Source organism: Danio aesculapii, chromosome 14 (genome assembly GCF_903798145.1).
Source record: "Danio aesculapii chromosome 14, fDanAes4.1, whole genome shotgun sequence".
Taxonomy (NCBI): Eukaryota; Metazoa; Chordata; class Actinopteri; order Cypriniformes; family Danionidae; genus Danio; species Danio aesculapii.
This window is the reverse complement of record NC_079448.1, coordinates 46820238-46881185: the sequence shown is the minus strand read 5'-3', so window position 1 is coordinate 46881185 and position 60948 is coordinate 46820238. Positions and strand designations below refer to the sequence as shown.

Sequence of the window (60948 nt, the reverse complement as noted above, 5' to 3'; positions counted from 1 at the left end):
TATATATATATATATATATATATATATATATATATATATATATATATATATATATATATATATATATATATATATATATATATATATATATAGCAAAAACTTAATATACTGCATATACATGTACATAAACATAACAAAAACATAATAAAAGAAAGACACAAAGACAGCAAAATACAAAATTGAAAATTATATAAATAAAATATAAATATTATAAAGTTTATTTATTTATGATTACTTAGGTTTATTAGTTTACTATTAGTGTATCGGTCCAAAAAAAATGTAAATATCTTTCATGGTCTTGAGGACATGAACAAAACATCAGAAAAAAAAAGCCTTTTCTTCAATCCCATTCAGAAAAGTTTTCCAGCTCTTGAAGCCACTGCTCCTCCACCTTCACAAACATTAAAAAAACCCCAGTTCAGACATGCACACAACACACATATTTTGTGACAGAGCTGGGCTACACATTAAATATGTGTTTTACATTTAATATACAGTCTATTTACTATGACCTTTTATGTGAAGATGCTTTGACACAATCTATATTGAATTGAATTGAATTGACAGTCACAATTATTAGCCCTACTGCTCAAAAAAAATTGTTGTTTAAGTATTTCCTTTATTTTCTTTGGCAGTATTTTCCTCAAAGGATAATTAACAGAGCAAGACATTTTTCACAGTATTTCCTAAAAAATGTTTTCTTCTGTAGAAAGTCTTATTTGTTTCCTTTTGGCTAGAGTAAAAGCAGTTTTTAATTTTTTAAAAAACATTTTAAGGTCAATTTTTATTAATCCGATTGTCTACAGAACAAACCACCATTATACAATAACTTGCCTAATTAACCTAGTTAAGCCTTAAATGTCACTGTAAGCTGTATAAAAGTGTCTTAAAATATCTAGTCAAATATTGTTAACTGTCATCATGACAAAGATAAAATAAATCAGTTATTAGAAATAATTCTAATAATTATTTCTAATAATTCTGACTGATAATTTACCTGTTCATTGATCAGTTTAGTGAGACTCGGGGCTGAGGATTTGTCTGCAGTTGTTCTGGTTTGTTGGATTTGAGGAAGATGGACAGGAGACAAGGGACTTTTCTGGATGTTTGTTGCCTCATTTGTGTCTGAATCCTCAGAGAACGGCTCTGTGCATTGCCTCTTCTCAGAGATGAAACTTGAGGATTCAAGATCACAGTGAATCCTCTTAGAAGACAGTGATCGTGGATTTTCAAATGCTGGAAAACATAAATCAAAACACAATCATCTCAGACAACTATAAATGATGTAAGTGCTGCTTTAAAGTCAAAAGCTGCCAAAAGACTTGAATTAAGAATACAAATTTTCACTAATTTTCCCTCGGCTTAGTCTCTGATTTCTCAGAGGTCGCCACAGCGGAATGAACTGAAAACTATTCCAGCATACGTTTTAAGCAGCGGATGACCTTTCAGCCGCAACCCAGTACTGGGAAACACTCATACACTGCCAATTTAGTTTATTCAATTCACCAAAAGCGCATGTCTTTGTACTGTGGGGGAAACCGGAGCACCCACACAAACAGGGGGAGAACATGCAAACTCCACACAGAAATGGCAACTGGCCCAGCCTGGACTCGAACCAGCGACCTTGTTGTGGTGAGATGACAGTGCTTACCACTGAACCACTGTGTCGCCCAGTAACTGTATAATTCTAACCTATTGACACATGAACATTGAATTATTATAATAATAATAATTATTCCTTGAACTAATTAAAACGTACCCTCTTCCAAGATGTCAGGACTCCTCTTTTGAGAGCGAACAGCCTGTGCCACCCTCTGAAGACATTACAATCACAAACAATCAGTAAGAAGGCTAAACCATGAATGCAGAAATGAAAGAAACATTTGCGAAAGCACCTTTTCTTTTCTACACTTGGCCCTTGGAGTAAATCTCCCATCCACAATGCTTTGAAAAGACTGTCGCAGCGACGTTTGCAATTCACAGGTGCTCTTGACCTAAAACAAACCCATTTTTTAAGCAGATTTCACAAGTTTCGAAAGCACCTCCTTAGGAATAAGTCAAATGACACATACAATTGTGTATTTTCTAGCCAGTATGAATTATAGCCATATATTATACCCTCATGCTATCAACGCAGGCTGTTCGAAACTCTCCATTGCTGCTGCCGGCAATTATACTGTTCACTGAGCTCAAGACAATGGGTATGGTACAATTCAACCTTTGCCTGCCCTGAAGTACACACAGAAAAGATGCATGCTTCAGTGGTGTTTAAACAATGACTAATGGCTGTGGTGTCACAATTGCTTCATTTAGACTACTGTTCAGAAGTTTGGGTCGCAAAGCTTTTTTAGGGTTTTTTGATTTTAGGATTTTCTTTTATGATCACCACAGGCTTGTGATAAAAGAAGGAGGTAAAATGCATTAAAACAGTAATACTGTAAAATATTATTAGTTTAAAACATGTTATCAGTGTGTTAAAACATGTCAGTGTTGTGCTTGATCATGATAGTAACCTTATAAAGCTTGCTAGCATTGTTTTAAATCACACTATTAAATAAAGTTATGAGTGTATTAAATTCATGCAAGAAACATTAACATTTTCTATCTATCTATCTATCTATCTATCTATCTATCTATCTATCTATCTATCTATCTATCTATCTATCTATCTATCCATCCATCCATCCATCCATCCATCCATCCATCCATCCATCCATCCATACTTCTATCTATCTGTCTGTCTGTCTGTCAACACAAGGTTGCTAAAACATTTACAGTCTTGTTCTAACATGTTATTATCATTTATTTTTACATACATATATTTTTCTGGAATCTTTGATAAATTCAAAGCAAAAAATATTGCACATTGTATTTTCTTTTATGCCAAAAAACATTAGATAATAATAAAGACATACCATGCATATTAATGATGTGTTCCATGAAGACATTTAAAAAAAAAAAAATAAAATATATATATATATATATATATATATATATATATATATATTGTAAATATAGCAAAACCTAATTTTTGATTAGTAATATGCATTGCTAAGAACTTAATTTGGACAATTTTAAAGGTGATTTTTTTCAGACATTTCTTTTTAGCACTCTCAGATTGCAGATTTTCAAATAGTTGAAAATATACCAGCCAGATTTTGTCCTGTCTGTAAAGCTTATTTATTTAGCTTTTAGATCATGTATAAATCTTAATTTTACAAAAATGAACAATATAATTGGTTTTGTGGTCCTAGGTCACATTTATTGACAGCTAAATGTGTTATTATTAGATAGCTAGCATTATATACGTCTTTACTGTCAATTTAATGCATGCTTGCCAAGTGAAAATACTAAATTCTGACTTTTGAACGGTAGCATAAGTAAATTAAATGAAGTAAAAACAAAACAAAAAAAAAAAACAAATCTTACTGCATGTCTTTTCTGAAATTTCTTCAGTGTTTTTTTCATGGTAGACTGAAGAGTTGCCCTCAGTTGATCTTCGTTGTACCAAAGAACTGCATCCAAGTGTCTCTCAAAAACCTCCTCACTGCCTGACATATTCAAAAGAAGATATTCAAACCATTAAATGGATAATTCATCCAAAAACGAAAATTCTGTCACCATTTGCTCATGCTCTCCACTCTTTCAAAACCCAAACATATTTTTTAAAAATATGACCTCAGTAGTTAACAACCATGTTTCTTCAAAACATCATCTTTTGTGAGAAGAAACTTATGAAGGTTTGGAGCCTCTTAAGGACATAAATGGTAAGCAAATGTTAATTTGTCGTGAACAAACATGCGTCAGATTTTTTTTTAAGTACGATGACAAATTTCCAACTGAAATGCAATATTGAGTAGGGGGGCGGGGTTAGATTTTTGTGCTCGTACTCACATCAGCAAATTAACAGTTGGAGGGGAGTGGCTAAGCATATTCCACCCTCAAACTGACATCATCAGAGAAGGACTGCAATTTCAGAGTGGAAGCAAATGGTTAGATTTTCCAAACAGTTTTGTTCGCTGGATTAACACAGATTACAGTTTTTCTCAGTTGCTTTGGTGCATTTCTCACAACACTATTTATGCACAACACTTATTGCATTTCTCAAAACAATTAGTCATTTGTGCACACCATAGTAGCAGTTTTCTCATTCCTTCCAACAAATTGCAAATACATTTGGACATGCATCAATTGCTTTCCTACAACTCTCTGCTATTTTATAACATTATAATTTGCTTATGTTTTGTCAGTCGAAATTACATAAAATTTGTGAATGCTGAATAGTCATTCCATATAAAACTAATAGTTCTCATTTCACTACTTGAGTCATTACATACAAAAATGTTGAACTAGTCAAAATCTGTCAAGTAAACTTTATAAAAATGTTTAAATCCTTTTTTCCTGAAAATGTCTTCTAAATTGAGCAATTTCATGAATGATTTACAGTGTGTTGTATGTTCAGTTCCAATATGTACTGCAATATTAGTTGTGCACAGCCCTACTCAAAGGAAGTTTATGTTTGTTGTAAATAAGGGTGCATTTATTCTTTTGCACAATGCTGTGAATAAATTAGAATTGCAAAGAGCATATGCAGTAAAAATGTGAAACATACATATTCAGTGTCTTGTACTCAGATACCTCACTAAATGCAGTGATGTCTAACTTTACTGTATTTTTCATTGGCTGTGCAAATAGTATATAGTGCTGTCTTGAGCATTTTCAGGAAGTGTCACCAAAATCTGACTTTTTTGCATTGGAGTAAACTGTCATAATGAAAACATGACCAAGCCACGTGGTTATTTTGGTCATAAACATTGGTGTCTGGACTTTTCATCTTGATGACACTGACACTTTCATTGACATCAATACTTGCTTTTGAGGAGTGAGCTATCCATTTTGAGCAAGTGACACACTTTTGCAGGCTATCAACTAGGTTTTGCAGTTTGTCCTAATTGTTTTGAGAAATGCATGAACTGTTGTGCAAATGTAAATAGTGTTGTAAGAAATGCACCAAAACGACTAAAAAAACTGTAATTGTTTACCTTAAAGGGGACATATTATTCCCCTTTTTACAAAATGTAACAAGCCTCTGATGTCCCTAGACTGTGTGTGTGAAGTTTCAGGTTAGAATACCCCACAGATAATGTTTTATAACTCTTTGAAACTGACCTTTTTAGACTTTGGACCAACTTGTGCTATTTTGGTCGCTTTAAATTTAAACAAGATCAGAAGAGGACTACAAACACCTACGCCTCAGCATATCAGCAGATTCATATCAGGTCTAACATTATCTCTAAAAAACTGAAAATGTCAAATTAAGTGGCTCAGAACAAATAAGTGGAGACTAGTGTTCAATTTTTGCATCCATAAACTCCACATTTATAATGCTTCTTAGTCGCTGACATTATCTTCAGCATGTACTGAATAAACTCTAATGGAGGACGACTGCTTCTCACTCAGGGCTGTCTATGCTAAAGAGGGAGAGATCATCACTAACGGGCAAGGTTTTCACCCTCTGATAACACGTATAAAGGGAGAATGTCAATTAAAGTGTTTCTGCAGACTGTTTTTATCAAGTGTGATTATGAAAATTAGAATAATTTCATTTTTACCATTAGAGGTTGGCTATATTCACACACTCTGACCAAACAACTGTGTTTATACTCCTTATAAAAGTGATTTTTGCATAATAGTTAAGACTAACAATGTGTGCTAGCAAAATAAACATTGTACATTGTTAAGGTCATGGGACTTTAAGACGAATCTAAACACATCTATGTAATTAAGCAATCAAAAGGGGCTCACTCATGAAGTCTGTGATCTGGGAGCGAAAGGGGTCTGTGTACTGAGCAAAAATGAAGACAGTCAGAGTCTGTTCTACAGCATGACTGCATTCTGGCTCATTGTTCTGTTGTACAGCATCCCAACATTGTGTTTCCTGACTGCGTTTGATTTCAACTGAGAATTCTACATCTGAACACAGAGATCCTATAAAGAAAAACATAATTAAATAATATATACACTGTCTGAACCACTCTATCCTCATATCCAATGTGATTTGTAGCACATTATGCTTTGCTGCAAGGCCGTCATCCATAAAATTACAATACAGTGAGAGAATTCGCTCTCAGAACCCCCAATTTCTTCCCTTTTAGTCCTTTACCTTGAATGTTTTGTGATTCTTTACAGCAGACTTTGGAAAAGCCGAGATCCGCCCAGGACAGTGAAGTAGCCAAACTCTGAAGGAAACTCATCTGTGTTTGTTGCATTAGAGGCAGGCCACATGGACTATACACTAATATGTGTGATGAGTGTTAAGTAAACCAATATTTTAACTTTTCTGAATAATAATACAGCAAATAACACTACTCATAAGACTACTAATATCACCATATGCATTCTTGGTGCCACTAAGCTTTTTTTAAAGTTCCTTGTTTTCTTTAAAAGGCACATATTTTACCCCTGTTTCAAGATTTAAGATAAGTCTTTTGTGTCTCCAGAATGTGTCTGTAAAGTTTCAGCTCAAAACACCCATCAGATTATTTATTATACCTTTCTGAATGTTGGAATTTTCGGCCTTTAACACAATGTACCTGTTTTTGTTGCCTGTGCCTTTAATGCTAGTTCTCTCCACCCATTGTTCCCACTTGCCTGTCAGAGTGTGCCTCAATCTCTGCCTCAGCTGCGTCAGATAAACAGCACAGTGACAGACATGGAGGAAGCAGATCTTAAGTAACGTTTGTGTGACATACTACAGTAAGAACTTTCCCAATGATTATTTGATGTGTTTGTTGTGGAGTTAATTCAAGTCTTGAGTCACACACAATGTTGTTACAAAGTTCGCGCACACACAGCGAGCGCGTTTAACTTTGCACTGTTTGTGCATGGCAAATCTGACAGGATACACATTAATATCCACTGCGGTGTGGATATCTGTTATGTTAATGTACAAAACAAACCTGATTTAACGTCCACAAACCGGGATTGAAGCATCTTCTTTTATAATTGTACTGACATGCGGCTGTGGTGATGAAGTAAAGGCTTTAAAATTGCAATAATTCATTACAAACATGCACTGTTTTAAAAACATTTTAAACTTGTAAAACTCATTCTTGATCACATTTGATGAGGATTGATGATCACAGAGAGCTGAACAGATCTTTTATTCCCGGTTCCTTTGTGCACGTCCTGTCTTGTTGATATGATTATATTCGGTACTACGGAGACATGTTAATACGCGGCTGTCAATCAAATAGGTGGGTGGGGAAAACGCACTCCTACGTCAAGTTGCAGTCAGCATGTCTTTATATCACCCCAATATGACTGTGGACACACTATACCTACACAAACAGTTTTGTCCAAACAGCTCCCGAAAGAAGATTTTCAACATAGGTGCCCTTTACATTTACATTTACATTTAGTCATTTAGCAGACTTTAAGCTCTAAAATATATTTATATAATTATGTTAAGCCTATTATTATGTTAAGATGTCTTGTCCCTGTATGAACAGAGTCATAGTTTGGTTCGGATCACCGACAATGAGTCAAACTTGTTTCCAGTGCATGTTGGACTCCGGCATGGCTGCACCTTCACCAATTCTGTTCATAATTTTTATGGACAGAATTTCAAAGCGCAGCCTTGGGCTGGAGGGTGTCCGGTTCGGGGACCACAGGTGTTATTTGCAGACGATGTTGTTCTGTTGGCTTCATCGAACATGGACCTTCAGCATGCACTGGGGCGGTTTGCTGCAGACTGTGACACGGCTGGGATGAGAATCAGCACCTCCAAGTCAGAGGCCATGGTGCTCCACCGGAAAAAGGTGGTTTGCCATCTCCAGGTTGGAGGAAAGTCCTTACCCCAGGTGGAAAAGATCAAGTATCTTGGGGTTTTTTCACAAGTGAGAGAAGGATGGAACGTGAGATTGGCAGGCAGATTAGTGCAGCGGCAGCAGTAATGCGGTCGATGTACCAGTCCGTTGTGGTAAAGAAGGAGCTGAGCCGAAAGGCAAAGATCTCGATTTACTGGTCAATCTACGTTCCTACTCTCACCTATGATCATGAGCTTTGGGTCATGACCGAAAGGAAAAGATCCCGGATACAAGCGGCCGTAATGAGTTGCCTTCACAGGGTGGCAGTGCGCACCCTTATAGATAGGGTGAGAAGCTCTGACACTACTGATGTGGATTAGAGCCGTTGCTCCTTCACATCAGAAGTCAGCTGAGGTGGCTCGGCCATTTGTTTTGGATGCCTCCTGGACACCTACCTAGAAAGGTCTCAGGGAAGAGCCAGCACACGTTGGAGGGACTATGTCTCTCGTCTGGCCTGGGAAGTCTTAGGGATCCCCCTGGAGCACTTTCATTTTCCTAACAATTTACACACTGTGGGATCAGTTCTTTTCTCGGTTTGAAACAGTCGGTTTAAGAATCTGCTCACGCTAAACCCTGTCTTTCTGAGTATCGCTCTCCTCTGATTGGTCAGATGGTCAATGTTAGAAACAAATATTTATTCCCATATCTCAGCTCTAGAAGCTTCTTCAGCACTTGTAAATACAGTGATATGAACGCAAATATTGTGTTGGCTTTACCCCACCAATTTGAGTCCTCATCCTTTGGAGGTTTGTTTTTGTAGCAAAGAAAACAGGATTCTATTGGCATATTGACAACACAAACCAAACTTGTCCAGGCCTCAATACAACCACAGTGTTTGATGGTCAATGCAGATGACTGCAGACACCCAATGAAGACCAAAGCCTGTCATTAAGTAAATGTGTTAAAAATGTAAGTAGGCTTGTGAAACTGCACATCTTTCGCTACTAGAAGTTATCTGAAAAAGCATAATATCTGTACATTTGAATGACAAACAGCATGCACATTGCAAAGGATATCCGTATGCATGAGAGGTGAGTGGGCCAGTTGGCATACTGATCCATACAGGGTGCAAGCATTGCCATGGTAACTACACTCATTTCTCCATACAGTCCAGCCTCTATTGTGTCCGTGGGGAGCACAAAGCTCAGCGGGTCTCCCAATTCCTGATGCATTTCTGGACAGGACCGCAGACTCCATTTGGAGAGCAGACTCCTTCAGAATCACAGTGAGACAAAATCAGGACACTTTATAAAAATTATAATGGCTGTTATTAAATTGTTCTGTTATACAGCACTGCAGAAACTGACTGTCTGTATGCAGCAGTGTCCATAGAAATGTTGTAATCCATCACTGAAACTTTACTCTTCTCCCCACTGTAAAATAACAAATAATTCTGTGTTAAACAATACAGAAAAGAATTGAATAATAATAATAATAATAATAATAATAATAATAATAATAATCAAAGTTAAAAATAAATCTTTGGGTTTTGTTTTACTGATATTATTTACACAATTACTCAAAAGCTTGAATGGGAACACAAGGGTATATATTTTTATTAAGATGTACCTGAATATTTGCTTGTGTGTCACTGAATCTGCCTTAATCTCAAAGATGATTTTCACCTAAAATAAACAAGTCTGGGATTGAGCAGACTGAATCAACATTACTTACCTTAGGGATAAAGGTTTTGGTTCATTTCAATGTATAATGGACATCACTGGTCTCACCTGTGCATTAACCAGACTGAGTCTGTGCAGAAACCTCTGGATCTTTGTCTGTTCAGCCTCTATTGACTGACTAGTGTTTCCAACCTTTTAGAAAAGACCAGTTATTCATACTGTATGCCTACCGGTAATATGACGAGCACAATATTTCTTCATTATACAAATTAAAGACAAACTATATGTTAAATATAACTTTCATATGATTACCCAGGCACTTACATAGCAAGAAAAGCTGAAAAACAAACATCCAAAGTTGTCAATAAATGTCTGAAGCTCTTCTTGAACAGACCCACAAGGTGTGACCTGCAAAGAAAGCCTCTCCAAAGCCTCTGAAAAAGAAAAACAACCAATGAGAATCTAAATCTATTCACAACTGTGTATACGATATGTGAAACTGGACAACAAAACCATTTAAAAATCCATAAAAACACATCACTAATATATTATGCTGAATGAGTATATTTTGGGCAATAGTCAAAAATACATCGCATGGGTCAAAATGATAGAATTTTCTTTTATGTCAAAAAATCGTTCTAATATTAAGTAAATATCATGTTCTATAAAAAGGGGTAAATTAACTATTGTAAATATATCAAAATTCTATTTATCATTACTAATGTGCACTTGGACCGGTGGTCTCAAACTCAATTCCTGGGGGGCCACAGCTCTGCAGAGTTTAGTTCCAACCACCTCCAACTCACAGCTGCTTAATAGCTCCTAACAGTCTTGAACACCTTGATTAGTTGGATCAGGTGTGTTTGATTAGGGTTGGAGCAAGACTGTGCAGAGCTGCAACCCTCCAGGAATTAAGTTTGAGACCTTTGATTTAGACCAGGGGTGCCCAAACTTGGTCCGGGAGGACCGATGTCCCGCATAGTTAAGCTCCAACTTCCTTCAACACACCTGCCTGGAGGTTTTTAGTATACCTAGAAAGAGCTTGATTAGCTGGTTTAGCTCATAGACTGTAAAAATAGGGTTCAGCTGTGTTTAATTGGGGTTGGACCTGCAGGACACCGGCCCTCCAGGACTGAGTTTTGACACCCCTGATTTAGACCCTCAGATTGCAGATTTGTAATAGTTGTACTCAGCCAAATATTGGCCTATTCTAATCAAAATTTTTCATTCAGCTCCCATACGATGTACGAATCTCAATTTCCAAAAATGTACACTTATGAGTGGTTATGTGGTCTACTAAGAGCAACCTCACCGTTCAAAGCAGGTTTGGAAAGTTTCTTACACCAAGGACCAGCAGCAGATACTGTAAATGACAAATTGAGGTAAAATTGGTTTTATATTCACACATTATGACTTTCACCTTTTCACGATTTCAGAAAAGCATTCTTTCCAAATTCTAAATAGCAAATCATATTAGGGGTGACACACGGTGGCTCAGTGGTTTGTACTGTCGCCTCACAGCAAGAAGGTCGCTTGTTCAAGTCCCAGCTGGGCCAGTTGGCATTTCTGTGTGGAGTTTGCATGTTCTCCCCGTGTTGGTGCTGGTTTCCTCTGGGTGCTCTGGCTTCCCCCACAGTCCAAAGACATGCGCTATAGGTGAATTGGCCTAGTGTATGTATGCGAATGAGTGTGTATGGGTGTCTACCAGTACTGGGTTGCAACTGGAAGGGCATCTGCTGTGTAAAACATATGCTGAATAAGTTGGCAGTTCATTCTGCTGTGGCGACTTCTGATGAATAAAGAGACTAAGCTGAAGCAAAATTAATGAATGAATAAAATCATATTAGCAGCCAATGACTATCAAAGTATGTACAAAATTGTTCATAGTCCAATTAATAATAATGTTGTTTTCAAGTCATACTTACATGTGATTACAGGTCATTATCATATTAAAATTACCATGGTAAACAATACAGGGAGCGTGTCACATGTTGTCACTGAACGAATTTGAGAATATAAAAAAACTTTACCTCAATAAACGACAACACGATGAATGTAAAACTTATACAATATATTTAAGACACTCAAAAAGCTTACAGAATGTGCTAATGACTAGTAAGTCAAGTGTTACTGTAGTTTTTTCTTGTTTTACCGGTTAAAGTCGCAGGAGATTCACGCAGAGCTCTCACGACAACCAGCAGTCCACCTGACCGTTTGCACTGTCCACATTCCCGCTGTACTAAAGCAAACAAACACCTCAAAACCTACAAAAATACATATATATAATAAGTTAAACAAGTCATGCGCTCATTATATTCACACAAGTATTTACGTAGCAAATTAAGTCACAGTTACGTTAAGCGAAACAAAAAACAAAGGGCGAATAAAACATTTTCAGTAAACCAATCGATTAATCAAACAAACAAAAAGTAAACAAAACACATAAGGAACTTATAAAGAATCCCACGTCAATAACACCTGTCGTAAACTCCAATACATTTGTATTTTTTTTATCAAAATATCCTCCCTCAGAAAAGTAAACTGCACTTGTGCTGTCCACCCGATCCAATAGATGGCGCTAAAGCCTGCTGAACGCGACCCTTTACAGCCCACTGTCATGCACTTTTTTAGTGCTTCCCAGTTCCCACATTGTAAATAGGGAAGTCTGTGTGTGTTTCTGCGAAATATTAGCTACATTTATTCAGTTAATTGGTCCGTGTTTACTTTAATCGTGCAGGATGAGCGCGCACCAGATGCTGAAAGTGTTCGTCACGAGACGCATTCCGCAGGAGGGCATGAAAATACTCCAGAAAGCCAGCATGTACGACGATTTATACAGTATTTTATTCAACACTATGTTTATCTTACGTTTATACAATGTTTAAGATGCTCTCCTCGGAGTGTTAATGAGGTCAGGTAGCCACGCTGTTTATTTTTAACAGGTGAACATAAAATACTACACGTCCGCCTTTGTACAGTAGAAATGTCAAATGGTCACATTATTAGTGTTTCTACAGGTGGTTTGTCAAGCCCACTCACTTGTATGAAGCACCGTTAATATATGCACAACATTTTGATGTATTTAATTAGATTATTTTGTATTTTTGTTAACTTATTGCAATATTATTGCTGTAGTTTTATGTGTATACAATGTTTAAGATGCTCTCCCTGGAGTGGTAATGAGATCATGTGAACTTAAAGGATCTGTTAAGGAAAATACTGATAAAACACTTCTGCAATTAAAATTACAACTGACTTTACAGTTACATGTCAAATTATTATGTTATGTGTGTTATTGCACACTAATTTACTGTGCGTTTAAATGGTTGAAAAGATCTTGCACAAACTTTTGTATGAGCTGTTTTTTATGTTTTGCATTTACTATTGTTATTACTATAATACATTTTTGTTTCTTTCTTTGTTCTCTATTATGTTCAGGTGTGATTTGTCACTGTGGGACTCGGATGAGCCTGTGCCCCGGGCTGAGCTCCTGAAGGGGGTGGCAGGTGCCCATGGACTCATCTGTTTACTTTCTGACAAAATTGATACCGAGGTTTTGGATGCAGCCGGTAAGGTAAACTTCAGGGGCATGTACCATAAAGTTGGATTAGCTGGCTAGCCAGTTAAGTTTCAGTTTAGTTTCCACCAGGATGCGAATTACAGGGGGGTTCGGAGGGGGACATACATTTCTCGAGAAGGTTATAAACGGAGGTCGGAGCCAGCTCTAAGTGGGTGGGCTTTGAGCTCCAAGTGGGGTGTACAAACCTGGAGTTTTTATTTATTTAATGTCTTGTACATGATACGGAGTCCATTATTGTGATTTATGAATGTCTACAACTACCCCAACACTAAACCCAACCTCACAGTAACCTGTTGTGTTTTATTAATGTCTACTCCACCTAAACCCAACATACTTGTGGTGTAAGTCCATCCCACTTGGAGGTCACCCAATCTACTTGCGGTGTAATCCTTCCCACTTGGAGGTCTCTGGGCTGCAGCGATTGCCCTAATTAATGCTAGATCCTCCTGAAGGACGTCAAAACAATGGACCATTTTTACATTTTTTTACAATCCTATTTGCTGAAATAATAAAAGCAAAACTTGATTTTAGGGTTATCAAGACTTTTAGAAAAAGGAAAACATTGTGTGAGACCGATAACGGCAGCCAGAACAGAAAGCAACATTTTTTATAATTTGATGCAAAGATGACATGATACGTAGGTAAATACATATAAATATGCATAATTTAAAAAAAATCTAAATATGAAAAACTTTAAAGTAATTGATGACCGTTAAATGTGTCATAAACAGTGTTGTATAGAGGGTCAACCCTTGAATAGTTCAAGTTCAGTTCAATTGAAGTTTAGCGCTTTAACAATGTACATTGTGTCAAAGCAACTTAGTGAGAAATAGTTTTCTTTGATCTGTATCTTAAAAACCAATATTATTTTTAAAAATAATAAATAATACAAATATTTATTTGGCCACCCCTTTAATGGTTCATACCATTGTGAATGCATAATCACACCAATCAGTCTACACGGGAAAAGAATAATTCAACAGACTGAACCTGGCAGATCTACAGCAGCAATCGTGAGTGTTCAATAGACACTTCTCCAGTAAAATAGGTGTTTTGTATCTGGATATAGGTTAGTAAAGTCAAATTAGATGCATAGTTTGACCAATAGTAACCTCTGAATTAGCTAATCTGGGGATACTGTAGGTCAGAGTACACTAAAGATCTCTCGAACATTGAAAACTTGCATATGTTTTATTAATACATTAGATGTAATTTAAATAGATGCAAAAACGTGACTCACGGAAGCATGTATTACACAATATTGTTGAAAGAGTAATGTTCAACTCAGCTCATCTACTTTGGCAATAAAGAGTGATTAAAGTCAAGCAACCTTCATGTTACCTAAAAACCAATATTGGTGCAAACTACACTAAAACTTAACTGGCTGGCCAGCTAATCCAGCTTCATGGTACAGGTAATCCAGCACTTCAGGGTAAGTTACAAATGAAATAACATTGTGATATCTTCCCTCTTAAACACATCCAGGGCCCAACCTGAAAGTGATCAGCACTCTCTCTGTAGGATTTGACCACCTCGCCATTGATGAGATCAAGAAACGGTGAGTTTGAATTTTAGAAAAAGGATAGTGGATGCTTTACGGTTGGTTGCGTTTAAATGCATGTGCTCTCTCTTTCTTGGTCTCAGAGGAATAAGAGTTGGCTACACTCCTGATGTTTTGACGGACGCCACTGCTGAGCTGACGGTGGCTCTCCTTTTGGCCACTGCCCGACGGCTTCCTGAAGGTGTAGAGGAAGTGAAAAAGTCAGTCCGACATCCTTTCTCATATCCTTGCTCATATGACATATCAGTTTTGTTGGGAACGTTTCTAAGCCCCAATCCTAATTCTATTTTTGTACCTCTACACCTTCCCCTTGAACCCCTTACACTCTTGAAATAGAGTGTAAAGGGGAAGGGCTTCAAATTTACTCAAATTACAAATTTACTAAGAAATGGGACAGCACTACAACACCCACACACGTCATCATATGTCATCGCAAGCTCTTACTTCATGAGATCGGTGATAACGAATGTGGTAGTTATTCCAGTTGCATTTTTCTGGGTATTTTTCTTTAGGAAATCACTGAAGGCAACTATATGATGCTATCTTAACAATATAATGTGGAAATAAGCTCGTAACTGTACTGTGCATTTACAATGTGGCCATATTCATCTATGTAAACACAAGAAAACTACATTGAGGTTATATCAGACACTGTAAAAAGGTCATTCCCAGCCACTAGACTTTTCTGACAGAGTATTCGAGTGTCATTGAGTGTCAAATGTGTAAGTATGTTGTGGGACGACTATACAGGAGTTATTATTATGGATTATTAATAGCGGCTTTTAGTGTTTTTTTTAAAAGCATGACGGTAAAACACGAACACCATTATGAATGTATTAAAACATATGCTGGTTTGTTGTAAAAGTTCTTATTAATGCCACAAAATACTTAAATTTGTGCATCTCCTGACTCACGTGTGAAGTCATATTGCCATTGTGGCTGGTGTATTCTGCGAAATTTTCTTACCCCTTGGTTTTGAGTGTTGTCCTGAAAAATCTCTCTTTCGAGGACTATCTAGCCCTTCCCTTTAGCCCTACATTTTCAGCTAAAGAGAATTGGGACACCCCTACCCCTTCACATGAACACACAAAATGAGGGGTAGGGGTAAGGGGAGGGGCTTAGGGCTAGAATTGGGATTGGGCCCCAAGTCTAATCAAAATAATCTTGATGACATTAAATCAATTTGACAATTGTTCTTCTCTTTTGAAATATTAAATTACTTGTTATGAACCATTTTTGTGTACACTTTAAAAAAATTTTTTTGTGACAATGTTTTATCAACAATACTTTCCTCCAACAACGTCTCTCTTCTCTGATTAACGTGGTCGGGATCTTATGAGTCACCCAAGATCCACAAACTGATCAAATCATCTAATCAGTAGGGCCAGACGGAATCTGTGGACATTTTTTGCTTTTTCTGAGCAGAATTGTGTTAAAAATCTGCGGATTTATGCAGAATTATTTTGGGAGTATCATAACTAAAACCTTAATATATGATATAAAAAGTAATACCTTTTCAACTTTTATTTAATGTTTACAGTGCAAATAAAATTAGATCCACTTTATTTATCTACAAAGCAAGTCTTCTATAATAAAATATCTACTAAAAGATAGAAAATATTATTTCACAAACTGTATTGTAAATAATAGTACTATAATTAATTAAAAAAACGGAATAAATATTAATGTACACACATTTACACAAGTAAATATACAGAATCAATGATGGGCAAAAAATCTGCGGAAATCTGCACGTGCAGATTCCGTGTGGGCCTACTAATCAGTGTGGGCCTACTAATCAGCCTACTAATGCATTAATGCCTGACCACTTTTTTGATTCCCAAAGTACAGTATATTTTCAAGTGTTTAAGGGTTTTTATTTAGATATACAGTTGAAGTCAAAATAATTAGCCCTCTTGTGAATTTTTGTTTCTTTTCCAAATATTTCCAAATTGATGTTTAATAGATTGAGGAATTTTTCACAGTATTTCCTATAATATTTTTTTGTTTTGGAGAAAGTCTTATTTGGTTTGGAATGAAAGTTTACGTTTTTTAAAAACCATTTTACAGCCAACATTTGCCCCCTTAAGCTATATATATATTTTGATTGTCTACAGAACAAACCATCGTTATACAATAACTTGCCTATTTGCCCTAACTTGCCTAATTAATCTAATTAACCTAGTTAAGCCTTTAAGTGTCACTTTAAGCTGTATAGAAGTGTCTTGAAAAATATCTAGATCAAATATTATTTACTATCTTCATGGCAAAGATAAAATAAATCAGTTATTAGAAATGAGTTATTAAAACTATTATGTTTAGAAATGTGTTGAAAAAAATCGTTCTGTTAAACAGAAATTGGGGAAAAAATATACAGGGGGGCCAATAATTCTGACTTCAGCTGTACGTCACAATAGGGCAGACAAAACGATTTAACTTCCTTTTTATGTTGACTTCTTGTCAAGTCGTTGAATTATAGTTTTAATGTATTACTTGTTTATTTAGATATTAAAGGCTCTTTAATATCAAATTTTTGCATTAATTTAATATAAATAATTTCCCCGTCCCGCTCAGTGGTGGCTGGAGCACATGGAAGCCTCTGTGGCTGTGTGGTTATGGTCTTTCGGGCAGCACTGTTGGAGTGATTGGACTGGGACGCATAGGTACAGTACATAGATTTTTTCCCCCTTCAGTATCATTAATAAACAACCTATGCATCTGCTGTGTTACATACACCATCTGTTGTTGATTTCACTTAAGTGACATAAATAGTGCAAACCAGTCACTTCCCACTGGAGCACCTTGTTACAGTATGCAGCGTGATCTTTCAGGATAATTAAAGACATCACCTACTATATGTTGTTAAACATTGTTAATAAAAAGTTTCAAGAACTTATCATTATAGCGAGAACTATGAACTATTAATATAACAATTTGCATTACAGATTCTCCATTTGCTTTGCAATTTATAGGTTTGGCCATTGCAAGGAGACTGAAACCTTTTGGAGTGAAGAAACTTCTGTATACGGGCAGAAAACCCAAACCTGAAGCTCAAGAGGTTGATGGAGAATATGGTAGGAAGAGAAGCTGCTTACTCTCTTTCTCTGTTAAATTTAAAATAAATTCAAACTTACCAAATGGATTACAAAGAATTTGCAACGTTTACATTAAAGAGCATATGAAAACAAATCACATAGTAGTAATGATAAAAAAATAAAACAACAACAATGATTAACAGTATACAAGAGTCAGGGTGGCATGGTGGCTTAGTGGTCAGCACTGTTGCCTCACAGCAAGAAGGTTGCTGGATCAAGTCTTGGCTGGGCCAGTTGATATTTCTGTGTGGAGTTTGCATGTTCTTCCCGTGTTGGTGTGGGTTTCCTATAGGTGCTCCGGTTTCCCCCACAGTCCAAAGACATGAGTTATAGGTGAATTGGGTAAACAATATTGGCTGTAGTGTGTGTGCATGTGTGAATTTGAGAGTGTATGGGTGTTTCCCAGTACCAGGTTCCGGCTCGAAGGCCATCAGCTGTGTAAAAAAATATGCCGGAATATTCAGTTCGTTGGCGGTTCATCCTGCTGTGGCGACCCCTGATAAATAAGTGACTAAGCCACATATACAGTATCAAACTTGGTTCCTTGAGTGCCGCAGCTTTGCACAGTTAGTTCCAACCCTAATTAAACACACCTGATCAAACTAATTAAACTTATTAGTCCTTCAGACTTGTTGGAAACCTACAGGTAAGTGTGTTGGAGCATGGTTAGAACTAAACTGTGCAGGGCTGCGGCCCACCAGGAACTGAGTTTGACACCCCTGGACTAAGCCAAAATGAATGAATGATACAAGAGTCAAAATTTGAAGTGGATCACAACCTTTCCCTAAACTCCCTAAAACTATTGAACAACACCTATTCTTTCAGTTTTTAATATTTACTTCAAATGTTCATTGCTGTATTTCACAACAACATTCTAGGATAAAACAATAATGATAAATAACCAGAGTCATTTTTAAATACCTGAGTCATTTGAGCTTGTACTGTTCTTTTATGTTTCATGTTTTATATGTTGTTTTATTCCTTTGATCTTATATGATAATTTTTATACAGTTTGTGTACAGCACAATGGTCAACGACTGTTGTTGTGTTGCGCTAAATAAATAAAGTTAGTTAGTTAACAACAGTAAAATTAGCAATTATTCATTCATTTTCCTTTTCGGCTTAGTCCCTTTATTAATCAGGGGTCGTCACGGTGAAATGAACCGCCAACTTATCCAATATATGTTTTACGCAGTGGATGCCCTTCCACCGCAACCCAGCATTGGGAAACACCCATACACTCTTGCATTCACAATCATACACTACAGTTAATTTAGTTTATTTAATTCACCTATAGCGCATGTCTTCGGACTGTGGACGAAACCGGAGCACCTGGAGGAAACCCACAGCAACATGGGGAGAACATGCAAACATACACAAATGCCAACTGATCCAGCCAGGGCTCAAACCATTAACCTTCTTGCTGTGAGGCGATCTTGCTACCCACTGCACCACCATGACGCCCTAAAATTAGCATTTAACTTTGTCGAATTAATTTCAAACAATTTTGAATTTCCTGGGTGCACATCACTGCTTTTTCACCTAATACGTTTCTCTTTCCCCATATATATACAGTGGGGAAAATAAGTATTGAACATGTTACCATTTTTTTCAGAACACATATTTCTAAAAGGGCTGTTGACTTGAAAATTGCCCTGGACATTGATAACTACCCAAGAAATTCATATATACAAAGAAAACAAATCTTAGAAGTTTACAAATGAAGTTATGCATAATAAAATGATGCAGGGAAAAAGTCTTAAACATGAAGAAAGGGAGGTGTAGAAAGGCAGTGAAAGCCCAGACAGCAGCTGAAATCTCTCAGTAGTTCTTCAGCCCTTCGTCATTGTAAATTAACATTAGCTGCTTCAGTCCAACATCTACATTAGCAGGATGATGAAGATGAAACCAGGGTGGACATTTCAGCAAGACAATAATCCAAAACACACACACTTAAAAAATATATATTTTCAACTTGTTCAAACTACTTATTTAAAATGAGTTGAAACAACACAATCCTTGAGATTTCATTGGGACAACTTAATTGTTTTGTTTAATCCACATGTGTTAAAACTGTTAACTTAATCGATTTGTTTAGGGACAACATGAATGAATTGTGTGGAACCCTGCATTTTTTACAGTGCAGCCAAGGAAACTCAAATGCTCTCAGAGAAAGGAAATCAAGCTGTAGAATGGCCCAGCCAATCACCTGAATCCAATATAATATTCATTTAAAGAACAGATTTGATAGACGAGACCCAAGGAACCATCAAGATTTTTAAACTCTGTTAAAGTCTGTGAAAAACTCTCACCTGAGCAAAGCATGTGACTTCATTCTCCATATGACAGGCTTCTTTAAGCTGCCATCACCAAACAAGCCTTTTTGTATAAAAGTATTAAATATGTTTCAGTAGCTCAGCACTTTCTCCTTGTGTTATTACATTGTATTGTTATTTTTTGTGTTATTTTATTTTTATGTTTGTATTGTTTGGGTTTTTACCAAAATCTGGCTCAATTCCATGTCAACAGCTCCTTTAGAAATATTATTCTCAGGAAAAACATGACATGTTCAATACTTACTTTCCCTGCTGTATGTAGTGATAAATCTACATGTAAATATGTTGTACTAAACCGTTTTGAGAGGATGTGTTACTATTTTTTTGACGACTTTATTTCTCATCTTCACCTTTCAGTGCCTTTAGATACTCTGGTGAGAGAGAGTGATTTTGTGGTGGTTTCCTGTGCTTTGACTCCTGACACTCAGGGTCTTTGTGACAAAACCTTCTTTGGCAAGATGAAGAAAACATCAGTCTTCATCAACACCAGCAGGTATACCACAACAGGGAAACTTGCTTGATTATTTAGGGCTTTTCGCACAGATGATTAGCAAATCAATTTTAATGAATTATGCTTTCAGCAAGTGGTTGTAAAAGCAGGGCATTTAGATGTTTCTTTTAACAATAAGTTTATTATTAAAAACACTGTAATCTCTCTTACTCTAGGGGGGCGGTTGTGAATCAAGATGACTTGTTTGAAGCCCTCAGCAGTGGTCAGATTGCAGCAGCGGGGCTTGATGTCACAACTCCTGAACCTCTGCCAACTAACCACCCACTGCTGACACTTAAAAACTGCGGTGAGCAAAAACAGCTTTAAACCCTTGTGTACTGTTCGAATTGACTACCCTTTCATTATGTTCGTGGCCGTTTTTGCCCCATTGACTTCCATTATAATGTCATTTTTTGATTGCAAACCCATGACACAATATAATGATGCATTGTTGATTGTTGGTGGTTTTCCCTATTGGGAAGAGGTAAAACCTTTCATTTTTACTATCGATAATTTGGCAACATTAACCCTTTAGATATGCCTGTGCGAAAGTTCAGACTTTTTTTATGGAGTTCTACAGTAAAACATCAAATTATAGTGTGCATGCATAATAATAACAATCATACCTTTTCTTTATAGGCGCCTTTCAAAGCACTCAAGGACACCTTACAGCATATCGCAAGCACATGATAAAAATAGAAGCTGTAAAAAGCAATCGAAATTATATTAAACCAGCAAATCATTAAAAGCCATCCTAAACAAAAATGTTTTATCTGAAACTTAAAATTGGAAATAGAGTCCACCTGGCGGATGTGAAAAGGCAGGGAGTTTCATAACTTTGGTGCGGCACAACTAAAAGCCCTGCCACCAAATGGCTTCATCTTAAAGTTTGGAACAGATAACAATTTAGCAGAAGATCTCAGTGAGTAAAAAAGGAGTGTAAAAATGAAGAAGATCAGAAAGATAGTAAAGTGCCAAGTTATGAAGAGCTTGGTATGATGAGGATTTTGTATTGTATACGATAGTGAAAAAGGAGCCAGCGCAGGTGAAAGACAATTGGAGTTATGTGATCAGAGGCACGTGGGCAGGTAACTATCCTAGCTGCTGAATTTTGAATTAACTGTAGTCTATGAAGTTGCTTATCAGGGATGCCAGATAGGAGTTACAGTAATACATCCATGATTTAACTAAAGCATGTACAAGCGCTTCAGTACTTTGAGATAGTGAAGAGCGAAGTCTTGTAATTTTACGCTAATTAAAAAAAGAACGTGAAATATTACTTGTATGAGAACCAAACAAAAGCATGCCATCCAGTATAACCCCAAGACTTTTCACATGGGTTGAGAAATTGACTGGGAAGTTATTAATGAACAAAGAGAAAGATTGAGCTTTGGATAAAACAGACTTAGAGCCAACCAGAAGGGCTTCAGTTTTACTGGCATTTAGCTTTAAGAAATTAGTCATCTATATATTAATGTCATGTAATCATTTAGTATGGTCAGTAGGGGTGAGATGTTGTAGGTTTTGTAGAGATATAAACGAGAGTATCGTCTGTATAAAAATGTAAATTTATGCCGTAAGAACGAAATATATGACCTAGAGGTAAATAATAAATAAAAGTGGACCCAATACTGACCCTTGAGGAACACCATAAGTGACTGAAACAGGATCAGAGCATCTTTTCTTCATCTGCACACTGTTTTCTGTCACTTAATTAAGAAGAGAACCAGCGAAGGGTATTATCAGCTATTCCTATAGAAGCCAGTCAATCCAATAATAGTGAAGGACTAATAGTATCAAAAGCAGCTGTGATATTTAAAAGAATAAGTATGGACGGATATCCAGAATCAGCAGCTAAGAGAAGATCATTTACCTTAGTAAGGACTGCAAAACCACAAATAATCAATAATGCAATGATAGTCTAGGGTAAAAGAAATAACATTTAAAAGGTGTGGTACTTTCAAGTGATGGGTGCAAGCAAAAGACACAAACAACAAAACTGCCAACAAAAGTGACTTAATGTACTAAAAAGTGAAACCAGAATAATGCCCAAATGTTTTTACAAAAAGAAAAAATATTTACAATAATAATAAAGTGGCAAATTCAAACAAAATTAGGTCAACTCAAGAGTAAGGAGACGATAGTGAAACCAAATGGAAAAAAAATACAACAATTCTAACTCATACCAAACCCTTTACCTTGCTAGAAACATGAAAAGAAAAAGAAAAGTCTTCAGCACCAAGCGCTGTATTCTTCCCTATACTGAACTATATAAAATAAAACACAGATGGCATCACTTCTTACCTGGTGTTTTAAACAATATATTGTCTAAGTGTTTGCAAAATGGAAGTCGTACGACATTTTCCCTATCCACCTTACTCTGAGGAAAAGTGTGAACTTGAAATCTCTCAATATTGTCGGGTAAGAGCTGGACCAGAGAGTAACAAACAAAACAATCTAAATAAAGATGTACAAAAAAAAAATAAATAAATAAAAAAAATTCACAAAGTTGCTCAAACTGGGCAAAAGTAATATAAAATAATTTTACCCAAACGAAAATTAAGCAAAAACAAAATCATGTCAGAAAAATCACACAAAAACAAGATCAAAGGAAAAACCACTCCCCTCCGCTCTTCTGGCGTCCTTTTATATGACCACGCCACGTCGCCCAATGATGATTGACTGGTCTCCAGACCAATCAGCTGTCACGGAGGCGGACCTAAAGGAAATGACAAGCTGGGACAAAGAGAGAGAGAACAGGAGGCAAAAATACTACAAATATACAGCAACCGTAACAATATGGTGTCATGGATTTGCAAAAAAAAAAAAAAAAAAAAAAAACATTCATTATAATGAAAGAAAATGGCACAAAAACAGCCACAAACATAATGAAAGGATTATAAATTTGCCAAGAGTGTATTGTTGAATTTAAACTTTCAAAGCATTTTCACAAAAAATGTCTCAAAATAGGATTCGTCACCAAAAAGAATTCTTTTTGCTGAAACACAGAGAAAGCTGTGGCCAAATTAAGAATCAAAATCACCCCAGAGTGGATGAAAACGTCCCCAACAGCACACAAGGGTTATATCTCACTTGTACATTGTAAATGCACATCAGAGAAGCGATTTGTCTTCAATCTTTACCACTGAAAACCTGCCAAACCTTGATGTTATTTTGTCTTGCAGTGGTTCTTCCTCACATCGGCAGTGCCACATACTCTACACGCGGTGTTATGAGCGAACTGACGGCAAACAACTTACTGGCAGGCCTGACGGGCTCTGAAATGCCTAGCGAGCTGAAAATGTAGCAATCTAACTCCTGCCTTATATTGACAGAAAACAAGTCTGACCTAACAACTGAATGCACTTCATTAACTGTGAGATTAGATGGGATAAAACATGTATTAGATTGAGTTTATTGGATAACCTCATTCCAACACAATCATTTAATATGCTCATTTGCTCTAACTGTGAAATTTGAGATTCATTCAACACCCAACTGCCCTTTACACTCCATGAAGCTGATTAAAGATACTGAAGAATGAATGATACACAACAATAAAGGATTTACTGAAAAGTCTGTATTTGGTAGTTGAGTCATGAATACAATGCGAACAATGAATTGTACGATGTCTGCAGTGCATTAACAGAGTGTATAGTATCCTCGAGACGCATGATTTTGGAAATACTACTGTCAATATAAATGTCTGATAAGGATTTATTGCTTGGGTCACTGTGAACATAACATTCTTGTAGACTTCCCTTGTTTTAAGTTTAGATGAGGACAAATCACCCAGTAAAATAAAGATTTAAATTAGTGACGACATAAATTGACCACATCTCTTCATGAACTGCCGATGTAATCAACTCTGTGCAGCATCGTCCCGGTCCCGCATGCTCTTCTGTACAGGGAATGTTTTTGCCCATGAGTGAAGCCTCATATGCTGTCCAGCTTCTTCAAAACATAGGGGGCTGAAATAAAAGGAATTTATTCAGTAATTAAAAACAAGCAGGCTTCAAAAATGTGTGATATGAAATTTAAAGCTGGTACAAATAATAAAAGATGAATACATGTATATTAATATGCTGTTACAAGTTTAATTCATTAAGGTAAAGGTGATTATATATTGGCACATTCGTTTATTTGTGAACAGTGACAATTTTTGACTGTTCTTTAAATATTGGGTCTGAAATTGACTTCAAAACATCATAGGAATTCTCCAATTGACTGTGAGTATTGTTGTACTTTGATAGTCAATGGCTGCTACGTTTTCCTCATTTAGAATTTGCAAAGAATACTTTTCTGAGATTATATTAACCTTCCTGTCTTGTTCAGGTCAAATCTGACCGATTCACAAATTAAAACACTCCTAAATATTGTGTTTTACATACGATTGCCTCAAGGCCTTATGATATCTTCCACACTTTGCACTTGAACATAGAAAAGCGATGATCACCTCTTTCATTGAATTTTTAGTGTTTTAATCAACCTTGTTACACTTGTGGTGTTCCCGGTTAAAACTGGCCACCACAGGAAATGAATCCTGATCTCCTGAATCCTCCAGCCTGATCTCATGAGGAAACGTAAATATTTTACGTTTTGTCAGTTTAGTGATTCGTACATAATTCGTACATACAGCAGCGGATAGGTCCACCGTATAGACAATGAAGAGGAAAGATGTATGCCTTAATGTGTCACAACTTATGCAATACAAATGTTTAATAATCAAAAACTCCTAATACAGTTTTTACAATGAGTATTAAAAAGTTCAATAGCAAAAAAAAAACAAAAACGATATTTCTGAAAAATCCTGTGAACAACAACAAAAATTTAACTACTTAACACCATTTTAAAATATTAAGAGGTTGAATAATCAATGTCCAGAGATGATGGCAATTTTGCTGGCCACATTTCCTATCAAACATTGTTTACTTCACCAAGTCAGTTTAATGGAGAAGGGATTGATCCAACAGGTCTAATTGATGAAGATTTGTTAAAAAAAAAAAAAGTCATGCTCCTTTGTAAAAGTATTTTGTAATATTTACAAAATACTGTATTATATTTTGATAAGTTGTGACTGCTGTATTTTGTAGTTTATTTTGATGCACCCAAAATTGATGTATTTTATTTAAAATACATTTTAATGTACTTTTGCCCAACCCTGTGTGTGTTCCTTTCTCTCTCTCTCTGGAAAGAAATGCAGAAAGAAAGAAATAAAGAAACTTGTTCCTTTTTTCTTTCTTTCAGCCAACCTCCATTCAGCCAATCTCTGGGTCTGGCAGGAGCACTTTTACCTCACCATCAATTATTTTAATGTATTAGACCACTACCATCTCGCTCAAAAATGACCAAAGTATAACTAGTGCTTGTCCTGTGTCCATACTCACCGTCTATACCCTCATTCACTAAATCCTACATTAGTACACCAATATAGTCCAACTGAAGGACTGACTGAATATTCAAGCACTCAGTACACAGGTAAGGATACCATTTTGTTTGTGCTTTACTGGTAGATAATACATTCAGATGGATTAAAATGTCAATTTCTTTGGTCAGACCATATGATGGTTATTTTAGTGAGCTGTCTATTGGCAATGAAAGAAAGTATTTTGATTTTTGTCAACTATTGTTCATTTTGTAATACATTTTCAGTGCCTATTTGTATTTTCACAGCAGTTATTTTACATTTAATTCTATAAATTGATTTTAAACACTACTTTAAAATATTGTCCACAGCTAAAAAATGTTAAATAGAAATTAAAAAGGTTAAGAAGGTGCTAATATAAAACCAAAATTTACCTCAATGTGTCATACAATCATTTAAAAGGTGTAGCACACCTGCATATTTAATCAAAATGAGGTAAACGCGGTAAAACATGCTATATATACAGTACCATTCAAAACGTTGACATTTTAATCCATTCATTAATAAGAAATGATACATCACGACTACTAAAATGTCTGTTCTTAAAAACAAATACTCTTTAGGTTCATACATACGTAATAACTATATAGATTTGGAATTTATGATGGGTGTTAAAGGTGACCTCTGCCATTCATCATCTACATTTAGACCAAATTCATTGGTTCATTCATGTTGAACAGACATATTACTCATGATTTAACGCGGTCCCACGTTTAACTTAATTAATTTCTTAAGACGACACACGTGACATTTCATCTAACCCAAGACATGCATGAAGCCTCTGGATACTCACTGACTCGCAGAAGCGCAACGTAAATCAAAAAGTTGCGAACGGACGTAATGACATCTTCACGCATTTTCTTCTTCATCTCCTCCGGATCCATCTTCGGCCCGAGTCCCTCGAGTTTAAACATTTCTAAGCTGTATGAAAGGTTATTTATGATTGAAATGATCTCTTCAAGCCACTCTGTCCAAGAGCCATGCGAAAAGGGAAATACGTCACATCGGAGCTGCCTCTAGGACCTCCGCTATTTGCCTACTAAGTTGTGCCCGATATTAAATTGGGTATTATTACGATCAGTTTCTTATTAACAACAACGCATTCTTTTCATAATAACATATTATAACATGGCAATGTGCTAAATATAAACTTATTTCACACGCTGCAGGAAAACTGCTAATAAAATGTATAATTTTAATCAGGCAACATCAAAAAGAGCACATCTCGTCACGGCTCATTGTTTTGGTTTTGTTGCGCGCTTGTTGTGAATCTCTTGTCGTTGTGTGTGAAGACAACAAAACTAAAGACTTTATTACGCGCTGCTTTTATTTCCGTAAGACAGATTTTTTATCACAGATATTGTGACGTTTGTTTAAAATCCCTTTTAAATGTTCTCATATCGTCGTAGCTGCACGTAATATCCATTTACACACAAGTCCATTGAGTAACGTTACTGAATGAATGATGGACCCCAGTGGACTTCTGTCCAGTAACGCTTGTCTGAAATGGGTTCATGGATTCAGTGAAATGTCACCTGCGTGTTTACCCAGTAAACGTAAACGAAATGATGCCAGCACACTAAATGGCAATGAAGGAGGCAGTGCTAATGGTTTTCCCTCCAAAGAAAACTCGAGGAAACGTAGGTATCGCTCTCTCAGCTGACCTTTATAACGACTCATTACTTTTAGATATTATTATTTTTTAGTTTGGCTTTGATTTTAAGCTTTCTATTTAAATTATTAAACAGTAAAGACATACTAACATCTATATATAGCCATACTCTAAAGCCAAAACCTTGAACACAAACACTAATAATAATATTTCATTTGGCTTGTGATTTGAAAGAATTTGCCAACGATATAGGCTAGTTAGGGCTGCACAATATTGGAAAAATCTGACATTGGGATATTTTGTTTTATAATATAAATTCACCAGTTGATTTGAATAGCTCTATTTGGAAAGATTTCTTTTTCTATTCAGTGGATCTGCATAAATATTATAAATTACAAGCAAAAATAAATAAGTAAACTCTAACAGTAGTCAAGTACAGACATTGAACAATCAAACATAAAATAACAGTCATCATTGAATAAATAACTTTAAAAATAATCATATTTAATAGTAGTATCTTTATCTTTTATCTAATCCTGCGATGTGACTATTGCACATCTACACATTAAGATATCGATGCTCAAAGAATATATTGTACAGTCTTACATATAGGCCTACATGTTTGTTTATAAACAGATTCAGTTGAAGGCAAAATTATTAGCTCTCCCGAAATATAAATACATTTTCAAATATTTACCAAGTGCTGTTTAACAGAAAGATTTATTTTAATGTGTTTTTAAAAGCTAATTTTTAAAAACTAATTCCTTTTGTCTTTGTCATGATAACAGTACAGCATATTGCACGATTTTGTTTAAGATACTACTTTCATTCAGCTTAACTAAGTTAGGCAAGTCATTGGTCAATGCATGTCATGATTTTGCCCAGTACAATGCAATTCTAGATTAACATCTATGTTGATCCTGGAACATCATTTTTGTTTGAAAATATAATCCATACCTATTCCCTACACCTAAACTCAACCATAACTGTCAATTATTCCCAAAATCACAGGGGAATAATAGTTAGACAACAATCATGTAGAAGTGCATAAACCTAGCCGTAAGCCTAAACTTAACATAAACGGTAAACATATCTGATTAATACATTAATTCCGATTGGCTGATTGGAATGTTGTTCCAGGATCAACATAGATGTCAATCCAGGAACATGTACTACTTGGTGAAATCCAGTTGGCAATGGTCAACAGTTTTTTGTTCTGTAGCCAATCGGGAAAAAAAAAAAAAACAATCCTTTAAGGTCGCTAATGATATTGATCTTAGCAGTTTTAATTTTTTTAAAAAATATTTATTTTATTCTAGCAAAACAAAAAGAAATTAGACTGTCTGCAGATGACAAATATAATAGAACAATACTATAAAAAATTCTTGTTCTGTTAAAATTCACTTGTTAAATATTTGAAAATGAATGAACCCATATGCACTGATTATTATTATCCTCTTGTAATGTTCGGGATGAAAACATCCACTATATTAAACTGCTGTAAAAATGCATCAGATTAATATTTAAAAATATATATATATATTTGCAGAAATCTGTTAATCAACTTCAGTCCTGATCAAAACTACTAAATGTTTTTAAAAATTACAGGATTTCACCTCTATAATTGACATTCACAAATGACGTAAGTGATTTGGTGAAAAAAACAACACACAAAATGACATTTTTAATATAAAAAGTAATTGTGGATTGAATTTTTTCCCCTTTTATCACAGTCTTGGACAAGTGAATGATTCGTAACAGCAAAACCTTTGCTGCATTGTTAGATTTTAATTTCTCCATAATTTACTGTTGGTGGCTGTTTTTGCCCCATTGACTTCCATTATAACCACATTTGATGGTGCATAAATACACAGTCTTTGTTTTAATTTACTCCATGTAGTTCTGAGAGCTGAGATGCATATTTTGATTTTCTCACATCAATGTTAGTGCGTAAAGGTCACACTCACAGATACACACAATATATAATTTGCTGTTAAACTCCATATAAAATCCAGAAACTAAGTTTATTTTGCACAGGCCTTTCTAAAGAGTTAATGGTGCCAAATGATAATGAACTGTACAAATGACAAATTTTACCTATTCCCAACAGGGAAAACCACTAACAGTCAAAAATGCATGATTATATGGTGTCATGGTTTTGCAATCAAAAAATGTGATTATAATGGAAGTCAATGGGGCAAAAACAGCCACCAACAGTAAATTAGGGAGAAAAAATTAAAATCAACAATTCCTAACACAACAAAAGGGTAGTACATTTGCCAAGAGTGTATTGTTGAATTTGTAAAAAAAAATATCAATATATATCAAAGCATTTTCTCAAAATGTGTCAAAATAAGATTTGACACCAAAAATCATTCTACTAGTTGACACACAGAAAAAGTTATCGCCAAATTAAGACACAAAATCGTCCCAGTATGGATGAAAACATCCCCATCAGTACATAAGGGTTAAAATTGCATAATATTTCTCTCACCTTTAGGTGGTTTTGTCTTGATTGATGGCCAGAGAGGCGTGTATCAGTCAGAGAGCTGGGAGCCCAATGGCAGCACTCTATACCTGCCTGTAAATGGCACTTTATTAGCCAACATCGAAAAATATGACCAGATCAGCTTCGAGCAGGGCTGCTTCTGCATCGGCAATTCAGCGGGCGGATTTCAACAGAAAGTCCAGGGTAGGCCCTCATTAGTTTGTTTTCAGAATATGAGTGATTGAACTAGTAACTCTTGTGGGCATATTTTCCACTGATCGGTTTACACACTCTTTTTTGCTTGTAGGTCAAACCATCCACTGCTGGCGATATAGTGAGTGCGAGCGAAAGCTTTTTATCGCACTGTCGTACCTGTTTACAAACTTACAAGTGAGTTCATTGTTTATATATAGTAAATATTTCATCCATTTTAGTGTGAGTTGTGCCTTCATAACAATAAACTGTCCTTTATTCCTATTGTTTTTTAGGTGTTTCAGGAAGTTGTCAGCACTCTTGAATGTCTCTGAGGAGACAGTTGACTAAAAAGCTCAAACCAATCCTGTTATTTAGTACGGCTTACATATCGAACGCTGTATTACATATCGTGACATTCATGTGCCTTTTCAACACATCAGTGCTGTTACAGACTGACATGTTCTGTGGACAATGAAAGATATCAGTCTTGTTTGATATCTAACAAAGTGTGGTTAGTTAATCCACATCATTATATTTCATAAATAAGGCTACTGATTTGTTTACCTTTCAGCCTCAGTTATCACACACTGAACCAAAACATAACATTAACAAACTGTATTCTACTTCTAAAATGTAAAGCTTGTTGCTGATTTTGTATGACATATTTGTACTGTATATATTTGCAATAAGGTTTCATTGGCTTAAAGGATAGTTCACCCTATTAATAAAATTGAATTAGCTGTTACATACACAATGTAAGTGCCGTTTTCTTCAGTATTAAAGAAGATTTGTAGCTGAATCTGTGGTCAATATATGCAACAGCTGACACTTTGAGAGTCAAAACAATATAGAGACAAAACTAAATTAATACATTTGTCACCTGACAATGTTTGTTTCAATTATTTACCACATTGTAACTAGAGCTAGGCGATATGGGCAAAAAAATCATATCTTGGTACTTTTAGGAGAATGACGGTATACAACATATATCCGGTATTTTCCCATAAATGGTTACTCAAAGCCTTTATTAAGACTTTAATAAACAGTTTTTGAGCAAAATCTAATTCAAACACAGGGGTTTCCCGCCCTGTTATTATCATCAATATAATTATCATTATTATATTGCGATTTTTTAAAATGTTTTTTTATTTTTTAATACCTGATTTAAATATATATTTTTTTAATTTAAATAATCGTTTAAACCATAAACCGTTTGTACACTAGGCACACACAAATCAAATCACATCTTCCAGTAATGGGCTAAAATAAATAAATCGATTAAACAGAATAAATAAATAAATAAATAAATAAATAAATAAATAAATGCAATGATTACAATAGAATCGCAATTGAAGTCAATATGCAATAACAGACCAGAACGCAGAGCTAAATGTGTTATAACGTAAATGTAAAGAAGAGACCATTGTGTAATAAATACTGAACTTATAATCAGTGAAAATGAGGTTGTTTCACTTTCAAAATCCGGTATAAATTCATCCCATTGTGGCTTTGTTAATCCTTTTGAACACATTCAGGTGCTGCTTGTCAATTTGACAAGGCTTCTATGGTCGTTCTTGCTGTCAATTGCGGAAGAAATGATCGATAAAAGGTTTCTGATAAACCGCTGTGATTTCGATACAACACTGGCACTGCATGTTCCTCCATGCCGCGTCAGTGATGGGTCGTACTTGAATGATTCGTTAATTTTGAACAGTGTTGCCAGATGTAGCTGACTGATTCCAGCCCAAAAACTGTCGAAAAACCGCTGAAAACCAAAAAGCGCCGCCCAACAGTCAGTAGACTATAATAACCAGTCGTGAGGCTGAGGGGTGGGGGGTGGGGGTGGGGTTCTAAGCGTTCGGATGCGAAGAACAGGGGCTATGGCATCTCTTTGGGAGATCAAAACAGGTTTATGAGGCGGGCATGCTGTTGCAAAACCGCCCAAATTTTCACTACCCGCCTATCATTTTTTACCCGCAAAATTACATTCAAAACCACCCAATCTGGCAACACTGATTTTGAACAAATCTTTTGTAAGACTCAGGGAGTGAATCATTCATTTGCGCATGCACTCATTTGTGCACACCCTTGGAGTGGTCTGTTTCATGCAGAATGCGCACATGTGGCCATATCGATATGAAAGATATTGGATAATCTTGCATCGGATTGGGGATTCATATCGATATATCCCCAGAACTCGATATACCGCCCAGCCCTAATTGTAACCTCAATATATCATCAGGAGCCACACACACACAAACTCACTTTCAAATGTTTGGGTGAACTAACCCTTTCACAGTTAATTAATTTCAGTTAATTAACATGAACTAATGATAAACAATCTACATACAGCATTAATTAATATTGGATAATATACATTTTTTAAATGTAATAATCTGAATAAATACGAAATCTTAAAATGAATGCACCAATAGTTAATTAATAAAGTAAAAACATACCTTGTTCAGTCATTGATTCATTCAATGAAACCTTATTGTAAAGTTTACCAGTGCTTGTACTGCTACATTGCTATACTTGTATGGAACTGCTTTATACTTGTTGCATACATAATTTTTTTTTGCCTTTTTTAAACACATTTTTTTACAATTAAAAGCTAAATTCAGTCTTTTACTTTTGTGCAGTGAGCTTTATAGATTTTTCTAAACTCATTGTTTCTTCAAGTCAACGAAGAAAATGATGAAATTTGGAAATGACAAATGTGAATGATATAATTTCATGTTCATTTTGCACCAACCATAACACATAAGTTTACACATAAGTATATCTTGCACCAACCATTGCACGTCTTGGAAAATGCTACTTGAAATACAGAAATACATTGCCATTTACCATATTGCATTGCTATTTAGCATATTATATTTCAAAATGAATTTTGCTACTCATATGCTTCAATAATACATAACTAACGTGTTGGAGTGGTAATCTAATATACTATAAATAGTCAACTATACACATAACCCAAGACAGACTATACAGTACAGAAATCAGAAACAATTTTGCAATATTTTGGAGTATTCAAGTTGGAAAAAGTAGTGCAACATGATGGCGTGGTACATTTACAAGCAAACATTGTTTTTCCTATTGGGTGCTTGCAAGATGGGGTTTAAGAAAAGTGTTTCTACAGGTGGTTTGTCAAGCCCACTCACCTGTGTGAAGCACACTTCAGAAATGCACAATTGGAGTGATTGTATGGAAGTGTCTGGTGCATATAGAGATGAAAGAGTGTGTTTTTTTACTGATGTTTTATTATACTTCCCCATTACTCAATCAGTTTTTATATCTGTTATTAAATTGAACTGAAACTGGCAGAGCAAGTTGCTAATATCCCTGCTCTTGTACTCTTGACATTGATTATTCTTGGAAAGCTTGCTCAAATACACACTCAGGCAGCATCTCAATCCCTTGTTCAGTAGTCAGTGCACTGATCAGTGTGTGAGCCATTTTAAGGGCTGTTTCAATTGCAAAATTCTTCCAGTGCACCATAAAAAGTCCCACAATGCATCATAAGAATCAGGGTGCATCGATACACACTATGAGCCCTTAACGGAAGATGGAAATATGAATCATGTGAATCAAATGTAATGACGTACTGTAATGCTTTTCTAAAACGAATCTGTTATTTATTTATTTATAACATGAACAAATATAGTTAAACAGGTTAGGAGAAATCTAGCAAACATTTATAATTGTTTAATGGTTGAAATGTTGCTGGTATGAAACAATTCATTATTTAGCTTTAAAAAAATAGTACATTCATTATATGAATATTATTAGTCCTGCTGTAGTTTATGAATTCACAGTATTGATGATGTACTATTCTCATGTCACACTGAGAGTGTCCCAATGTGAATTCATGCACTTAACCTGCTGAGCTAGTTATAGGGTGCTGATTGAGACACAACCTCAGTCTTTTGAGGCCGTTCACACTCCTAGGGCTGCACAATATCGTTTCAGCATTGATACTGCAATGTGCGCATTTGCAATAGTCACATTGCAAGATATGCAATATTGAGTCAGAATCGTAGTTGATCAGGAGCCACAGAACACATGTGATTTGTAGAGTCAACTTTAACCATAATAGACTAAAAGTTTATCATTTGCATGTGTTTTTAGGGTCTGTGACTGAGCATTTCAAGAGAGTTTAAAACACTTTGGCACATTAAATTATGATGTTTGCAAGTGTATATATAAAGTGTTTGATTATTCATTACAGATATCCTGTAGGAGTCAGAAATAAGGCTGGTTTATTTTTTCTTCATGATTTTTTATGAATGTAAAATGTAAGCCAGATTTTGAGCTATTTTTCCTTTTCAAACGTCACGCTTCACTTCTCATAATGCCATTTAAATCTGTATTATACTATTTATACCATGTGCACAATGGCTATTAATGCTTCGGATGAGTCTTTTAACAGAATCTCTTCGATTTAATGGTAATTTTGAGAGAATAAGAAGTGTGTTAGTGTTAAAAGAAGCAGACTGATGGTGAATGTTAGTGTTATTATGGCTCACAGATGGGTTATAAACACAGCTGGTGATGAGATTCACTGCAGTTGGGTGCAAGGAGAGCTTTTTGGCACCAGTCTAAATGATTCGTTACTTTAAATGAAACAGTTTAAATAAAAACAGCACCATGCCAAAGATGAAGATGAGCTTTAAGTGAATTAAGTTGAATTTTTATTCATTTTACAGCTCATGATAATGATTTGGAAACCTTGTAAAACGTGCTAATCATTGCATGATTAATGTTAATATATTCAACCTTTTAATGATCTTTAATTATGTGCTAGTCTGTGATTTAAAAAAAGTTAATCAGTCATAAAGAAATAAAGATTATTGGTGTATTTTTATATATTAAAATAAATAAAAATAGAACTTTATGAATCTTTAAATATTATTTTTATTAATTTGGTGGTTAATTTATTCATTCCTTCATTTTTTTACTATTTGGCTTAGTCCCTTTATTAATTAGGGGTTGCCACAGTGGAATGAACCGCCAATTTATCCAGCACACAGTCAAGACACTTTTATCAAGACACTTCTATACAGCTTTAAGTGACATTTAAAGGCTTATCTAGGTTAATTATATTAGATTAGGGTAATTAGGCAAGTTTTAAAACCGCTTTTATTCTAGCCGAAATAAACTTTCTCCAGAAGAAACAATATTATCAGACATACTGTGAAAATGTCCTTGCTCTGTTAAACATCATTTGGGAAATATTTAAAAAAGAAAAAACAATTCAAAAGGGGGCTAATAATTTTGACCTCAACTGTATGTTTTACGCAGCAAATGCCCTTCCAGCTGCAACCCATGACTGGGAAAAATCCATACACACTCATTCACACACATACACTATGGAAAATGATAGCTTACCCAATTCACCTATACCACATGTCTTTAGACTGTGGGGGACACCGGAGCACCCGGAGGAAACCCATGCGTACACAGGGAGAACACGCAAACTCCACACAGAAATGCCAACTGACCCAGCTGGGGCTCAAACCAGCGACCTTCTTGCTGTGAGGCCATTGTGCTACCCACTGCGCCACCGTGACACCCGGTTAATTTACTATAATTAATTAATTACACTTCAGTGGTCTTCTATAATTGCATGTTTATTTTAGTTAAATAAACAGTAAATTAAAAAAATATATAATAATTAAAAAACAATTTTTTAATTAATAAAAATATGTTCTTTAAAATTAAAACAATAATAAACAATACTATTCTTAAAATTATTCAATTAATCAGAGAAACTGTTTTTTAAAAGTACTTTTATAATTCTTTTCTCATTTATTATTAATATTATTTTATAACTGAAAAAGGTTTCATTTCCTTCCTCCACAAAGGTTAGATTTGATCAAGTTAATTAACTAGATGTTTTCATTTTTAAAGAAAATGAGAGTAGTTTTGAACATGCAAAATAAAAAAAAAGCTTTCATGTGAAATGAGATCTGAAGCACGTGTGTTTTCTCTCTTTGAACACTAGACTGCAGCACAACACAAGACATCTTTCCCATGATCCTGTGACAGAGTGCTTTACCCAAACATAAAATTCATGAAAGTCTGGATATCAAATGGGCGTGTGCCAGAAACTGAGTTTGTTACTGAAAATCTCCACACAAATGTCTAATGTTTTCAAGTTGACCTAATTATCATTGTATACACTACTGGTCAAAAGTTTGGGATCAGTAACATTTTTTTTTTACTAATTGTAAAAGAAACCTAATGTGTTTACCAAGGCTGCATTTATTTAATTAAAAAATCATAGTGAAAAACTGTAAAATGCAAAAGACATTTTTAAAAATAATCTTTTTCTATTTCTGTGATTCAAAGCTAAATTTTAGCATTATTACTAAGCGTTAAACAAACCTTTATAGTGATAATTATAATATGGTGATTTTCAATACTAGTATGATTCTGATAACAAATGTTCTTTTTTTAATTTAATTTGACTTTTAAGAATTATTTTATGAAAATAAAAGTTCACAATAACAGCATATATATATATATATATATATATATATATATATATATATATATATATATATATATATATATATATATATATATATATATATATATATATATATATATATATATAATATATATATATTTTTTTAAGAGTTTTTCAATATATTTTTTTTACAGAACATCCCCTTCCCCAACAATTTAACCCATTCACATGAGGTGATAAATAAAATAATAATAAAAAAAACAATAATTAAATTATAATAAAAAAATAATAAATAAAAAATTAAAATAGTAAAAAAAATAAATAAATAAAAAATAAAGAATAAATAAATAAAAGGTATTGCCATCATAATTACTTTAAGGGAGATACACTTGTACATCAAGTTACATTGTGTTGCATTGTAGTTACATCAAATTACGGTGACAGTAGGTTAAGCAACTTCTAAATATGTCATAATACTTTTCCACCTCTTCAGAAAAATATCAGTCTTCATTTGTAGACATGCAGTCATTTTTTCCATTATATAGACCTGTTTAAGTCTCTGAATCCACTGAGCCACCTTTGGAGAACTTTCTTCCATCCAGTGTACTGTTATCATTTTTTTTGCAACCAGTAATAATATCCTTAGGATAAATCTTGTGTTTCATTATACATTTCTTTGGACAGTGCTCCCAGTAAGCACATAACTGGATCGAGGGGTATTTCTATATCTAGTATCTTATCTATTTCTTTTTTAACATTTTTCCAAAATTCTTGAATCTTAGGACAGTCCCAAAAAATGTGGGTATGATCTTTTACCATATTTTCTCCCACACAAAGCTACAGATGGTTATTTTACATATGTAGATATTACAAAAGGAGTATTAAAGTACCTCGTTTTTACTTTCCAATCAAATTCTTTCAGCATATATTAAAAAAATAAAAAATAAAATAAATAAATAAATAATAATAATAATAATAATATTATATATATATATATATATATATATATATATATATATATATATATATATATATATATATATATATATATATATATATATATATATATATATATATATATATATATATTTTTTTTTTTTTTTTTTTTTCATTATAAATATTTACCACTCTTCAATAATTTGATGTGTCCTTGATAAATAAAAGTAAATACATTTTTAAAGGTACTTTTGAATAGTCATATATCACAGATTCCACAAAAAAAGAGAAGCAGCCCAACAGATTTCAACACTGATGATAATATTAAATGTTTCTTGACAAGCAGATTATACTTTTAGATTGATTTCTTAAAAATCAAGAGTAATGATGCAGAATATTGAACTTTAAAAGTACATTTAATGAATAAATAAATTCAATTATAATATTTTACAAGGGCTGCACGGTGGCTCAGTGGTTATTACTGTCGCCTCACAGAAATAAGGTCACTGGTTTGAGTCTCGTCTGGGCCAGTTGGCGTTTCTGTAAAACTGGGTAAAACAAAATTTTGGCTGTAGTGAATGAGTGTGTGAGTGTGAATGGGTGTTTCCCAGTACTTGGGTGTGGCTGGAAGGGCATCCGCTGCGTAAAACATATGCTGGAATATTTGGTTCATTCCACTGTGGCGACCACTAAGGGACTAAGCCGAAGAAAAGTGAATGAATGAATATATTTCATGAATATTTCACAATTTTTACAGACTGTACTGTATTTTTAATCAAATAAATGCAGCCTTGGTGTAGAGCTATTAGTAGAGCTATTAACGAAAGTAGGCATATCAACCCCTCAAAAAAAAAAAAAAACCCTCAGTCAAGTTTTTAAAAGCATATTTTTAACTGCAAAACTATACTCTCCCATTTAGTCCTGTGAGGATCTGGCATGAGACGATTTCATGACTAGGCATGAGACGATACCCGGTTTCAAGGTCTACCACAGTTTGGAAAAGTCAAGCTTTTAAAACCGCTAAATTTTCTGTTATACTGTTCCTATGGTATATGTGAGTAATTTATTTTTTTTACAACAATTTTATTTAGTTTTCAGCCTCGTGATTCAGGAAACATAGCAAAAACAAATCTCTTATACACCAATATCCAAGCATGCTATGGACATGAACAGTTCAGTTCATATCCAACGAAAAGAAAGCTATCCAAAGACGCCTTGTCAAGTCCTAAAAAATCTGTGTTTTTGAAACTAGTGAAGATATCAGACGTCAACTATCTATCTTTATTATGTAGCCTGACCTCTTCATTGTTCCTATTTTAACTCTTTCCTAAAATAAAATATATTGTGTTCAATGGGGAAGAAGTAGTTTTTTTTTTAACTGAGACATTTAAAAGGAACATATTTTAGAGCAGTAATCACAATACCATGAAACCGTGATATATTTATCCAAGGTTATCATACCGTCAGACTCTTATACGGGCTCAAGCCCAGTGGATGCATTGAACCCTGTGTTTCTCCTTTCCTAACGGAGAATCTGATTAAACGAGACCCGGTCGGCTCTGACAGATACCGAGTGCTGGTGTGGTGATGAGAAAATGAGCTCTTTATCACAGCCTGAGAAAGTGAGTCAGCACATTTACAGCCGATGAGATTTGCTCATTTCTTAAGCCTCCGCAGACTCACCAAACAAACTCAAGATTGTGCATTTAAACATTCGACGAGGGTACGTTTCGTTAAATGGAGATGTAAATCATTTTGAATTTAACTTGCCTATTTATCCAGCTAATACGCCATTAAAGAGGATATTGCTATTGCGATAATGGCAATTATTATGATAATGGCTTGTGCGTTTATGGCAGGCTTCTCCAACATGCGTTTATGGTTTCTCAGATTGCCGGCTCGCGCTTTGGTTAGTTACACTTAAGGGAATACTGACTATTTCTGCTCTCATTTGTCCTCAACTTGAACTCTGCGATTAAAAAAAGTAGTGGATGAAAACTTGTGAACCTGTCAGTCACATTTTGAATAATAAATCGAGATTTCCAAATATAGTATACCAGTTTAATGGACGATAACACCTCCGCCAACCAAAGAAAGAAAAAAGTTAACCTAAATTTAAGAATGTCACCCGCTTCAAATGTTAATACTTGATTGAATGGGCATTATCAGCGGTTATCAGCTGATTGATATGGGCCAGTAGGGGCCTTCTGCGCCTACTGGTAAACTCAGAAATCTGTTATCATCCATCCACATGGTTAATCAGCTATACTAATAGAGAAGACTCCAGATCCAGATCGGTTTTTGCATTACTGTGACGGTTGAGTTTAGGGTTGGGGTAGGGGTAGATGTTAATAAAATACAATTAATGGGAAATTTAATAAATAATATAAATAATTCTTGTTAACTTCTGGCTGCAGCCATATGTAATTTATAGCTGATTAACCATGTGGATGGATGTTAGATGGCCCCTACTGGCCCATATTTATCAGCTGATAACCACTGATAACGCCCATTCAATCGAGTGATAACATTCAAATCAACTGAGAATGCCATAATTTAAACATTTTGAGTCATAATGCCAACTTGGTAGGTCAAAAATGTAATTTATGAAGTCATAACTTTAAAATGTAAAGTAAAAATAAATAAACATGGCTGGTTTGTGATGATTTTATCTTATAAGGCAAAATGTATTGTAAAATGTAATAATTTCAAAGTACTGTGTTACTCGCAACAACAACTCCACCTTATTGTTGGCTCATTTAAAAAGACTCTTCTCCAAAATGACATGTCATAGAGCTGCAAAGTAAATAAATGCCAGGCAAAAATATTGCAGCTCAAAGCATTTTGTGTTATGCGTTTCAGTCATTTATTTGTGTCCAATAATGTGGATGCAATTTTAAAAGAAAATGCTGTTTTCAGATTTATCTGAATTAGATGTAGCCTTAATATGACACATAGAGGAAATTAAACAAAATAAGCAAGCTAGCATGCTATAAAATCTAGAATGGTAATTCCAAACAAACAGTATATTGACCTTATTCTACAATGCGAAAGTGCGCTGTTTTTTGCGATTGTTTTAGAACTTCCGATTCTATGGGAGAAATGACTAGGAATAATAAACGTCAGAAAACGGTCAAACTACTTGCTCTACAAACAAATGTGTTCATGACTATACATGAAGAGAAGAATATTATAATAAGAGAATATCAGTTTGAAACATCAAGCAGCAAAACAAGCTGTTTTTAACATCTGAAAATCAATGGAAGTGAATGAGACCAGAAGTCTTGAGCCAAAAAGATTCAAATGGCTGCATCCACTCATACCTGAAGAATAAGGTCAATACATGTTTCATTTTCCATCCTTTAGTAACGAAACCTGATGGAAACAAAACAATGTTTAATGTTTAAATTAATGGAGAATGAGCGAATCAGGACTTTTATGTGATGTTCATTATTTACAGCAACAATCTAACATAATTTTGATAATTACAAATGAATTAGCAGGCCGTTTGGTTTATCAGTTGTAACTGTTTAGTTAACTGGTATAGCTTAGAAAATTCACTGTTATTAAAGACTGATTTATACTTTGGGGTTTGGTGCGGGGTGTTTAATGGCAGAGGGGTGTCGTGGACGAAAGTGGAGGGTTGGTGAGTCGCGGAAGAAAATTAAAGTGAACAGCGGACAGGGGAGGGGGATTGGTAAAATGAGCCCTGCAGCTACCAAGCCGACCAATCATAGAGCTTGCGCTACGCATCATTGCGACATGTAGTTACATTTTTTGTGAGGTCAGCCTCAGAGAGGGCTATGCGACCATGTGAATGCTGCACCAGAGCATACGCGTGCACTTGATGCAGAAGTATAAATCAGCCCTAAGGAGTGAGCTGTTTGGGAAAGCTTATGCCACGGTCACACTAGAGTTTGAGCATGCAACATTCCAACACGATCTCGCGGCTATTCGTAACTTTTTGATTTAGTGGCTAATTCGTATGATGTCACTTGTACAATTTAGTATGATTTTCTTATCCCCAAATGACGGTTGGGTTTAGGGGCAGGGTTGGGTGCCACGCCTCCTTTTTAAAATCCTAAATTTTCATACAACTAAACTCGTATGAATTTGTACAAACTAGCCACTAAACTGACAAAACGTAAAATACTTATGTTTTCTTGTGAGATCAGGCTGTAAATTCTGTTGCACGGTGCTGTAAAAAGGGGCGGGGTTAAACAGGATAATTAGACATTAAAAAAAGTGAGTGATTGGTCCATATTTGTCATGTTTTGATCTTCGAAGGGTCTCATGCAGTCATCTGATGCTTCTGCGAAACTTGTTGCAGGAGCTTGTGTCTGACGCATTCGCATGTGTATGAATAAAAGCCTATAGGGTGAAAAGTGCAGTGTGACCACGACTTTAAAAGTACTGTACACACACACACAATATATATATCAAAGGAGAGCTAATAATTTTGACTTCAACTTAACTGTATATAAACTTAAGTGATTACATTTACAAAAATTATACTATATTGTGACATACAGAGAGATTTTTTTTTCAGCACATTTCTAAACATAATAGTTTTAATAACTGATTTATTTTATCTTTGCCATGATGACAGTAAATAATATTTTACTAGAGATTTTTCAAGACACTTCTATACAGCTTAAAGTGACATTAAAGGCTTAACTAGGTTAATTAGGTTAACTAGGCAGGTTGGGGTAATTAGGCAAGTTATTGTATAATGATGGTTTGTTCTGTAGACCAGTGTTTCCCAACCCTGTTCCTGAAGGCACACCAACAGTCCACATTTTCAACCTTTCCCTAATCAAACACACCTGAATCATCTTATCATAACATCAGAAGAGACTCCAAAACCTGAAATGAATGGGTCAGATAATGGAGACATCCAAAATATGTACTGTTGGTGTGCCTCCAGGAACAGGGTTGGGAAACACTTCTGTAGACTATCGGAAAAAAATAGCTTAATAGAGCTAATAATTTTTACCCTAAAAAGGATTTTTAAAGATCTAGCCGAAATAAAACAAATAAGACTTTCTCCAGAGGAAATAATATTATCAGACATACTGTGAAAAATTCCTTTCTCTGTTAAACATCATTTGGGAAAATTTTAAAAAAGAAAAAAAAAATTAAAAGGGGGCTAATAATTCTGACTTCAACTGTATATCATTATCAGGATATGAGATTTGTATCGGAATATAATATTTTTAGTCATATCGCCCATACCTAAAATTAGCGGGCAGCTTTAAGAAGCTCCGTCTGACATCAGATCAGTGCTTACAGGCATCTGTGCTTGTCTAGCCGGAGCCAGCTGTCCTGTGCTATGATTGAGATCGCACCGGCACCTCATCTCTGCCAGACTAGTGGTGTTTGGCGCTCGCCATCAGCCATTATCCAAGACCCTGCAGCTCCTCCATGCACTGCTGCACAAACGCAGGGTAACTGCCATCTGCTGAAAATCCTGTCACAGTCAGAATCTTTTAACCAGTCATTGCATCGGCCAGGGAATAGATTGCTGCACGGCTAGAGCTGGATGCTTGTGGATGATGATTATGGTTAGGAATGAAAGGGCAAAGGAGGGTGGCTAATCCAGACGTATAATTACTCTACAGCAACTCTACAACAGCTCCAACCTTTCATGCTTTAAGCTGCAACAATATATTGAAAAATAAAAAATTACAACCAACCATTCATTTGTGTTGTGTTTTATTTTCATTTGTCTTATTCATTTATTCTTTATTTAATTGTTTTATCTAATCATATGATCCTTAGTCATTTATATTTCATAATTTTATTGATCATTAGTTACTGATTTGATTATTATTTGTCATGTTTTATATTTTATTATAACTATTTTCCTGTAATTATTGCTTTAATATTTCACTTTTCCATGTTGTTATAATCTTATGACTGTGTGGATTCAAGCGCCGCTTGTTTTCAAGAGTAAGAGATAGGAGAATGTTTCCATTTCAAGGTCTGTATTGACTCTGGACAATGTTGTGAAGCTGTGATTTTCCATTGCTGTTGCTGGTGATATAATAACACTTGTTGGATTTATCGCAGTCAGACAGAAGTGTGAGTATTGAATCATACACAACTAACATTATTCAATAAACTCTGCTCTTTCTTTAAAATCATTACTTCATCTCCTGCTTCTGCTCTTCTTTAGCTTTCTCAATCAACTTCTAAACTGACAGGAGAGTATTAATTCAGTTAAATACTGGTTAACACGTTTGGCTATAGGGTGGCTATAGGTTTTCTGACAGGATCTGCCATCTGGGGCTAGATTTTATTTATCTGGCATGGAGAGTGTGTTCGTACAAGAGCAAGGCATTTTTTTTCACAGTGTTTCCTATTATGTTTTTTCTTCTGGAGAAAGTCTTATTTGTTTTATTTAGGCTAGAATAAAAGCAGTTCTTAATTACAGAATCATTTTTAAGGTCAATATTATTAGCCCCCTTAAGCAATATATTTTTTAATTGTCTACTGCAGTGGTTTTCAAAGTGGGGGTCGCGAGACAATAGGGGGTCGCTTGGTTATTTCCAAAAGTCAAATAAATGTTATTAAATTATTAGAATGGCCATATTTTATCCATAACCCACAGAAGATTAAAATAGTAGTTAATAGTTGTACATTAAAAAAGCAACAACATGCAACATGCATTCGATGACACTCGAATCCCCTGTCAGAAAAGTCTAGTGGCTGGGAATGAGCTTTTTACAGTGTCTACTATAATGTTCATGTTGTTTTCATGTGTTTACATAGATGAATATGGCCAGGGTGTAAATGCACAGTAAAGTTACGATCTTATTGCCACATTATATTGTTATAATAACATGATACATGTATTCAGTGATTTCCTGAAGATAAATCCCCAAAAATAACTGGAATAACTACAGCAGTTGCAATCGTCGATCTTATATGAAGGAAGAGATCGCGATGACATATGATGACGTGTGAAGGAGTTGTAACGGTGTCCCAATTATTGGGGGTACATTTTGAAGCCCTTCCCCTTCACGCTCCATTTAAAGGGCCAAGGGACATGGGAAGGGGTTACAAAAATAGAATTGGCATTGGGCCTTGGTGTACCTCGCGCGCATTCAGTTTCTGCTTTTGCTTGACTTTTGTCCAGTCTGGCGACACGACACGTGTTCTTTACAGTGGTTGGTTGGCATCCACCAATCCCACAATGCTTCGCTGCTTTAAACAGGAAGATATGGGCTAGACTGCAGTCAAAATTAATTAACTTGCCAAGTAACGGACTAACGCATCATATTGTAACGATAACGGAGTTACTATATTTAAAAAGTAATGACTTACAGTATTAATTACTGTCAAAAGTAGTGCTGTTACAGTAACGCATTACTAGTAACGTGTTATTGCCCAATGCTGCCCGCAACCAACATTCATTCATTTATTCATTTTCCTTCGGCTTACTCCCTTACTTATCAGGGGTTGCCACAGCAGAATGAACCACCAACTATTCCAGCATATGTTTTACGCAGTAGATGACCTTCCAGCTACAATCCAGTACTGGAAAACCCTCATACACTTCCACAAATCACACACACTCATACACTACCACCAATTTAGTTAATTCTATTCACCTATAGCGCATGTAGGTTAGTACTGTCGCCTCACAGCAAGAGGGTTCGAGTCCCGACTGGGCCAGTTGGCATTTCTGTGTGAAGTTTGCTTGTTCTCCCCGTGTTGGCGTGGGTTTCCTCCGGGTGCTCCAGTTTCCCCCACAGTCCAAAGACATGCACTGTAAGTGAATTGAATTAACTATTGGCCATAGTGTGCGAGAATGCAAGTGTACTGGTGTTTCCCAGTACTAGGTTGTGTCTTGAAGGGCATCCGCTGCATAAAACATATGCTGGAGTAGTTGACGATTCATTCCACTGTGGCGACCTCTAATAAATCAGACGCTAAGCTGAAAGAAAATGAGTTCAATATGATATTGAATTCGAAATATTGACACCAGGGAATATTTCTGTACTGATTTTTATCCATCTAACCAAACTGATCCCCAGATGTGCAGTGGTACAGTATATACAAGAGATAAACATCACTTTACATTTACACACTAGTCCAAAATGCATTTAAGCGTCTACATTTGCTCTGTCTATTTTCACGCTCCCAAGGACTGCTTTGAACAGATTCACTTGTATTCATAACACATTTGAAGCGGCTTGTCGGATACGATAACAGTTATCACACATTTCCAAAGGCTTCCCAAAAGGTGTGTGACACAAAAAGAGATACTTTCTGAACGATAGTGCGAGTGTATGGTAGAAAGCACCTTGTGGAAGTTTCCTCTAGGGGAGGCATTTTCACCCTCAATAAGTCATAATTCAAACATTATGTGCATTAGTGATGATAAGAGCATGTCGACAGAGGTCGAAAGAGCCCTTGGTCACGCATTCACCTGGCTCTGTATAAATTCCTGGACAGGAGGAAGATATGGATATGATATGAATAAACGAAGGCTTCAGAGAAAAAGAGAGAGAGAGAGCCTGCAGCCTGCGGACATGTTTATGCAAAAATATCACAACATGGTGTGACTAGTTTGCGTTTTTCTCCTCTGTAGGTTAGGGAAAGGTTTTGCTGTGCCCTGTGGCTACCCGTCATATTCAAACGTTTCCCAAAAGATTTGAGAGGGGGGGAATCCTGCTTGCACCGTGCTTTCTCTTGACAGCTGTCTCCAAGTTTTGCTATCATTGTGCTACAGGATATTCCACTTGACACTTAAAAGTGACGTGCTAACAGAAAAGACTGGCGAAGCAGCAGCATTAGACCTGTCGGTTGAAGGAATATTCCAGGTTTAGTGCAAGTTATGCTCAGCTATTTACTTTTGTTTACAGGTTACAGTGCGGCACTTACAATGGAAGTCAATGGGGGCTTGCGCTAAATGTGAATATATTCATTAGCTATATTAGACCACGTGAAATCAGATTAAACCATTAGATACATTAGACTACACTGTTAAAAGCGATTAATTTAAATAAGTGAGTAAAGTCATTGCCTTCAGGTTATTAAGTAAATGGATGATGTGCATAATTATAAAAATTTAGTTAAGTGAACTTAACAGTTTCTACAAAGTTACAACAGAAATATTAACTTTCTTAAAGTAAAATCAACATGTCGTTGTTAAGGAAATGGGCTAAATCACTTTAATTAATCGCTTTTTTATGTAAAATTTAACTTTGGCATAATCCATTTGAGGTAGGTTGTTTTGGTGATTTGTAAATGACAGCAAGCTTTACGAATCGATCATTTATTTAATATAATACGCCATAGAGGATCACAATTTATATAGCATCAAAGACAATTCACATGTATTATTCATTCATTCATTTTCTTGTCGGCTTAGTCCCTTTATTAATCTGGGAATTCCACAGCGGAATGAAACGCCAACTTATCCAGCATTTGTTTTATGCAGCGGATGCCCTTCCAGCCGCAACCCATCTCTGGGAATCATCCACACACAGTCATTCACACTCATACACTACGGACAATTTAGCCTTCCCAATTCACCTGTACCGCATGTCTTTGGACTGTGGGGGAAACCGGAGCACCCGGAGGAAACCCACGCAAACGCAGGGAGAACATGCAAACTCCACACAGGAACGCCAACTGACCCAGCCGAGGCTCGAACCAGTGACCTTCTTGCTGTGAGGCGACAGCACTACCTACTGCGCCACTGCGTCGCCTCGCATGTATTATTTATTATTCATTTTGTTTCGCTCTGTGCAATTTTTAATATGTGACACTGATTAATAGGAGCACAGATCTTTTGTACACTGCTTTCTAACATGGTGAAATGAAACCAAGACCATTGTCTTAGTTCTGCTACAGTATGTGGAAATGTGGCACGTCATGATGCGATCGTGCATTAACATCTATGTTGATCCTGGAACATCATATTTGTTTGAAAATGTAATACTTGTTACCTACCCCAAAACCCAACCATAACTGTAAATTAATAGTTGGATAACAATCACGTAGAAGTGCGTACACCTAACTATAAGCCTAAACTTAACATAAACTGTAAATGGATCTCTTAATTCTGATTGGCTGATTGGAATATTGTTCCAGGACCAACATAGATCTTAAATCAGGAACATGTTCTACTTGGTGAAATCAGGTTGGTGGGAAATGTTTCTACTTTGGACTTATCTGCCAACAAGACAGCTGATAGAAAACACAGTGCTCTGGTTTGCATTTTTAATGAAAATTTCCCAATAGAAATCTCAAGATTTAGATTTGTCATTAACACACTCTTGACTGTTTGCAGAGGCTATGGAATATTATGAAAGGTAATAATGTTTCATCTTCAATTTTTTCCCAAACTTGCAAAAAATTCTGTTTCATAAGATCTCAATGTATTATCAGGGGCCAAAGGTATTAATATAGTTTTGCTCTCAAAGTGTTGGAAGGTTAAGCCCTCAAAACAAAGCACTTGTGTGAAATGGTATTCAATTTTAACAACTTTGTCAGTTTCAGCAGAAAACAATAATGTATTTTAATTAAGAATTTGCCACTTTACTAGTAATGTGTTGGACCAAAAGTTTGCCTTCAGAACTGCCCTAATTTATAACTTAAAACTATTCCTCAGAAATTTTGCATTTTCCTGCTTAAAGTAGCCATCAGAAGATGGGTACACTGTGGTCATAACGGGATGGACATGGTCAGCAACAATACTCAGGTAGGCTGTCGCTTTGACACGATGCTCAATTGGTATTAATGGGCCCAAAGTGTGCCAAGAAAATATCCTCCACACCATTACACCACCACCACCAGCCTGAACCGTTGATACAAGGCAGGATGGATCCATGCTTTCATGTTGCTGAAGCCAAATTCTGACCCTACCATCCGAATGTTGCAGGAGAAATCGAGACTCATCAGACCTGGCAACCTTTTTCCTATCTTCTATTGTCCAATTTTGGTGAGCCTGTGCGAATTGTACCCTCAGTTTCCTGTTCTTAGCTGACAGACGTGATCTTCTACTGCTGTACCCCATCTGCCTCAAGGTTTGATGTGCTGTGGGTTCAGAGATGCTCTTCTGCATACCTCGGTTGTAACAAGTGGTTATTTGATTTACTGTTGCCTTTCTATCAGCTCGAACCAGCTCTGGCAATTTTCCTCTGACCTCTGGCATCACCAAAGCATTTGCGCCCACAGAACTGCCGCCTACTGGATGTTTTCTCTTTTTCGAACCATTCTCTGTTAACCTAGATGGTTGTGTGTGAAAATCCCAGTAGATCAGCAGTTTCTGAAATACTCAGACCAGCCCACATGGCACCAACATCCAAGCCACGGTCTAAGTCACTTAAATCACCTTTCTTCCTTATCCTGATGCAGCAGATCGTCTTGACCATGCCTAAATGAATTGAGTTGCTGATTAGAAATTTGCATTAACGAGCAGTTGGATAGGTATACCTAATAAAGTGGCCGGTAAGTGTAAGTGCTTTAAAAAATAAGCTTAACATTTTTTTTCCATTCACCTCCATTTGTAAATGCCTCCTTATTTGCAATTTCATTTAAATAAAAGCTGTATGAGAGCTGAATGATTCTTTTGTATCAAGCCAAATTCACCATTTAAGGCAATTAATGCTGTCAATCAATTTGAACCTGGGAATATTGCAATCAAAGATCCATCACTGACCAAGTCGAGCATGTACACAAGAAGTAATTTGGCAGAAAAGTGACACAACAGATTAGGCCATCTGTCTCTCGATTATGTCCATTTCTCTCTGATTGTCCAATTGTGGCTCGCTCAATTTGTGGAAGATTAGCAAAACTGCAGTAATCTTTCTGATAAACTCTCTCTTTTCCCACTTCTCGCCCTCATCTCTCCTTTTGTCATTAATTATGCCAGAGCTCTTGTGAGTGGTAACAGCCAACGGAGATATAATAAAGAACTGTTATCACTTTTCCATTATGCTCCAAATCAGGCCTCCCGGTCAGCGGCTGCGGGATAACAGATTGGGCTGTGTAATATTAGGCCATGCATGTGGACAGATAGTGGCCTGGGGTTGGATCTGATACACTATAGGTTATCAGAGTGATCAGGTTAAAGCTGTGAGATTGGTCACTCATTGGCAGGGATGCTGGTTCACTGAGGGTATCGCGTCTACAGCAATTATAGTCAGAAGGTTTCGCTTTATCAGAGTGAATTGTGTGCATGGGTGATATCTTTTATTCATTCAAAGGATTCTGTTCATACACCATTGTTTTGTAACACATGGATGGGTCAATAGTGGCTTGGATAAGCGACAAGACTTTTGTCAGGTAGTGTACCTTTTATTGTGTTTAAAATAAGAAACTCATTAAAGGAGTACGTGAACTATCCATCCATCCATCAATTTTGTCTAGCCAACATAAGTTCATTCATTCATTTTCCTTCGGCTTAGTCCCTTATTTATTAGAGGTCACCACAACAGAGTGTTTTTACACAGTTTTACGCAGCAGATACCCTTTCAGTTGCAACCCAGTACTGGAAAACACCCATACATACTCACAAATTCACACTCATACACTACGGCCAATTTAGTTTACCTATAGCGCATGTCTTTGGACTGTGGGGGAAACCGGAGCACCCGGAAGAAACCCACTTAAACATGGGGAGAACATGCACACAGAAGTGCTAACAGGTCCAGCCAGGACTCGAACCAGCAACCTTCTTGCTGTGAGACGATAGTGCTAACCATTGTTATCCTTAACTGACATCTTGTCCTCATCCTGTTTGGCATTAAGGTTTTCACATTTTATTAATTGGACAAGAATGTGTAGACAAAAGGCATAAATTAGTTTTACTTTTTGATTTTCACTTCAGTAATACCTCTGAAAATATAATCATTAAGACTATAATACAGCTCTTGTCGCAAAGTGAATACATCAAGCCAGCCACAGTCAAGATGACAAATATTAAGACTAAGCTTAACAAATGGTGATTAAGAAGCCGTTTGATGCCACCATCTTACATTTTGATGTACGTCCTCACACATTTTTAAACCTTTTGATGAATCATTCTCATAATAATACTGTCGTGCATATCTTTAGTTTCAAAGTGGGCTTTCTGAGAGATCTAAAAGATGCAGACGCACACACACACACACACACACTCCCGCACACACAGTCCTAATATGCACCCTTTGAATTTATTTATGCATTAATTTTCCTTCGGCTTTGTCTCTTTTTCAAAGGTCGCCACAGAGGAATGAACCACCAACTAGCATATGTTTTACGCAGTGGATGCCCTTCCAGTTGCAACCCAGTATCGGGAAACACCCATACACACTCATTCACACATACACTACAGACAATTTAGCTTATCCAATTCACCTATATAGCACATGCCTTTGGACTTGTGGGGAAACCAGAGTACTCGAAGGAAACCCACACGAACACGGGGAGAACATGTAAACTCCACGCAGATATACTAACTGGCCCAGCTGGGGCTCAAACTAGCGACCTTTTCTGTGTCACCCCAACAAAGATGTATAAATACAGTAATAAATGAATTACAGTTTGTGCATGTTAGTAAACATTACAATTAACTGTTAACCACATCAACTGACATTAACTTATGGACAATTAATATATAATTTTTCTCATTTTTTGGACAAAAGCTTCATCTGATTTGACTGCTGGACTGTTCCATGATTGGAGGTGGGGGGACAGATTTGCATGGATGTAATAATTATATTACAGTTCTATTTGTTAGACTCTCATCATACAAAATATGATATAAAACTATGTTACAGAATATATTATTTACCAATTTCCATAGTTTTTTTCAACATAGGCTCATTCTGAAAACGTAGCCCTATATACATTTCTGGAGATTGTGACTTATGTAACCAGAAGTACATATGGCTGCATTTCATCTTTAAAATGAAGGCTACTGGGTGGTATGGTGCCACTCCTTTTTGTGCTTACCAGCTGACCGCTTACCTCCGTACAGACGGCTTTTGACAACACTATTGGCTGGGTTTAGGGAAGGAGGAGGGAAGGTCAGTCGATCGGTCAGTCAGTCAACAGCGGCCTCTAGTGGATTCACGAAAGCAAAAGCTGCAAAAAAAAAAAAAAAAAAACATAGCTCCTGGGACATATTTGGCACTCTCCAGACATGTTTATAGCGGTACGTTTTCAGAATGAATGAGTCTGGGTTATTGTTTTTTTAATAACAAATTTCCAGGGGGCCCAAGCAGCTGCTTACCTTGCTTTTCGGATAAATCCACCCTGCTTACAGCTAACTTTATGGGACTTCCAATAGATCTAAGGATTTTTAAACTGTATAAAAGAAATTTGCCTAATGAGGTCCAAAAAAAGTCCCCACATGGTCAACATTTACTTGCAAGGTATACACAACCACCATTTTGAAATATCTATAGAAGCCAAGCAGGATTGTTACCTTGTAGATTGCCAGGACACCAATCAAAAGGATGAAAGACACAAAGAAATAATACCATCTGTATCAGCACTGGTGGTGACGCAGTCTATTTCAGAGAATGGCTGACAAATTAAACCGCAGCTTCTAGCTTTTTCTTATTTGCCTCACTGGCTAACAACACAGACTACGTGCCTGTAAATAACAGATGCCGCATTAGTTATAGTCAGTGTGTCTGAGCATATGGATGATGTGGAAAATGGAGTGCCTGTCAGTAGTTGTAGATAAGTGCACATGCTGGTAAAAACGACGTCTCTTTCATGCGACGTCTGCAGCTGTCTTTGTCCATTTACAGGAAATCAAAAAGGAATCTGCTTTAAATTAGCATACTCAAAACTTTGGTAAACGCAAACTGTAACAATGTCAAAATGAACAGTACAGAGAGGAGAAAAAAAGGCTTTTTACTTAAGGAAAGGAAACAAGGAGACTAAAATTTAACAAATCCTTGAATTAGCCATTATGCTCAGCCAAGAGTGGCGCTAAAGATGCCAGCTTGTTTTCAAGTTATCGATCCAGAATATCAAAGCTGTATTGTGGCTCTGCTTTTCTCCTGGAAAACAGCCCTATGTGCTTTTCCTCTTGCCTTGCTCTTCATTTTCAATCAGCACTATGAAAAGTGCCACACTTTGACTTTAAAATAGATTGTGTATTTGTGTGCCTGTGGAGTTTAGCTACTGCTTATTCACTCATTCATTTTCCTTCGGCTTAGTCCCTTTATTCATCAGGGGTCACCACAGCGGAATGAACCACCAACTTCATTCATTTTCTTTTTGGCTTACTCCCTTTATTAATCTAAGGTCGCCACAGCAGAATGAACCGCCAACATATCCAGCATAAGTTTTACGCAGCGTATGCCCTTCTAGCTGAGAACATGCAAACTCCACACAGAAATGCCAACTGACCCAGCCAAGACTCGAACCAGCGACCTTCTTGCTGTAAGGCGATCGTGCTACCGACTGCACCACCGTGACTCACTTGAAGCACCAACTTATTCAGCATATGTTTTACACAGTGGATGTCCTTCCAGCTGCAACCGAGTACTGGGATACAGGCATACACACTCCTTCACACACACACTCATACACTATGGCAATTTAGTTTATTCACTTCACCTATAGTGCATGTCTTTGGACTGTGGGGGAAACAGGAGCTCTAACTCGAACATGGGAAGAACATACAAACTCCACACAGAAATGCCAACTGGTCCAGCCAGGGCTCAAACCAGCAACCTTCTTGCTGTGAGGCGACAGTGCTAACCACTGAACCACCGTGTCCCACTAGCTACTGGTTAGCATATTATTATTATTATTCATTCATTTTCTTTTCGACTTAGTCCCTTTATTAACCAGGGGTCGCCACAGCGGAATGAATCACCCACTTATCCAGCATGTTTTACGCAGCGGATGCCCTTCCAGCTGCAACCCAACACTGGGAAACACCCATACATTCTCATTCATACAGATACACTATGTACAATTTAGCTTACCCAATTCACCTTTACCGCATGTCTTTTGAATGATACCAAAACCCGATCCGATACTTCTATAATACATAAAAAAAATAAAGAAGAGCGAAGAAACAGATCCAGGATGTTCCACCTTATTTTACCATTCAACAACTCTATTTGTTTATTGTGTTAAATGTAGCCCTTTTCTTTCCACCTCTTGCAATCCCAAGTTTGCACATCTTACAATTTGCTATGACAATGTTGTCATCATCAACTTTATAATACCTCCAGACCGCAGACATACTCGCATTTTCCTCTTCAATCTGCTTTTATGTTCTACTTTGCCGGCATTTAACCAATAGCACCTCTGCAACAAAGTGATGTCATGCCGTATGTCATGTCGTTTCTGTGTGTCAAGAATGAGGTCTAACTTTGTGTCACCACAATCAGAACCAGTTAAAAAATAATGAGACTATATATATATATATATATATATATATATATATATATATATATATATCAGAATCAGAATCAGAATCGGTTTTATTGCCAAGTGTGCTTCACACACACAAGGAATTTGTTTTGGCTACAGAAGCTTCCAGTGTACATAAAGTGACAAGTGACAACACAAAATAAATCTGAAAAAATAAGATAATAATAATAAAAAATGATGAACATTAAACAGATGCGGTTAGTGAAGAAACCTGGATGTTGAGTTGTATGTACAGATTGTTATAAATATACAGGTTATAAGGTGCTGTGTACAAGTGCGAGTGTAGAAAGTATTGCATTGTATATTGATATAAGGTGCTGTGTACAAGTGCGTATGAGAAAGTATTGCACATATTTATTGCACAGTAGGGGAATATTTAACTGTTCATAAGGTAGACAGCCTGAGGAAAGAAACTTTTCCTGTGTCTGGCTGTTTTTGTGCTCGGTGCTCTGAAGCGCCGACCAGACGGTAACAGTTCGAACAGGTAGTGTGCTGGGTGTGAGGCGTCCAGAGTGATTTTGCGAGCCCTTTTACTCACTCTGGAAGAGTACAGTTCTTGAAGTGTAGGAAGGGTAGTGCCAGTGATTCGTTCAGCAGTCCGGACTATTCGCTGTAGTCTACGGAGGTCAGTTTTGGCAGCTGAGCCGAACCAGACGGTGATTGAAGTGCAGAGGATGGATTGGATGACAGCTGAGTAGAACTGTACGAGCAGCTCCTGTGGCAGGTTGAACTTCCTCAGCTGACGAAGGAAGTACAGTCTCTGCTGGGCTTTCTTCACAATAGAGTCTATATGAGTGTCCCACTTCAGATCCTGAGAGATGGTGGTGCCCAGGAACCTGAATGACTCTACTGCAGCCACAGTGCTGTTCATGATGGTGAGTGGGGGGAGTGCAGGGGGGTTTCTCCTGAAGTCCACTATCATCTCCACTGTTTTGAGCGTGTTCAGCTCCAGGTTGTTGTATCTGCACCATAACGCCAGCCGCTCCACCTCCTGTCTGTATGCAGACTCGTCACCGTTCTGGATGAGGCCGATAACAGTAGTGTCGTCTGCAAACTTAATGAGTTTGATGGAGGGGTCTTTTGCAGTGCAGTCGTTGGTGTACAGGGAGAAGAGCAGTGGAGAAAGAACACATCCCTGGGGGGCACCAGTGCTGATGGTGCGGCTGTCGGATGTGATTTTGCCCATTCTGACTAGCTGCTGTCTATCTGTCAGAAAGCTGGTGATCCATTGACAGACAGAGCTAGGAACAGAGAGCTGGGCCAGTTTGTACTCAAGCAGTGATGGGACGATGGTGTTAAAGGCAGAACTGAAGTCCACAAACAGAATCCTTGCGTAGTTCCCTGGTTTGTCCAGATGTTGTAGGGTATAATGCAGTCCCATGTTGACTGCATCATCCACAGACCGGTTTGCTCTATAGGCGAACTGCAGGGGGTCCAGCAGGGGTCCAGTGATGTCCTTCAGATATGCTAGCACCAGTCTTTCGAATGACTTCATGGCCACAGATGTTAAGGCCACAGGTCTGTAGTCATTGAGTCCTGTGATCTTTGGCTTCTTTGGGATTGGGATGATGGTGGAGCGCTTAAAGCAGGATGGAACTTTGCGCTGTTCCAGTGATCTATTGAAGATATGGGAGAAAATGGGAGCCAGCTGGTCAGCGCAGGTTCTCAGACAGGCTGGTGAGACACCATCTGGCCCTGGTGCTTTCCTTCTCTTCTGTTTACTGAAGATCTGACGCACATTTTCCTCACTGATCTGAAGAGCAGGGGGGGAGAGGAAGATGGCTGGAGGTGTTGATGGCTGTGTAGGGCGATGGTCCGGGCTGTGTTGATGTGGTGTTGATGGCTGTGTAGGGAGATGGTCCGGGCTGTGTTGATGTGGTATTGATGGCCGTGTAGGGCGATGGTCCGGGCTGTGTTGATGTGGTGTTGATGGCTGTGTAGGGAGATGGTCCGGGTGGGTGTGAGGTGTCTGGTCATAGGTGTCAAACCTACAGTAGAACATATTCAGCTCGTTTGCAATATGTTTATTGCTGTCGATACTGGGGGACGGTGTCTTGTAATTAGTGAAATCTTTTAAGCCTCTCCACACTGATGCAGGGTCGTTAGCTGAAAACTGGTTTTGCAGCTTTTTGGCATAGCTTTTCTTAGCCACACCAATCTCCTTTGTCAATGTGTTCCTGGCCCGATTGTACAGGATCCTGTCACCACTCCTGTAAGCATCCTCTTTGGCCTGACGAAGCTGTCTGAGTTTTGGTGTGAACCATGGTTTATCATTGTTAAATGACAAGTAGGTCCTGGTAGGGATGCATAACTCCTCACAGAAACTGATGTATGATGTTACAGTCTCTGTGAGCTCGTCCAGATCTGTGGCTGCAGCTTCAAAAACATCCCAGTCAGTGCATTCAAAACAGGCTTGTAAGACCTGCTCTGTGTCGTTGGTCCATCTCTTGACAGTCCTTAATACTGGCTTAGTAGTTTTAAGTTTTTGCCTGTAAGTTGGTATAAGATGAACCAGGCAGTGATCGGAGAGTCCTAGAGCTGCTCTGGCGACGGAGCGATATGCATCCTTTATTGTGGTGTAGCAATGGTCCAAAATGTTATTGTCTCTGGTGGGGCATGTAATGTGCTGTTTGAATTTAGGCAGCTCATGTGTGAGTTTTGCCTGATTAAAGTCCCCAAGTATGATAAAAGCAGAGTCCGGGTGTTGTTGTTCTGTCTCTGTGATCAGATCAGCCAGCTGTTGCAGTGCAGTACTCACGTGTGCTTGCGGTGGAATGTAAACACAGACGAGAATGAACGAGGAAAACTCTCTTGGTGAATAAAACGGCTTACAGTTAATGAAAAGCACTTCCACATCAGGACAGCACATCTTCTTTAACACAGTTACATCCGTACACCACCTTCTGTTGATGTAAAAGCATGTCCCACCACCGCGCGTTTTGCCCGTTGACTCCGTATCGCGATCTGCTCTGTACAGCTGAAAGTCCGGTAGGTTTAATGCGCTGTCCGGAATGGCTTCGTTTAGCCAGGTTTCCGTGAAACACAGGACAGCAGAGTTGTTAAAGTTCTTGTTTTTGCATGTGAGCAGAAGTAGTTCGTCCATTTTGTTAGGAAGAGAGCGGAGATTCGCCAGGTGAATGCTGGGCAGCGCCGTTCTGAAGCCGCGCTGTCTTAGCCTGACGAGCGCGCCGGCTCGCTTCCCACGCTTGCGCGTCTTGTAGCGTTTCCACAATGCGGCTGCTCCGCCGACCACAATGTTCCGCAAAACGCCACAAAAATCAAAATCCAGTTCTTGATTAGTTGGTGTGCACTGCCGAATGTTCAGCAGCTCGTCCCTGGTGTAACTGATCGTGTTTGACAAACATAAAACAGGACAGACTAACAAAAACAGTACAAACACTGGAGAACCCCACGCCGAAGCGGCCATCCGCGGCGCCATCTTGATGCAGGAATATGAGCAATATCACATGAGTAGCAGTGCGATATATATATATATATGTAGTCAGAATTATTAGCCCCCTTATGATTTTTCTTTTTTAAATATTTCCCAAATTATGTTTAACAGAGTAAGGAAATTTTCAGTGCGTCTGATAATATTTTTTCTTCTGGAGAAAGTCTTATTTGTTTTATTTCAGCTAGAATAAAAGTCACCATTTTAAGGTCAAAATTATTAGCCCCTTTAAGCTATATTTGTTTTCGATAATCTACAGAACAAACCATCATTATACAATAACTTGCCTAATTAACCTAGTTAAGCCTTTAAATGTCACTTTAAGCTGTATAGAAGTGTCTTGAAAAATATCTAGTCAGATATTATTTACTGTCATCATTCATTCATTTTCCTTTGGCTTGGTCCCTTTAATAATCCTTTCCAGCAGCAATTATTAAAGGGTTAATAATAATAATAATAATAATAATAATAATAATAATTATTATTATTATTATTATAATAAATTTTATTTGTGATGCGCTTTTCTTAAACTCAAAGCGCTACAAGATATACAATAACAAATAAAAAATGCAGAGAATTGGGGGATCGGTAACATGAGGTGCCGGATCAGATTTTAGAGGTGCTGGATTCAGATCCGGCATGTTCCGCCACAAATTAAGCTCTGCTTTTAGGTAATTTAAGATTAGACTTGAAGAGATCTTTTTTTTAATTCTTAAATTTTTGGACCACAAAACCAGTCGCACTGGTATATTTTTGGCAACAGCCATAAACACCTTATGTGGGTCAAAAATGGTTGATTTTTCTTTTATGCCAAAAAATCATTAGATTTATAAGTAAAGATCATGTTCCATTAGGACATTTGTAAATTTCCTACTGTGAATATATTAAAACTACATTTTTGATTAGCTAGTGAATTGCTAAACTTCAATTGAACCACTTTAAAGGCGATTTTCTCAGTATTTTGGTTTTTGTACTGTAATGTTTCGGCACAAAATAAATACGTACGAATAATTAAAAAAAATCATTCTAGAGCACATTTCCATAAAGTTTTAAAAAAAAAATTATGCAAGATAACTGTTAATAAAACAGTGTGCTTTATTAAAAATGATACGCAAAATGTTTAATAATGTGGTTTCTATTTGGTGGACTATTTTCAAATAGTGAGGCAACAGCATTTGTATAGTACTAGGGGTTTGGATTTTAATATTCGTTTATTTAAATTTAGAAGTGTATGTTTAATTATGTTTAATTATATGTTAATTAATATGTTTTATACACCAGTGCAATCATGTGGAATAAATTACCAAAACTGATACAGGAAATATAAGACTTAAGGAGGTTCAAAAAAGCCTCCAAAAGACAGTTATTTGATGATGATAGTTTGCATGGTGGATGATGATTAGTAATTCAGCTTAGTCCCTTTATCCATCAGGGGTCGCCACAGCAGAATGAACCACCAACTTATCCAGAATGTTTTACACAGCGGATGCCCTTTCAGCTGCAACCCAGTACTGGGAAACAACCATACACTCATACACCACGGCCAATTTAGCTTATTTATTTAACCTATAACTCATGTCTTTGGACTTGTGGGAAACCGGAGCACCCAGAGGAAACCCACGCCAACATGGGGAGAACAAGCAAACTCCACAGAAATGCCAACTGGCCCAGCTGGGACCCAGCAATCTTCGTGCTATGAGATGACAGTGCTAAGCACTGAGCCCCCGTGTCGCCCCGTATATGATGATTTATTTTTTGATATTTTATTGTATCGCTGTGTTTTTGTATTTTGTGTTCCTGCTTTAAAATGTGGAGGTTCTGTTTGTTTTATGCACTAACTGTACTTTGCAGCCATACTTTGTTTTATTTAAATCTGTCAAAACAAAATTTTATTTAATTCAATAGATGAATCAAATGATGAAATCTCAATATTTATAGAAATTACTAGCCATAATTGCTTACACAACACAGTCAGTAACTCTGCATGTCATGCAATCACTGTTCCTCAGACAAATCTCCAGCACACCCAGAGCATCGTTTGAATCCCTCATTAATAAGACTGGATTTGAGTTAGGACACCGCTGTAGAAATAGCTGCATGCATCACAGCAGCTCACGAGATTTTGAAGACAGCACATCCTGATGTGCAACATTAGTCATTAGTAACTATGTCATATCCTTGATTACTTGAAATATGAAATCTCATTTAGCCTTTCTACAGCCCTACAAGTCGAGACAGACGGAGGCTGTCGAAATGGCAAAAAAGGTATTTTGCCCTGTAAAATTGATTATCTATTATGGACGTCAGGTTTTTCTTCTTGGAGTTAAATTTGCGGTGTTTTGAATTCACGAGTGCAGAAAATGAAAAGCACATCCATTTTAAGAGAGCTTAGATTAGCATTGCACTGGGCTATTACTGGGACCGGTAGGAATTTCTCCTGCGCAAGTTTCCCTCCTTCATCTGCTGCACTTGTGGAGCCTGGCAGCATGCAACAATAATGAAGGCAGCACCTGCTATGAATTCATTCATAGATCATCGGCTTCCTTTATTAATGCGTAAAGACTTACTGGGCGGCCCGCGCACCTCCACATCCAGCCTCTCTGATTAATGTTTCTCCTGAAAACGGCATCAGTTAGGAAAGGCGCTATCTGGTATTTGTCTTTACAAGATGGTATCGACTTTTGTGAGCCCATGCAGAAAATGAACTGTCATGTACGCAAGCGGTCACGAAATGAACGCCATTAATACCTCTGGACTAGCGTGGACAGAGGCGGCCGTCCTCCGCCTGGAGTGTTGGCAAAATAAGCACGTCTGTCTGGCTCTGTGATGAGGGACTGCTGACATCTATTCAGTCACATCAGAGGAATGGCTGTAATAAGAGCCACTATCAGCACTTTTCTTAGAAAAACATATTAGAATGGGCTTGAAGTAGAGAGATTATAGAACAAGCCGTTGCAGCGTGCGTTAGAGAAGCTAATGATATTATTATCAACACAGGCAAAAGCGATACTGATACGTCCATGCCACGCAATGACCGTCGCTGATGTCTGGCTTTTAACAGGCGCATAAATTGAGATCAACATGCAAACAAAAGCATCTCATAGGAGCAAATACTACCACTGCAATATTTTGCTGTCAACGCTAAAGAAGTTTTTCAAGCAGAGTTATCAAAGTGAATTGGTTCATTTGTTGTATCAGAGTTGGAAAATATTTAGTGTGTGACACAATTCTAATGCCCTGCATCTAAACTAAAATCTAAAAATGTATGTGTTCAATTTAAACAGACAAATTAATATTTGTTATGTTAAACTTAATTTGCTTCAATTCAGCCCAAAATAAATTGTTTACAACCACTTAACTTAAATTTTTTTGTAAATTCAAGGAATAACCTTTGAATAATTTTTTTC

At 36.7% G+C, this 60948-nt stretch overlaps 4 protein-coding genes across 4 annotated transcripts; 2 read left to right on the top strand and 2 right to left on the bottom strand.

Annotated features, from left to right (window-relative positions):
- Positions 1 to 240: 240 nt before the first annotated feature.
- On the bottom strand, positions 241 to 12140 carry zgc:195212 (DUF4554 domain-containing protein). Its single transcript, XM_056471866.1, has 16 exons — positions 12114 to 12140; positions 11643 to 11754; positions 10803 to 10853; positions 9815 to 9924; positions 9599 to 9682; positions 9438 to 9493; positions 9176 to 9241; positions 8885 to 9080; positions 6164 to 6302; positions 5806 to 5988; positions 3430 to 3551; positions 2119 to 2229; positions 1896 to 1994; positions 1760 to 1814; positions 998 to 1236; positions 241 to 391 (listed from the first exon to the last, which is right to left on the bottom strand). Exons 1-16 carry the CDS (start codon positions 12138 to 12140, stop codon positions 341 to 343), a joined length of 1701 nt encoding a protein of 566 aa, XP_056327841.1. The 3' UTR covers positions 241 to 340.
- Positions 12111 to 24131, top strand: grhpra (glyoxylate reductase/hydroxypyruvate reductase a). Its single transcript, XM_056472510.1, has 9 exons — positions 12111 to 12311; positions 12929 to 13059; positions 14556 to 14628; positions 14715 to 14831; positions 17206 to 17294; positions 17604 to 17705; positions 20420 to 20555; positions 20729 to 20859; positions 23738 to 24131. The coding sequence occupies exons 1-9, from the start codon at positions 12229 to 12231 to the stop codon at positions 23857 to 23859; spliced, it is 984 nt and encodes a 327-aa protein (XP_056328485.1). The 5' UTR covers positions 12111 to 12228; the 3' UTR covers positions 23860 to 24131.
- tomm5 (translocase of outer mitochondrial membrane 5 homolog (yeast)) lies at positions 24118 to 26987 on the bottom strand. Its single transcript, XM_056472511.1, has 2 exons — positions 26771 to 26987; positions 24118 to 24523 (listed from the first exon to the last, which is right to left on the bottom strand). The coding sequence occupies exons 1-2, from the start codon at positions 26889 to 26891 to the stop codon at positions 24489 to 24491; spliced, it is 156 nt and encodes a 51-aa protein (XP_056328486.1). The 5' UTR covers positions 26892 to 26987; the 3' UTR covers positions 24118 to 24488.
- A 253-nt stretch (positions 26988 to 27240) lies between these two features.
- On the top strand, positions 27241 to 31597 carry si:dkey-109l4.3 (uncharacterized protein LOC559137 homolog). Its single transcript, XM_056472381.1, has 4 exons — positions 27241 to 27617; positions 30090 to 30281; positions 30385 to 30467; positions 30566 to 31597. Exons 1-4 carry the CDS (start codon positions 27440 to 27442, stop codon positions 30602 to 30604), a joined length of 492 nt encoding a protein of 163 aa, XP_056328356.1. The 5' UTR covers positions 27241 to 27439; the 3' UTR covers positions 30605 to 31597.
- The last annotated feature ends 29351 nt before the right edge of the window (positions 31598 to 60948 follow it).

What these genes read in the sequence shown, in the direction of transcription:
- zgc:195212 (XM_056471866.1), bottom strand. Translation starts at nt 12,140, where the DNA reads ATGTGGGAACTGGGAAGCACTAAAAAA. An exon ending in TTTTCAGCTTTTCTTGCTAT is followed by an intron (nt 9,683 to 9,814) that starts GTAAGTGCCTGG and finishes CTTTTCTAAAAG; the next exon opens with GTTGGAAACACTAGTCAGTC. An exon ending in CCTGCGTTGATAGCATGAGG is followed by an intron (nt 1,995 to 2,118) that starts GTATAATATATG and finishes GGTTTGTTTTAG; the next exon opens with GTCAAGAGCACCTGTGAATT.
- grhpra (XM_056472510.1), top strand. Translation starts at nt 12,229, where the DNA reads ATGAGCGCGCACCAGATGCTGAAAGTGTTCGTCACGAGACGCATTCCG. An exon ending in CGAGGTTTTGGATGCAGCCG is followed by an intron (nt 13,060 to 14,555) that starts GTAAGGTAAACT and finishes AAACACATCCAG; the next exon opens with GGCCCAACCTGAAAGTGATC. An exon ending in AGAGGTTGATGGAGAATATG is followed by an intron (nt 17,706 to 20,419) that starts GTAGGAAGAGAA and finishes TTCACCTTTCAG; the next exon opens with TGCCTTTAGATACTCTGGTG.
- tomm5 (XM_056472511.1), bottom strand. Translation starts at nt 26,891, where the DNA reads ATGTTTAAACTCGAGGGACTCGGGCCGAAGATGGATCCGGAGGAGATG. An exon ending in CGTTGCGCTTCTGCGAGTCA is followed by an intron (nt 24,524 to 26,770) that starts GTGAGTATCCAG and finishes CTTTTATTTCAG; the next exon opens with CCCCCTATGTTTTGAAGAAG.
- si:dkey-109l4.3 (XM_056472381.1), top strand. Translation starts at nt 27,440, where the DNA reads ATGATGGACCCCAGTGGACTTCTGTCCAGTAACGCTTGTCTGAAATGG. An exon ending in ATTTCAACAGAAAGTCCAGG is followed by an intron (nt 30,282 to 30,384) that starts GTAGGCCCTCAT and finishes TTTTGCTTGTAG; the next exon opens with GTCAAACCATCCACTGCTGG. An exon ending in ACCTGTTTACAAACTTACAA is followed by an intron (nt 30,468 to 30,565) that starts GTGAGTTCATTG and finishes ATTGTTTTTTAG; the next exon opens with GTGTTTCAGGAAGTTGTCAG.